Raw genomic sequence first — 60,948 nt, forward strand, 5'->3', positions numbered from 1 at the left:
AAAATAGATGCGACCCTCAGACCTGGTCTGAACCTCTACTGATGGCGTTAACGGAAAACCACAGTTCAAGGTGTTTCCTCAATCCTTCGAAAGCTGTATGACTAGAATACACTGAGTTTTTTGTATTTTCCCACAGCTGTCTATATAGATTACGACCCATGTACATAGGTAACAAGAGCCTTGTATCTCAGGAGGGGCAGTCTGTTGAAAATAATCTGAATTTTACACCATATAAAGGCTAATATATGTTAAAATATTATATAAAGGTCTTAATTGTGTTTCAGTAGTTCTTAATATTGGAAACGTTCATTTAATGTTACTTCTTTTTTGTTTTGAAATGTTTTGATGGCCTTTTTTTCTGGGACTCTGATATTTCTTCATATCTTTCAAACTCAACATAAGACTTAAAAATATGAAATGCAAACTGTACAACTATGTAAAATACAATGTTAAGAATATGAAGCTGAAATAGTTTATAAATTATGTTTTATAGTGGAAAATGTACACAATTTGGCTTTTCCATTGTGGTGGCTGACAATTATGGGCTGAGCCAATGTCATTGCAATTACATTTTGATGTTTGCAAAAATCTCGCAACAATAATTGAACAACTCATATTTGGGCATAACTTACCCCAACATTTTCTTAAGATCACATGCAAATATGTTGTATTTACTGCAAATGAAATTTTAAGAGTGTAATTCTCTTTTCTATTCATAGTAAACAGACCCAAAATTAAATATGGCCCTTCCAAGATCAGAGCCAAGTTTTTTAACTCTTTGGAGCCTCTGCATTTCAAACACAAACAAAATATATGAGATATGTATAACACGTAAATCTGTTCTCAAGACAACAAACAAGAGTAAAACTGTGAAAACATGCAACACCCTCTGGCTCCAGCCTCTTCGTTTAAAAGCCAGAAACAGTGGCAATTGTCCAAGAGCCTGTGCTGAAATGTGAGGGCGATACCATCTATATTGTACAAGATTGCAAAATTATTTTCTTTACTGTGGCCACCAGGGGTCAGTGTTTGATCATAATAAAGGCTACAGTAGTGGATAATCCAGAACAGACACAATATCTGAACAGATAAAATGATTTATATCATATTGGTTATTTTACTTGGACAAACTATATTACACTTAACAAGTCGACTCAGACCACACACCACAGTATCATTGGGCAACATGAAGAGTGTACAAATTGTTTTCCAATGGCAAAGTCCTGTTTGCCCTCACACATCCTAAAAAAAATAGAAAAAGCTTCTGTTCAACTGGGGGGGGGGCAATTGTCCAAAATATTTCAAACGTATTTATTTTATTTTCTGTTGATTTGTTGTCTTAGTTTTTCTGTCTCTCCTTGTATTATGTAACATGTTTTATTTGTAATAAAATATATAGTGTTCCGCATGGCATAGGCCTAGAACAGCATTGAAAGGGCAGGTGGCTCTTAAACACTACTTAAGTGTTTTGGAAGGTTTATTATGACCTGTACATTACAGATAATGAATTAAGTGTATACTGTATAGACGACACTTCAGACTATTAAATGAATCAGTCCAATGAAGTCTCTGTCAATATTTACTTCAATTATATCTGATTCGGCTGCAACAAAGTTTTCTTCTGAGACTCCAGAAGTGTGTTGTGGACTCAAACACTTCACCCACCCCTTCATCGACATAGTGGTGAGTAGATAATGAGTAAATTTTCATTCTTCGGTGAACTATCCCTTTAACCCTAAAAAAAACAAACACACACACACTCACAGGTTTGCAAAGCTATACTTGGACTTTGCATTTACTACCATTCATCGACAGCCAAACAAAAACGTTATCTTAACCAATAACAATCCATGACAAATCATACCTATAACCCATAACCTTACAGCAATTCAAATGTTATCCTTAGTCTTAAACAAACATTGTTGCCCCATTGTGGACCAGGGTTTGGTCCCCTTGAGGTCTATTGGTCCGGGAAAAGGTCCAACAGAGGTGGCACACACAGGAGGTGAGAGACGCAGATTATCAAACCTTTCAGTCCCCCCACCATCAATCTCTGGGATTGGCAGCCTTGTTGTGATGCTTCACCGGGGGTCCTGTTTTCACAGCCAGCCTCCGTCACAACTGCGTCAGCACCGATGAGCTCAGCGTTACTGTCAGGGGCGGGGGGGGGGGGGGGGGGGGGGGTGTGGGTGAGAGAGGAAGAGATGGATTGAGACGGAGGAAGGAGAGAGAGAGAGAAAGAAGAGGGAGCAGGGTGTTGCCGCCTCTGAGACACACTCACGCATCACAGAGGAACAAGCAGCGCGGTGAGAACAGGGCGTCCCTCCGCGTCTCCTCCTGTTTGTGTTTGAATCATTGAAACATCTTTAAATTATTAAACCTCGTCGGAGCTGAAGTGATTGCGGAGATATACACACACGCACGCACAGAAAGAAAGAAACGCGCACATCGGGAGAGCGAACCCGCCGGAGAGCAGAGAGGGAGCTCGGTGTGGAAGCGGAGCGCCGGAGCAGTTCAGCACCTCGGACAGCGACCATGGCGCCAGTGGTGGAGGAGGCGGCCCAGCTCGGTGAGTCCGATCTCTGCTTCACCTGCCCGGGGGGCTGCGGGTTGGACAATGTGGGGGGTTCATGGTGCTCGTTAATAACAATAATAATAATATTTGATTCACCCACAAAAACCTATTTTCCAGGCTGTGGAATTTAGATTTTTGTTTAAAAAATATGGATTAATACTCAAGAAGTACTGGAGTAATAATACTCAAGAAACTACTTGAGCACTTATTTAGCTGGTTATTGTGTCAGTGGAGACTTTCAGCCTCCATTTTGCGGCTATAGCTCCAGCTAAACATCAGGAAAAAGACCCAGCAGGGTGGAAGTATTTTACATGTACGATATAAACAGGTATTTATATTACTTGTATCTGGAATTGAGTAAGAGTTACCGAAGCGCTACAGGAGTCGTTCCCCCTCCCCTGATATCCCGCTGCTGTCTTGTTGTTATTGTCTTGAAAGACTGAAATATTGATGAAGGGAAAGGGAGAAAACAGGCTTGTAAGAAGGATGTGATTTGACTGCCTCTCCTCTGTGCCAGTGGATGAGTCTGAATGAGATCAGATGAGTAATGCATGTCAGAGAGATGCCACACCTTCAAATATCACAGCAAATCAGGCTTAGAGAAAGTCAGTAAATGCCATGCAGAATATGAATTCAAATGGTCAGAAATGCCAGCAAAGACGATAAGCTGTTATTTAATATAACTTTTTACTTGTAAAGAAAAATAGATATTGTTTACATGTATTTTAATGTAGCCAGGCAACCAGGCTTTTGTATGATAAAACTTTAAATATATAATCAAGATGTTGCGATATTGATTTATCTGTTGTGAAATACACCCACCCCACCCAGCTCCATCCCTCTCCCTCTGAAAGGGTGTTAACCTCAGTGCTTTTCCACTGAGCCACCCCCCGATCTGCAGGAAATATGGTCCGGGCCTTTCCTCCTCTAATATAGACCTATTAAATTGCATGGGAAGGCAGCTCTGTTACTGTTTTTGTCGAGTCACAGTTCAGCACCATGAAACAAAGAACTGGAGTGTTCAGTGGCAAAAAATCCCTCTAATGTGTCTCCTTAATAACGCTCAAGTGATACTAGAGGATATGACTTTGCCATTCAAAGAATTAAGGTCCCAAAACTTTTCAAAAGAAAAGGGCTTTGGGCAAATTCCTCCCTCCTGTACTGTACTGTGATGATGCTCCGCACAAAAATAATCTGCGTAGTACGGTGATGTTGGTTGAAGTATTTCAGGCAAAAAACCTTCCCTTACCTGTTTACACTGTAGTTCTGAATATGATGGACTGATTATGGAGATAGTATTGAATTATCAGAATGAGTTTATTTGTTTCTCCATTTATGCATCTGCATTCAGCCATTAATAAATCTGCCATCAGGACGGCAGCCAGTCACGTTACGCAGTTTTTACAGCAGTTCATTACCACCACCATCTGTTTCCTAATGAACTGTTGTGGCCCTGTCTAATATCTGAACGCAGTGATGATGATTCTTCATCAGGGCTGAACAGATTGATGGTTGTTTTCATCTCCATCTGAGTCAGGACAGCAGCCTCTGCCAGTCAGGAACAGTACAGTAACATCTGGTACTTCACTGTTGCTTGTTTTTTGTTTTTTTTGGGGTGGGGTAGCAAAGGTAGATGTTTTATTAATGTTATTTTTTTTCCACTCCTTCCCTCCACCCTCCTGTTCTCCTTCACAGTGGCAGTGCCAGTAGGTGTGGCCATGGTGAGTGTCTTTGGCCTCGTCTTCACAGTTTCAGCCTTTGCGTGGATCTGTTGCCAGCGTAAAAACACCAAATCACAGAAGACTCCTCCTTACAAGTTTGTGCACATGCTCAAAGGGGTCGACATCTACCCGGAGAGCCTCAGTGGCAAGAAGAAGTTCGGCACACCTGCCGCCAATACGACAAACGACACTGGTAAAACCGATGTCAACGGAAACTGCCACACCATGGCGCCAATTAGTCCGATTGGCACAAGCAAACTGGCGTCAAGTCCAAATGGCTCCCGTCCGGCATTGCATCTGGATCTGGAGAAACGGGATCTGAACGGCAACTTCACCACCAAACCATTTCACCACCACCACCATAAGGTCCGGAGCTCCCCAGACCTGGAGCTGCCGTCTCCCCATGCAGGGTTTACCCAGCCCGGGATAATGGATCGCCGTGACCTCCCTTCACCATCGAGCACCCTCTCCAGCCAGGCGCCCACCCCAGCCGTGGACAAGCCCCACGCAGAGGAGAGGGAGAGTGGGCTGGGAACACTGCACTTCTCCCTGGAGTACCAGCCAGAGAGGAAGGCATTCATCGTCCATATCAAGGTGCTGTTTGTGTTTTTGTGTGTATCTTCATAATGAGTTCATTGATAACACTGAAAAAGATTCCACTAAATCTTAAATAATTGATTGATTGTTTGAATTGACTTTTTCATCCAGGAAGCCCATGGCCTGACCCCGACTGACGAACAGTCAATGACCTCTGACCCCTACATCAAGCTGACCCTGCTGCCGGAGAAAAAGCACCGGGTGAAGACCAGAGTCCTGAGGAAGACTCTGGACCCCGCCTTTGACGAGACCTTCAGCTTCTACGGGATCCCACTGGCCCGAGTGTCAGAGCTGGCCCTTCACTTCATGGTGCTCAGCTTTGACAGGTTTTCCCGCGACGAGGTCATCGGGGAGACCCTCGTCCCCCTGTCCGGGATCGACTTGTCCGAGGGGCGTGTTCTGATGAGCCGAGAGATCATCAAGAGGAATGTAAAGGTAAGATGTGAGGAGATTGATTAGTGTTGTTCTGTTTAAATCTTCAACTTCACCTTATACTTGAATTGATCTCAATATCACCATTGATATCCTCAATCCATTGAGGATTTCATTTCACTGGAATAATTCTGACAAAATTCACATTCACAGTAAGTTAGCTGATTTTGCAGCAGCAGTCAATAATCCAGTCCTATCCAATAATGATAATTTCCCTCAATGGTACATCAGTTCCTGCGTCACCAGTTGCTAAGAACACTGCAACAAGGCTGTTTGGATAAAGATATGAAAACAAAAATATTCACACAAAATCTGCGTCTTGAATAAAAGGTCACATTTTCTTTGCAAATACATTAAAAGGAATCCCCTTCATTGTGTCTCTCTCTGGTTAGGTTAGAAAAGTCATTATTAAATTAAGCCAATTGAGAGAACAGACGAGAAGTTTGTGTCTCTGTGGGGACACATATTGACTTTATGTGTTGCACCATTATGGATTTACGAGCTGATACTGAGGCCGGGGGTTGTGCATTTTGTTTCAGTTTATCATCCTTTTTTTTTTATACAACTCCAGATGTCAGATCTAACATGACGTGGAACGTTTCCTTTCATACACAATTCTTCTTTGCAAATAAGGTTTAGACAATTGAATCATCTTGATTAATTTCCTGTTTAATTAGTGATCATTTTCATATCTAAACAGCATCAGAGAAGTAACACAAGGTCCAGTTTGAAAGGGAATAGACTCACACGGACATTTACACTCCTCGTAGAGTGTATGGAATGATATCCACACCACACTATTATGGATCTGTGGGCTGCTTGTCAGTAATCTTGTGCTCAGGCCGGGCTGTTCCTGGCAACCGTGAGGGCCACTAATGTACAATAGCTCATTTCCTGTTTCAGAGGAATGTCATCCATTGCAGTATGTTTTCCGTGCCCACGTGAACAGAAACAGTATAAATGCACTGAACTAGGATTATGGGAACAGGTAGGGTTGCATTACATTTGTTGAATTTAAAGGATGGAGTGGAAGGTGATATCTACATCCTGTTTTTTAGATTTGACTGTGCTTGAGCATTTGATATCAATGTAATTATAAATGCTTGGGTTGATGTGGTACTTTGCAGAGCTCTGCTAAAACAGCAGCTCTGTGCCTACCAGGACGAAACGGATATGTTCTTGCACACTTCAGCTTCCCCAGAGGAAAATGAGATACCTGTAATATCTTTAACAGTGCTGAGAAACATGGCTCTATTCAGAGGAATATAAAAGCCCTATTCCCTCTCTGCAGAGCTACCCCTTTATTTTCATCACCAAGATCTTAAAATATGTTTTGCTGGCTTCAATTCTATTTTCTCATTTGGGTTCCACGAGAGACACATCTAATAAACCTCAGCTGTAGGGAGGAGTCCGTCCTAGTTGAGCACGTTTTTGTGCAAACAATAGATAATCTTTCTTACAAGAGGTTTGATGTTGGCAGGTGCGAAGAAAAAAAAGCTTGACCTCTTTTATTGAATTGCTGTTATTCTGGTGCATTGTATATTCTCTGTTTTTGAGCAGAATATACTGGCAGTGTCTAAGATACAGTGCACGTATTGAGTGTTGATGGTGCACAGCCCTGCCACACCCTGATGTGTTACACACCTAATCTAATGAATAGACAGAATACTTCACTGAGTATTACATCTGATGTTTAAATTGTGGTTATGTTTATGAAATACAGTGAGATGTTTTCTAAGATAATTATTAGTTGATTGTTCTGCTTATGTGACATCCCCTTTGTTCTCGTGATCAGAGGCACCTCTTTGAAAATTGGGGTGGTGGCTCTCTTTGTCTGCATCGCATAGATTTTGTCCCAATGCTTTTGTGTGTGTGTGTGTGTGTGCGTGGGTGTGTTTGTGCCTGTGAGCCATAGCGCTTCCTGGTATTGATACGACATGTTACAGGCGGTGTGTACATTGCCCAGTTTACTGCATGATGACACCAGAATAAAATACAAGCACTTATTCTTCAACATCCCCAAGGGAGCAGAACAGAAAAATACCGCTAGCTTTCACACATTATGTATTTTCTGATAGCGGGACACCGGGTCAGGGGTGGAAGTCACTCGTCGCCGGTGTGCTTTAACTCCTCATTACCATGGCAACCGTGAGCCGAGGCGTGATGTCCCGTTAGATGTGATCACAGCCTCGAGTCTCTCGGGTGTGGGCAGAGTAGAACAATAACACAGGGACGGCTCTGATGCAGAGTAAGATGAGGGAGCTTCTTAGGGACTGGTGAAGAAATGAGAATATGCCCCAAAGGCAGGTGGTGATTGTATCATTAATCATAGGCCCTGATGCCATTTGTAGCATAGCTGCATTTTTCATCTCAACATTTTCAATAACAACACATTATATAGTGCTTTTATTGGCATTGTAAACATTTTGCATTCATTTATTAATTAATAACTTCTGCAACCTTAAACTAAAAATGTAAATGTGATTATTTTTAACCTGAAGCTGCTATATATATATATATAATATTTATATCAGAACATATTGTTAAAAAAAAGTATATATTAGGACATAGGTCTTCTGTTCAGCCTCTGTGACAATATTCAGGGTCAGGATAAGTTTCCTCTTAAATTCAAGAAATCAATGTGTTTAGACATGTTAGTGGTTCCCAGTACTGCATTGTTTCCTAATTAATTTCATTGTGCTATCAAGTTTAAAACATATTTTTGCAATTTTGAAATCTTGACGGTCTGATTCTTCATTTGGCTCTGACAACTGAAAGTCTCTTCACTTCTGTCTCCTTTCACACCTGCCATGCCTGTGTGTGTCTTGAGTGCCCAGCACATGTTTCAAACAGTGTAGCAAGCTTTCAAGATGCAGTCACAAAACGTCAACCCATGTCTACTGTTATACTGTAATTATGATGTAGAAAACTCATGGGTTTGAACATCAGGTTTTCACCACTCTGTGTCCGTCTTTCCACAGAAGTCCTCGGGCCGAGGTGAGCTACTGCTCTCCCTGTGTTACCAGTCCACCACCAACACTCTGACCGTGGTCGTCCTCAAGGCTCGCCACCTGCCGAAGACTGAAAACAATGGACCCACAGGTACATTCCCTTTCATATAAAACTCTAACATTTTTGTGACTGAGTTTATTCCGCTCTTCCTGTCCCCAGGCTACTTGGGATGTTGTGATAGTTTTTATAATGACGCCAACGCACATACGTAATCTGATCAGGATGTGATAGAGAGCACTTAAGAGACAGCTCAACTCACACACACACATACACACACACGCACACAAAGTGTTTGCACAACCAGCCTCATTTGTCCTTGTTTCTATCATCCATCATTTCCGCTCCATCGATCACTGTATTGATCTGGCGTAGGAATAATCTGCCACTCTGCAAACACTGCAGGGATGGATATCCACCATTCCCGTTTTCTTCTGTGCGTACTTTCTTCATCCGTGCTTATCCTTCTTCCTCTCTAGATCCGTACGTCAAGGTGAACATGTACCACGGAAAGAAGCGCGTGTGCAAGAAGAAGACCCACGTGAAGAAGTGCTCCCCCAACCCCGTCTTCAATGAGCTTTTTGTCTTTGACCTGCCCTCCGACGAAGGCCTCAGGGACACCAGCGTGGAACTGCTGCTGATGGACTCAGACACAGGCAACTCACGCAGCCCCAACAGCGTCCTCGGGCGCCTGGTGCTGGGCACGTCTGCGGCCAGCACTTCTGGCGAGCACTGGAGGGAGATCTGTGACCACCCGCGCCGCCAGATCGCCAAGTGGCACGCCCTGTCGGAGGATTAGAACCCCCGGATTCTGGTGTCGATATCCTATCAGGTCCATCTACGAGAAGGATGGAATGAGGATGTGCAGGATCTGTCTTGCTCGCCAGTACCCATTGGACTTTCAGAGAGGGCGGGTGGGAAATAAGGGGGAGGGGACTTTGATGTTGTGGAGAGGGTCATTTAAGAGATGTCATCATTCAATCGATCATTCAGTTGCTTATCTTTGAAGTTATTTGGGTTCACTGGGGAAGGCGGGGCGTGACAAAGGGGACCCAATAGCTTTAAACGATCCCAAAGACTGTCACCGAAAACCACCTGGTAACATGCAACACCATCTCCATGGCAACAAGCAATTGTCACGGTAACCATGTGCTGTGCAGAATGTCTTAAATGTCACTATTACTCTTCTTCTTTTCTTCTTCTTCTTCTTTTCTTCTTCTTCTTCTCTTTCTGCTGCTCTTCCTTCCATGCATAGTAACCTAGTCCATCGAATGAAAACCACACCTGACGATGCTGTAAAAAATGTTGACTATTAAAGTTTATTTTGTAATGACAATGTTTTCCTCATAAGGATGTAGATTGTTTTTATTTACGGTCTTTGTTTTGTTATCTTCTGGTTGATTTGTTGAACATATTTTGTAAGTATAAGTGGTATTTCATAGATCATTACAGGAAAGCCTAAATTAGGTGGTTTGAGAAAAGCCCGGGACAGACTGAGTGCATCCGGGGACTGTAACTGTGGACGCATTTCTGTGTGTGTTTTGGTATGAGAGTGATTGTGCTGGCGCGACTGTGAGTGTGTGGGTGTGCGTGCTAGCTCTGGAAACACGAGAGCCACATCATGTTTACTGTAGGTGTTTTGTCCCCTTTACTGTGAGCACAAAGACAGCTGAAATGTAAATGTATGTACCTTACTATAAAATATGGCAAGTTCTGAGAAAAGTAAACTGAATTTGCAGTCTTTATTTCACATGACTACATGTGACGTATACGCTGTGTCCCAATTCAGGGGCCTCTTTCTTCAGAGGCTGCATTTGAAGACTGATTGCGTCACGCGACTGGGTTGTCAAAGGCCGACAGAGACGTCCTTTTACTGCAGCGGGTGAATCCTTCTCGGGCTTATTACTGCTTATCATGAGCTGGGGACACAAGACGGAAATCCGAAGACCAGACTTCTCTGTCTACTGAGGCCCCTGTGAAGGATGGGGCCCCAGCTATATTGTGTGTGTGTACTGAAAACATTTTTATACAGGAAAAGAGTTGAAGCCACAAAATGCAAGCTGTGGACACCAAAAAACTCCAAATCTATCTGCTGTGCTGCCGGGCTGTTCAATGGCTCTGGGTCACACAAGCCTTTGACAGAACCTCCACACATTAAGATTTTAGCTCTGAAGCATATTTGCAATACAAAAGTCAGGAAAAAACTCATTTTGTTCCTTTTAAGCGAAACGAAATGTTTGGAATATTGTAAGATCTCAGCAGCAGCTCCACTCTGCAGAAAATCTCTTACAGGATTGCTCTGTCTGAGGTAAAAGCCTATTTTAAGACACCTCAGTGCACAAGCTGAGCAATGATTAGTGCACGCGTCCTCACCTTCAGCCCCCCCGGGGATGACATCATCGGGCTCCTCTCCAAGTCTGATGATGTCATGTCTGCTAAATTGCTAAGTGCTCAGGATGAAGTCATCGTATCTGAATTTGATATCAGCTAAGTGGTTCCGTGAGGGGGGGGGGCAGCTGGCTCAGGATGCTTACTCCCCCCTTTTCTCTCTGTCATACATCCAGGACATCCTTTTCTCACCTCTCTCTGCATCCTGCCTCGGTCGCCCCACTTTCCATCTCTCCTCCAGCCTGCAGTCTTACACCAAGTTGCGTCATGTGTTTGGAGGTGGAGCCTCTGGAGAAGGAAGAGGTTCTCTCGCTCTGTTCCTTCTCTGTGATTTTGACCCGCCAGATCAGTGAGCTTCTATTTTAAACCTTGGCTGTCATCCTGTGAAGCTATCAAATAAAACCTGGACCAGGCGTATCACCCCTCCCTTCCACCTTCTCCTCATCTCCTCCAGCTAAACCAGTTTGGATTTGTAGATCAAGATTTTTTGGGGGTGATTCACAGGCCTTTTTCAGTTGCTTGAATTGTTTAAGTTTCCTGTTTTATTTGGAAATGTATTTCCTTCAGCGTCTTTGATTGTTTTGCTTCTAGTCATTGTCTGAGTCCAGGTACTGATGGGTTTAACCTGTGTTCAATCACTTCCTGTGTGTGTATTTAGTCCTGTCGCTCCTGTTTCAGTTTGTAGATTCATTCATTTTCACTTTGCCTGTTTTTCTGCCAGCCTCTTCCTCTGAGTTTCTCTTTGCGTCCTTCCAGCACGTTTGCTGCCTTAGTTTAAAGTTTTTTGGAATTATTTTGCCTGCTCACTTGCCTTCCACAGACTGTAAGCATGTTATTCTGATTAAATGTACATGCCCATTGTCTACAATTGTATCTGATCTACAATTAATTTTTTATTTAAATTAACTGTCAAGACAGAAACAGGACTTTAAATCAATACTAATCTTACAATATGTCTGCTGGGCTGTTTGGCACATGGCTTTCTGTAAGGAAGTGGTTAACATTGAGAAACAGTCTCTTTAAATCAAGCCACAACTTTACTTGTATAGCACAAATCATGATTTGGCTTCACGAAGTGCTTTATGTAAAAACAATTTCCAAAAACATCTGATGAAATGAGAAGAATTTATTTAAATAGCAGGTTAAGTGGGAATTGGACAGGATAAAACAGCCATCAGGTAAAACGTAGGTGCAATTTGCAAAGGCTGCTTCTCAGTCTCTTTTACTTCTGACGTCTGGAACAGTCACAAGCTTTGGAACAGAGGATCTCAGGGACCGAGCACATGTGTTTTATCCATGTCTGCCAGGTAAGATGGGTAAAGCCATTAATTGTTAACAAAAATTAGTAAAAGCGCCTCTTCCTCTTTAGTTTAAACCTTAGCTAGTTTACGTTGGCTCAGTTACATATGCAGTTATATATGGCGACAATCGGGTCCTCCTATTTTCTTATGAGCTTGCAGCCACTGGTGTGTCTGAGCTGTAGCATATTTTACCCTACTACTTATTACCTCTGAAGCACACGGTCGATGTGCAGAGGGAATGAGGAGGAAGAGGAAAGTTTTAATAGTGAGACAGAGGAGGAGGAGAGGGGGAAGTCGATAGATGGCTGGAGGGAGGAGGAGGTGAGACAAGTGTGGGACAGACTGATAGGAGCGGAGGGAGGGGGTTGAGAGGAATGACATGAGATATGAAGTAGATGTGTGAGAGGGGACTGAATTGAAAAAGATGAGCGGGGGGGAAGTTATTGTAGGGCTTGGTGAGATGAGTCAGCGAATAGCCGATGTATGTGGGTTTGCAAACAGCCACCTGATTGGGTATCTGACATTTACAGATTAAAAAATGAACAGGAAACGGGAGAGAACAAGCTGAAAACGGTAAATGACTGAGAAGCAAAACCTGAAGTTTATTTCATGGTAAAGAACGATTTAATGACATTCAAATATTTCTGTTGGTTCATTTATTATCTTTGCCTTTTTCTGCTCAAGGTCATGGGGCACCAGAGCTTTTACCATCCTTTTGAGGTAACACGCTGATTGAATCACTCTGTCTGAGGGCTGATGCATAGAAAAGGACAAGCATCAGAGGCACTGAATCACTTGAGCTGCACTTGATCCACGTGTCTGGAAGAAATTCATGCAGGTTGAAGGCCGGATATCAACTTGTGAGTTAAAAATGCAAACCACCAATACTGTTGTCTGTCTATATGATTCCTATTGTTCTATTGTATTTGTCTGGATGGGGTGTGATTCGAATTGACCTAAGTAGAAGAGTATAAGAAGGCTGAAGCAGAAAGTGGAATTTTGATAGCACATTTTAAACATATTTTAAATGTAGATCTTTTTCTACCTCCAAATTCCACACTGTCATAAGCATGAAAATGATCAATCCTACTGTACTTGATCAGGCGCTGTTAATAAGGACGTTTTTTCTTTCAGTTGGACTTAATTTTTCAATGGGTGAATTTCTGAAGTGTGCGTTTTTTTTTGCTTTAATGTTTTCCATAACTTAAATTATCTCTTGACGAGTCTCTGATATTCATAATTCTGACCTTGCATATTCTCTTATCATTCTGTCTATCAGACCTACAGTTGTGCACACACTACCATCAGCTCCAATATGCTCTGGGGGATACATCTGAGGCTTCGCTACATCCTCAAGACCCCAACAGTGTCCCAGTGTCAGGTAGATCCTTCTGTTTCTCCTCATGTAGGCCGCAGGTTTAATGTAGAATTGTGGCAACAGTTTATTAAATATCCTTTCGGTCTACATTATAAATAGTGAACGAGTTGAGTGTTTTGCCCTGGGGTCACAGTGACTACTGTGTGCCATTTGGAGTCTGTCATTTATCTCCTGATTAAAACCGTCTGTCTGTGGAAAGATATGTCCCCAGTGCACTGTGGGATAGAGGGGATGAGTCATCGTGGAAGTGACCTTCACGCTGAGACAATTAGACAAGTTTCACATTAGGCACACACACACAGACACACACACACACACACACACAGAGGAACATCCAGCACATATGCATGCATGCCTCTAGTCTAGACATAAGCCAGTCAGCCACATTAGGAGAACTGTCCACTTTTTCTCCTAAGCTGACCTCAGACGAGCACTGAACCTGTGAACACAAATGTCAGAGTGAGAGCCTCCAGAGTTCTGTGGACTTTCTCCATCTGTTCCCCTAGAATAAAGTCTGCAGGAACTTCACAGGAGTCCATGTGAGAACAAAGCAGGAGATCCTCCTGTAGGGGTGTTGATGAATTTTCCAACATGCAACAGATGCAAAAATTACAAAAATTACAAAAAGAAGACCCTGACGAACATGTCAAGAGAGTTTGTGCTGATGTGCTATAAACATTATTATACGTTACGTCCTGCTGCACCATCCCTCACCTGGATGCTCCAGAGGAATCGTTGCATTTGTAAACGAGTCCTAGCAGAGAATCTCCCGCTGCGTTGTTAATGTGAGGAAGGCAAACTCCGGAGAATGTCCCGACCCAATTCTCCGGAGGTCCTGTCTGAAAACAGCTATTCTGTGGCTGATCGATATCATTTCAGTGCTCGTTCCATCAACTCTGAACTCTAAATGTTGTAACTTTAAAGTGACAATAGCAATAAACATCCCTCACTCAGAGCGCACACACACTAATTACTTAATTTTAATGACGACTGAAAGCTCCCTATTAGTCAGGTTGTGAGAGCACAGAGAAAAACATTAGTTCAGGGTGGAATCCATTAGAGAGTGAGGCTCGCAGTGCATTGGTTAATGGAGCAGAATGTGGCTTTTGGGGAGTTTCAGTCATTTTTTAAGTTATGAGACCGGAACATGTTGCAAACAGAACCTCGCTGCACAATTAAAGATGAATTTGTCAGTCAGATAACCCCTGAATGGAAGTGCCTCATTAGAATACACCATTAATCTGGAATAGGCAGCCATTGTGCAAGGCTGAAGGTCTGCAGGCTTTCATTTCCAAACAGCACGCGGTCTCACTGATTAATTGCACTGGAAGGAGGAACTTCTGCCTTTGTTTGGTTGAAATGGATATCTTCACATTCTGGCCAAGTCAGCGTCCCATGGTTGGCCACACCTGCGATACAACCTCACACATTCTTTAATCAACTTCACTTTAAATATGTAATGTCTGTGTAGCTGTAGGTTATAGCTGATAATTGTAGTACTTAAAAACTATACAAATGTAACTTGGTCATTCTTTAAAATTTTATGGCATTATCATTACTTTCATTTTCCATAGTCCTGAGATTTACTGTCCATTTCATATTCTACGAGACCCATTGCAGCATTTACTATTTGAATTCTCAAGCTTTGTGATTCAAACAAAGGGTGAAAATACAGTTTTGCAGCAGCGTGCACAATTGTACAATCACAATTTGGCTTTGTTCATACCCATTACATTCACCAACATTGTCCCTTCTTTACTTAAAGCTGGAGTCTATGCTGTCTAACATGTCTCTACCATCTGCAACTACAGACTTGTCGGGACCAGCCACAGCCACTGGACTCAACCATGGACTCACGAATCATCATTTTCCAGTAGTCTCTTTTCCAAGGCTGGATTTTTAGTTATTGGGTTAATCAGTGTCATGTTGTTGCAAAGCTGTTGTGTAGCACTGTATGTATGCTGAAAAACAGACAAATGTTCAAATTGTAAATTCCACCCCTCACAGACACAATCTGCGGCATTGCAACCAATGACAGATCAAGTAAAGGCTCCTATGAGTTGCCATAGCAACGGTATGAAGGCTAGAGGTGTCCATTATTGAGAAAGACGAAAAACAAGTCAGACAAGGTCCTTCAGACCCCTGAGGACACTCTGTGTGTGTGTGTGTGTGTGTGTGTGTGTGTGTGTGTGTGTGTGTGTGTGTGTGTGTGTGTGTGTGTGCTTGCTATTTCGGCTTAAGCACACACACAAAAGGTGAAAAACCGGTTCGGTGATCTCTCGCTTCGACATCACCTTTGCTGTCATGGCAACAGAGCGCTGTAGTGGCTCCGAGGTAGGAGGGCGGTGGGGAGCCTGAGCTACCAAGGGAGAGGATAACAAAGGGAAGGGGGGGGGGGGGAAGTTGGAAGAGAAGCAGGACGAGTGTCGTGCGTGAGGCAAAAGATTGATGGGGCAGGGAAACGGAGGTGGGAAGGAGAGACTGCGGGGGGTGATAACTTGACCAGCCCGAGCAGTCTCACTCCGTTGGCCTGGCGAGGAAGGCAGAGGAAACAGACAGGAGGCAGCCTGAGATAATGGGCATGAAAGGAAGAGGGTTGGCATGACTGCACTGATAAGTTCTTCCTGTCAGTGGTAATTCCCAGCGCTGAAGACCCATCCCTTGTTTTTAACAATAAAGAGTCGGTGTTGACGTCTGAAAAATACATAAAGCGGAAAATATATGTACAATAGGACAGGAGAGGTGAGAGGGAAGTCTGAAAAAAATGGGTGAAATAAAAGTGGTGGGATTAAACCACACAACAGCCAATCACAAGAGTGAACTGACTCTGGGGCTCACTTCATTTATCTGCTTGTGTCTCATAGAGAGAAAGAGGAGGTGTTATATCAGTTTTACATCTCATTCTGATCACATGGCAAAAGCTCGGATGGCACATTACCATTAAAGGCTGCACATTCATCATCTGCAACATGGGACATATGGAGCAGCTGCTGGGTAGATGCAGGTTTAAATGCTGCGACTTGTTATTTAGCGTTACAATAATCACTTTGCAAGAGAATGAATTATGGCAAATGTATTAGTATTTGCTCTAGAAACGCATGTATATTAAAAAGAAGACTAATCTACCATCTGTGAGTAATTGAAACATCAGTCACTAACATTTATATCTCCACCAAAATGTTTCATCACACTAAATCCAAAGCTATTTTTGTTGTGATATGTCATCTTATCACACGAGGCACATTCATGACATCTAGATAATGGCCTTTCAAATGTATCGTGTGTCTTCTGTAGATGTAATATCAACAAACCTTTTGCAGGAATGCTTTCAGCAGATACATGCACCTGCAGCAACTTGATTTGGATTTAATTTCAGTTCTTTTGGCCTTGAGGGTGGTGAAGGAAAGTTTCATAAAATGGAATTGGAAAAGAAAAGTTACATATTTGTGTTAGATTGTGAAGATGCTGATGCCATTTTATCCACAACATTTAAGCTGCAGTCTCAGCACCTCGCTACAGAATATCTATCCAATCAATACAGTATCAGCTCAGGTTTCTGATCTGCAAAAGATTACTTAAATTCCAGTAAGTTATGAGGTGATCATGACCACATACAGTAAAAAGTTTAACTTTTTGAGTTTGTTTAAATAATGATTTTATTCTCCTAATCAAATTAATTGTTTTCCTTAAAGTGATCATAATAATCATAATTTTATACTATGAAATTATGTTGTATTGTTTTGTGTCTTGTTTTGTGTCTTATGTGCCACAACACGTTGTGAACAAATAAACTGATGAAGAAATAAAATGCCATATAAAATGGATCATATACAAAACATCCATAGCATGGCCTTCAAAATAAAGCTGAATCTCCACTCTGACAGACCTTTTTCCTCTTCATTGTCTTGTCTCTCCTCAGCTGCTGCAGAGACAGAGGGCAGCTATATGGCTAATGGTCTGCGGAGAGGAAGAGGAGGATAAAAACAGCAGCTGAATCTGAACACATAGGTCTGTGTGAGGCTGGTGTGATTTGCTGTGGCTGTTTTTTTACAGCCTGAGGCGAGAGACGAAGGCGGCGAAAAACTCCTTTTTGATCTCTCCTCAAACAACCTCTCCCTCACTTCCTGCTTTTCCTCCATCCGTCCTCACCCCCCTCCTCCTCCTCCTCCTCTTTCACGTCCACGTGTCTTCGTTTTTAAATTATCGCTTTCATTCAGCCCCTCACTGTGCAATTCTCAGAACACATCCTCTCCTCTGCTTCAAAACATCATCTTTCAGAGGCAGCCCTTATTACCAACCGAGTTCCCCCTCATCACATTACTTGTGCTGGGTAGTAGCCTGCTGTGTAGAGCCGTCAGTCACACACACACTAACACACACCCTTGACCTCTGACCCCAGTCACCTGTAAAAAAAAAACCAGAAATAATAGATCCTCTATCGATTGCCACTCAATGTCCCTCCTAAATCTTTTCATTGTGTTTTCCATCTGAATCTCTGCTTAAGTCTGATGAGAGAAATACTGACGACACTGACATTACAACCTTTAACATGACTCACATACTGAGGCCCTGCCCCTGCACGGCAAGCGACAACGTAGACACACACACACACAATCACGGCGAGATACACACTTACACACTCTCTTACACTTCTTGTACAAATTATATTCTGACCATGTTCAAGGTTAAGCTCGGTATAATCACATGCTTAACCTTTTGCTGACTCCCCATCACTCATTCTGTCCTCGCGTGTGTGTGTGTGTGTGCTAAATATTGAAAGGTTAAATACTTACTGTCTACTGTAAAACACATTTTAACAATAGCATTATACCAGTTTTTTGTTTGTACCCGTGTAGATTTGTGTTGAAACTTCCCAGCATGTAGCTGTGCCATTGCTCCTGGTTATATTTTGTCCAACTGATTTCTTTGAGGTCGGACATTGTGGAGATCAGATCACAGAACACTTTGTTGAAAAAGGCTCTAGAGGGTTTACAGGTGCCAGTGGATTAGCAGCTGAAGCACGCTGTTGCAGCTGAGTTGGTGTTAAAGAGGCTGTTTGCTTGCGTGGTCCTGTTTGTGCCGCTACTTAATTTGCAAAAAAGTCACGGTCAACAAGATGGTCTACTTTCAGCTCAAGCAGCAGAGGCACGCAACGACAGAGCAACTCTTACTTTGACCCCACCAAATCCATCCTCCTCCACTTCCTGTCCTTCAATTTTGGCAAAGGACAACCTGGAGGTAAATATCAGCCAAAATGTAAAATGCGCTGTTGTACTTAACGGATGGTCAGCACTTGTTCGTCTGGGGTGCACATGACTTTGAGAGTGCAGACATGATTCAGGCTGACACATTGTACTTCTGTGAATGTGCTGATGGTGCAACCGGGAGCTGTTGAAAAGACACAAATTTGCATTTCCCTGCTACATGGAAAGGCTGTGGAATGAACCATGAGGATACCGAGGAGTGAAGATGGAGAACAGTCAAATACAAGGATCTTATATAGGAGAACTAAGGCTGTTTGTCTGAGCCAGTTCAGACTGGTTTGGTAGGGGCAGTTTGACACAAGAATTAAGACACAGGAATAAATGATTTGCATTTGTTTCCATTAGTTTCTTGGACAGTCAATAAGTAAAAGAAAGGTCACACAGTTTATATAGAAAGGTCATACAGGTTTCAGGTCATAAGTCTTGGACTCTTCAACTACAAAAAAGGTTTCAACTACACTTTCCACTGCACCATTATATATGAAACTTTAAAGTCTGCACATTCCAGCTTGACTTTGCATTGGATTCAGTCTGGTATCTAATGAGAGGGGGAGGATGGATGGTGAGCATAAGGGCTGAGGTTTCGAGTCAGGAAGGCAAAGCGAGCGTTAATGATTTTCTCTGTCGACTGCAGTATTACCTCCATGTTTCCTTACACGGGAAAAGATACACAGACAGCAAGCACACAGACACTCAAGAACATACACACACACACACACACACACACACACACACACACACACACACACACAGGCAGATTTGATCGTTAGCGCTTAGCCTCCGTAATGATCTCTCGTCTTCATCTGCTGCTTCTGGTTAATTGCTCAGCCGCCGGAGGGAAAGATGGAAGGTTATCGAGCGACCTGACAAAACGCTGTCCCTCATCCCACTCACACAACTCTCTAAGGGAACACTGAAACAAGGTTGGGTCATGGTGTTCCAAAGAAACTCAATATCTATTATCTACCACAAAGCTATTTTATGATTTGATCACGCTTTTATAAACCAAGTCATATTTTTTGATGGGCATGAACAGGAGAATGACATGCCTCAAGAGAGCATGTGGCTTTTGTAATGAGGATACGTGGGTAACAGAAGCTGGGGTTAATCAAACATGTCATCGGATCAGAACAAGAAAAGGATTTACTTCAAGGCAGATTTAACTGTTAGTAGGTATGGATGCTAAAATATAAAGAATGAAGATGCGTTGGAAAAAGTTTAAAACGTACCTTGAATTACACATAAGACTATCAGGATGTTTGTTGTGTAGCTGTGGCTACAGTTTAATGTTACCTGCAGTTTATCAGTTTAATTTATTATATTAGAGCATCCCTACTTTAAATGTAGAGCCTCCATTAGTCTTTCCATCTGTATGTGGCAGTAAACTTCAGTAATGATGAGCACAAGTTTTTTTTAACATTGCACTTGTTTGGATCCACAGGATTTGAGGTTTAAAAACCACCACCAATCAAATCCAAACAAGAAATGTATTATTCTCTCCAGCCAGGCTCCACTATATTAATTTGTTTCCATTTAGCGTGATTTTTCAGCAGCAGCTCTGAGGAACGGAGATAAAATGCTGATCTAATGCGAAGGCTTTTAGGGTGAAGCATTCCAAACTCAAGCTCTCAGTGAAAACTGCTTCTTTCACAGCCCGACATCAAACAGCGGACATAACCTCTCAAAAAAAGAAAGCATTTTCAGATCAAGGACTTCATGTCAAGACGCTGAGCTTTGATAGCGCATATAAATTGGCTGGTTATTTTTACCACAGCATGAAGAGCTTAAATTGAGCTGTGGAATTTCAAAACGGCTCAGATTGCGAATCTGTCCTGTAAAAAATAAATTAAAAAAGGCATTTAATTGGTATAAGACCTCTAGTGGCCATGGTTGTTATGACGGGAGCATTTCGTGCATTTCATGCATTTCGTACATTTCGCCTTCATTGACAGTAAATGGGGAGATGGAATGATGAAGATACACAGCAAAGGGCTGGGTCGGAACCGAACCCGTGGCCCCTGTAGGAGTTCTCCCTCCTCAGTATGCTGGACACCAACAAATTAAATATGTAGTCTATTATGCAGAGCATTAAACATTTATGTTGGTCGGAGAAACTTTGATTGGTGCCGTGTTCAAGGACAGGTTAAAAGAGAAGGAAACTGAATCTACTCTGGGCTTCCCTTGTAGGGGAATGTAGTGAGATCCACCAGATTACTTTGCTGGCTCTTCTTCAAACGTCAATGCTGGTAGATCCTCTGATCTGGACCAGAACAGTAGAGTTTACATTCATCCTGCTTTCATTCCAAGTTACAAAGATCAAACAGCCCTTGATCGCCCCGGTAAGTGTCAGCTCTTCGTTGGGTATGACTTTGTGATCCTATTTTTGTGAAAAGTATATCTGGTTGAATTCGCCGGTTGTGAATTTAATCTGGGGAATTGAATTGGAGCGTTTAGTTGATGTTAAATGATAACTGATGTTGTTTCCTTTTGAGAGGCCGTTCCTCCACTGTATATAAACAGTTAAAAGAAAAACAATATGGAATAAAAGTGTTTGGAAACTGCATTTATGAAAGAAACAGGTCCTTTTGAGGCATAAATAGTAACCTAAAGCATTGTATTTTGGGAATCATTATTATTGTTAAATATGATTCATGCCGAAATAAAACAGCCAGTTTTGTGCTTCTGCTGCATCACATCCTGCTGAGGAGCTCGATAGTCTCAGGTGGTGAGTCACCAGCACACAGCAGTCACTCACCACCTCCATGTTGTCTGTTCTCTTTCCCCCATGTCGTATATTCATTTGATTGGATTAGGTTCGGTTGTCCTCAATTCTGCACGAGCCGAACAAGGAAACAAGAGTGGAGGGAGAAGTACAGAGCGAGGGGGCAGCGTCATTCAGAACCCTCCCCATATTGTCCAAAACGGATTCCATTTACTGTGGCTGTGGATTGTTCTGGGCTTCTACTGCAAGATTAAAGGAAAACTATGCAGGGAATTGTCTTGCTATTGATGAGCAGTTAACTCTGAATATGTATTTGAGATGACTTCTGTGTATGTAAGTGGGAGAAAAGAGAGAACATCATTGGTACAAAGCTGTTAGATGCAAGTTGTCATGATGTAAATATTTGATGCTTTTAACTCTGAAGTCATTGTAATGATTCATGCCAGTGTTGTTCCAGAACAATGAGCCCCAAGTAGTAGCAGAGATAAACATTTCCTGATCATCTCTGGCTGTCTTGCCTGTAAGTATAGTGACTTGCTGAGGTATATGCGAGAAATGTCAAGGTATGTGAGAAAATGAAGGGGAACTGAGGCAAGTGTTTTGAAGGAATGGTGAGAAGGTCACACGGGAGACTGGAGTACCACTCATCACCCAGAGGGCTCTCTACTGGAGCAGCATGGATGATCCGTCCATCAGTCGTCCTCCCTCCTCTCCCCCTTTCCACTCTCCATTGCTTTTCCTAATGAACTGTGAGAATAGACAGCCCATTTAAATGATGTTTATACCTACAGAGGTCACAGTATGTGTGTGTGTGTGTACTCTTGATTATGCTCTACACAAAAATGATGATTTGATGCCCTTATATAGAAAAATTGTGGGAAAAACATTTGAGTCATTGGCATAGATTGTAAAGATAGCGATAAGATTGCTCCCTAAAAGAGAAGCCAAAGCGTGTTGCCTTAGTGGAAGGGACATGGACCAAACTAAAACGTCAAACTTTTTCACAGATGCTTTCTGTCTTTTGATTTTCTTATGACACTGATGTATGTCCCGCTAAGTTTTGTTATAATTTAGTTATTCAATTCCTTGAAAACAGTGTGAAATGCCATGTTTTATAGCTTAGACTGACTCCTGATTGGTCAAACGTGTATATTGGTGAGATTTTGCTACCACGGCTCCATCTTCTGATCACAGCTGCCCAGAGACTGGCTCCAAATGCAAAAGTAAGCAGTGTTTGTATCAGGGATATTTAGTTTTGATTTCTAGTCAGTGGGAAGAAGTGAAGACGCGTAATCCATCTTTTTAAACAGTTTAGATGTCACTTCCTGGCTAGTTAGTAACCTAATGGGTGGGGGAATAATGGCCATCTTATACTCACTAGTCTGTGTCTGCTTAAGTGCAAAGTTTAATCTGCTTAAGTTTCAGTCATGACTTTTGATGTTCCTGTGTTTTATCATTTCAAGTACCATGTTAGTGAGATGAGTGTGCACGTCACAGATTTCCTAAGAGCAGCATGTTTTGGAGAGAGAAACGGAAAAAGAGGTAGAAAAAGAACGATGAGAGAAATGTTTATCACCATGGAAACAAGGGGAGATTATTGCTTAGACTCTCCAATTGCTGATAACACGGTAATCCCATATTCTGCCTTATCAGTGTGTGCCATGGGTGCACCTCTCTCGCACCTCGACTGTCCTCTGTGGAGTTTGACTAATGCCCCGTTTACACAGCTATGCAGAGTATTATAGAACGATTAGCCATTTAGCGTTGACTTGTGGGAAAACTCTGAAGCCGAGCACCGCGATGTAGAGTCCAGATGGGCTGTAATTTCTGCACCTCGTTTCGTGATGTGATCATGGCCTCATGCTTCATTTACTCTGGAGATTGGATTTTATTCAGGCAGTTGAGTAATTGGATATTTTTAGTTGCTTTGCAGGGCTCCTGTGAACTACCTTGATCGCTCACATTAATTTACATTAGTTTTCATTGTTATCGTGTTTTTTATTTGCCTGCCTTAGGTTAACAACATGACACTTGCAAATTCCTCTAATCTATATTGCCTAAACTCCTCCAGCATATCACAAAAAGACATAGGGGGGGAAATACACTGATCTTTGCCACACATTGAGATTGTTACCCGTGGGAGTGTAGCTACATTTGTAGTTTTTTGCGAGTGTGCAGTCTTGATGCAAAACTGTTTAACTGACAGTGGTGACGTTTATTTTCCCTCTGAGCAAATTTATATAAGTGGTGTCAGGATTCAGTGACACACAGGTAGAACATGCTGTGTACTGCACTCTATGGTTCCAGCCTCTAATTGGGTAGTGTTTATGCTTCCACTGACCTTCACCCTGCGTTGCAATCATTCTGGAATGGAACGATAAGACGAGACGAGGCGTGAGTCTGTGGACTTTGCCTGAACAAAACTAGATGAAAAGTAACTGTTCAACGTTTACCTGCATCTCTTCTCCCCATCACAGCCCAGTTTGCACAGTGTGAGACTGATGGAAGGAGCCAAGGAGCAGTTACAGACAGAGGGAGGTGGATGTGTTTATTGAAGCAAATAAAAGATGAATAGAATGAGAGGGAAAGAGGAAGTGAGGGGTGGAGAAGGGGGGGTTCTTGAATGGCAGAGCAATTGCCACCTGCAAAAACAAGGTTTTTGAACCCCTGCTGCACCGGCTCAGAGTGATACAATTTTCTCCCTGTGATGTTATCCGACTGTTGTCTTCGCCTGCTGCACATTGAGCCTGCTAATGCATGTGCTCCCTAACTAAAATACACTCATTTACAGAAATGCACTTTTCCAAGAGTAAGTGACATTATATTTTATATGGATCATTAAGTGAGTTGTAGGTGTAACTTGAAAAATATGAAAATTGGTAACTGGAGCTGTAGTTGCAGGTTCTGTATACACGCAAGTGAAAAAACTATAAGGCAGAAATACTTTACATGCAGATGCAGTGAAAACGATGCCAACGGCGAGTTTAACATAAAATAAGTAGTTCTCTGAAGTTAAAAAATAATTTGTTTCGACAATGCTTTCAGAGAAGCACAGCTAACTGGATTGTATTTTAAACTCTTTGGAAAAACCTGATTTAACATGAAAAAAGGGCTAATGGCTTTACAAATGAAGGAAAGACAAATACCTGTGCTCTTAACATTGGTTAAGGAGATGTCAGAGTGGTGCTGACAGAAAACACAGAAAGACTGGACAGGGATATCAAGGTGATTGAGAAATGTAGAAACAGAGGAGGGACGGACCATCTGCCTCTCTTTGACCAGTCCTGACAGGGTTGGACTTTTTTTCTTCTGTCAAAGGCCGGTCAAAATGTAAATATGTTACCCGGTTCCACAGTTAATATACCACCTCCCTTAAACCTCACCAGCGGAGGAGAGAAGGAGTGGGGGAAAGGGGACGAGACATGACTGAAAAGGAAGGGGAGAAAGAAACGGGAACAGAGCATAGGGGGGAGTGAAAAGAACATGAAGAGCCGACAAAGTGAAGAAAAGCTTTGTTTTTGCAGCATTACTACAACATATTTATAACGTTTACAGCGGTGTGGTGCAGCGCCTGCTGTGATTAGGATGCAAACCAAAACCGAGGTAGAGGAGGCCAGCAGGAGACGGGCCAGACCCTGCCGTTGTGTGTTGGACACTCTGCTGTTATGCACTGGGGATATGGAGCACGTGGATGAGCAAATGAAGGGTAAAAAAAACTCCTGCATCCTGAAAGTTTTGCTTTCTTCTTATATTGAAATATTTATTTTAATATATCTTATATGATGGATAGTATGTCCATAATAGAAAGGGGGTTTTCAGAAATGCATAATTCATTGAGTCTTTCCATAATATGACTGATGTCACCGAACTTTTTTGAAAACACTGGAAATGCATCAAAGTGCTAGGTTTACAGGAATAGATTACTTCCATTAAGATATGCAGACGCACTAATCGAACAGCTGTCACAGTGAATGCTTCTGCATGTAAAATATCATCAGTAAACTATTTTACAAAACCCTGACAGGGCATCAGGAAATCTGACTGAGAAACAAGTTTGGTGCCTTTTAGTAACTAATAACATAAAAAAGGAAACAGTAAAAAACTAAATATGTCCCTCCTGTCCTTTAGAAAAGCCATTTGTGCTGCAGCTGGCCGTGTGGGGCCTGAGAGGGGTGACCAGAGTGATTCTGGCCAACAACCCACTGAGTGGTGCTCTCATCCTGGCTGCACTGTACTGGGCTTCCCCCTGGCAGGGCCTGCTGGGAACTCTGGGTATACTGGCCTCAACGCTAACAGCTGTTATCATGGGACAAGACAGGTGGAGGCATATGAACAACCGCACAGAAATGATACATAAGCTCAGAAATCAGTTGGTTATTCTGTATGTACATACTGTAGGTAATGAACATTACTTGTCTGTGGCTTGGAATCTTGCCCTGTAACACAAGACTATAATTTACGACCAATGTTGATTGGGACTTCTACTTAAAATGAATGAGAATAACAGCTCCATGATGGACAGCACTGTGTTCACCCACACCCACCAAACAGCAAGTCTTAATTCAGGACCTGTCCCAATATTTATGCCACAAAAAGAACTATATGCTTATTTGCAACCTTTAAAATCTTAAAAAAAATAATTGCAGCCGTACTGGGACCGTTAATGTTTTACGTCTGACAAGTTGAATGTGTTAAATGTGACCGTAGGACCCTTTCCTGATAAAACTGAACAGTTGGTTTATAGAGGGCTCATGAAATTGTTGCATTCTTTTGTCTTTAAATGCAAGATGTATTTGTGATGTGTGTGTTTAATGTGTAGTGCTGAGGTGTCAGGAGGTCTCCATGGCTTTAACGGCATGTTAGTGTCTCTGCTGATGGGAGTGTTTAGCTCGGCTGGAGACTGGTACTGGTGGCTTCTGCTGCCTGTCTGCTTGTGTTCGGCGACCTGGTGAGACACACCATACACACACACCAGACACCACAAACAAACACACACACACACACACACACACACAGAGAGTCCAATGCAGTCCTGGTCGTCTTTATAGGGCCAATATTGTAGTTATACAATTTGTGTGTGTTTTATTTGGAGTGTTGTGTATCTGGATCTAAATCGGTCTGTGTAATCAAGTATTAATTGTGTAAATGATCCACAAATGCGTCTTGAAATTTTTAAATGTGTACAGGAATCCGCAAATAATGTGTGATCAGAATCTGTGTGAGCGTAACCAGAAATCCAAATGTTTTGGGATTTGAACATGTGTAGACAAATCAGCAAATGTGCGCGTAGTATTGTGAATGTGTCAATAAATCTTTAATGCAGGCTTAGATATTTGTGACTGAACAATCTCTGTTTTAAGCTATAACTCAGGGGGGTCTTGCAACTGGCTGTTGTTTTAGTCATGGTCTCTGCTATACCTCTGCCGTGGAATATCTGCAAATGCGTTGCTAGATTTGTCTAAATTTTTTTTTACCCCGGGCTGAAGTATGGCAAGCAAGGCAAAATCTGCATGCTTTTAGAAAGGGAATGATTACCATCATGATTGAAGAGGAATGAAAACAACAAGTCATACATCTGAGCATTTTCCCAAAGGTGATAGTTTTGCACTGTTTTAGTAGCAGTGTAGTTTTTCTCTTTTCGTTATAATATTTACCAGGCAGTATATTATATATAATACAATTAAGAATCACTCTCTCCTCTAAGGAAACCAAAATACACAACTGCTAATGTAAAGGCTAATATTTTCTATCAGAAAATTGTATTTCAAGACTATGATCAGTGTCCCCACACTTTTGTCCTCCTTCCCTTTCCTCAGTGTCTTTCTGTACAGTGGTCTCACCTCACTGTTGGTCCACTGGGACTTACCTGTGGCTGTGTTTCCATTCAACACCGTCATCATCCTCTACCTCCTTTGTACGGGCCCGAACAATCCCTATTTTCCTCACCACCCGGCTGTGCCACCAGGGGTGCTGCAACCGAATGGCACCAATGTCATTGCAGTCGAGGTAAGGGAGCGACTTAACTTGGATCTGTGGAGGATGAGCTACTGGAACGCTTTGCTGAGCGATTTTAAAGGGGCCTTGTGTGATGTCATCCCTCTAGAAGCCTTTCACAGAAAACAAGTGCGTCATGCGGCCCTTTGCTGCATGTTTCCCCTCTCTCTCCGCCTTTCACCTTTAAGTAACCAAAAATATCTTTGAAAAACAAAACACTGCATCAGGATGTTTCTGCACATCCTTTTTTTTTAAATCAGCTTTTTCTGGAATTTTATAATGGGTGTCCATTGCTCCTGTCACCAAGCAACAGAGCTGCAGTTGGACACAATGAGAATGTTTTAATGCCCCTTTGGGTTTTCAACCAGTGAACCGTTGATTAAAAGCCTGATACTCAATCATCAGATATCCTGTTGATATACATGTATGTAATATACATTGGACTGCAGAAGAGTCAGGTTCAAACTTTCAGACACTTTTAATCTTTGGATTCAAAGTGCAGTTAAACCGTGCACATATGGAACCAGAGCACTGACAACTTTGTTATGATACTTGTGGCCATGTCTGGGTTGTTAGGATTCAGTGCAGATCAAGGCCAGACAGATTTGAATGCCTCTTAAAATGCAGTATACCTTCCGCACAGTGACAGTTTAATAGTGCCATGAGTCTGAGCCATCAGGAAACTCTAGGAGCCAATAGGAAGCAGCTGAAACATGCAGCCAAGGGCACATCATTTTATGAATACATGATTTGTTAGTTGAGTGCTCACTTTCAGTGGGCAACAATGCACAATTTCCACAAAAACCCACTCGGTGTGAGCCATTTGCATCAATAAATATCAAATGTATATATGCTTTAAATTGAATTAAAATAATCCGTATTGTTTTGCAGATTGCCGACATTTTTAATTTCATGGGATACAAGTCACTGCAGCAAAGGTCATCACATTTGAACCAAATCCAGGTTCTTCTGTGAATGAACAAAATAACTATTCTTCATAAGATAATGTTTGGTTTGAAACTGCAACATTCATATTCACTTTACATTCTGTCATTTAGCATCATATTTACAGTATATAATCAGATCTCAACAGCATTTTGTCAGATGATGGCTTCAACAGCTTGAGAGCTTCTGTCTTTAAGTGATGTGTTCTCTCTATTTTATCCTCTTTACTTTTCAAAGTATCTGATCAGACTGGAGGGAAAACACACTTTGCATTATTTCCCGATCAGCATTCCAACAGGAGGGCATCTGTCACAGGGACATTTGCAGTGATATTTACACAGCGGCGACCCGTCCTGTCACGTGAAGAGAGAAGCACTTGTGGTTCATCAGTCGTCTCGAAGCGAAATGTTAGCCGTCACAGACGATATAGTGAAGCAGGAATACAGAGAAAAACCAAGCTGGAGCAAGGCCAGACTCATCCTGCCATGTTGCAGCCCAGTCTCCAGAGTGAACAAGCAACTGATCGGAGCACAGTCTGCATAAGATCAGCCGGCTATGACTCACCAGTTACTTAGCAACAGTCACTGTTGGAGCTCCTGTTATGAAATTATAATCAGCCCAAACTGTTTTAATTAACAATCCTTCTGTTGATTGAAACTCTTCGTCGAGCTGCAGCTTTGGCATTTGAGACACTGTGTTTGTTACATTTCGTTCACTTCCTGCGGACTGAGATTTTGTAGAACTGAGACGGACGTGGTAGCTCCGATTTAAACATCATGAGCGTTGGTCCGATTTCCAGGAAGGATAAATTGAATGGAACCTTTTTTTATAGGCATCGAAACAAGGAGATAAAAAAAAATATATATAGCAGTAAGACCTCGGGGCCAATTATCGTATGCTACTAAAAGTCTGGATGATTGGAATGCAAGCTGTTGCAGAGTGCGCCTCGAAAAGAAAGTCGTGACTTGTGAAATGCTCTTGCCCTGAGCTGCTTCTCATGGATCCTGACTCCCACCACCCGCTGCAGGTGGCTTTTGATCTCTGCGAGGCAGAACGAAGAATTTATATTCTTCTTTCTTTTGTCTGGAAACAGGCAGAACGAGTTATGTGGTCTGAATCAGGAAAAGCTTTGTCTTCTTCCAAATGCACGTTAACAGAAATATTTCCCATTTGTATTTTGGTTTATGTTCTGACAGCTGATGACATGGAACAAAACAAAACCACACTCTCTGATGCAGAGATACACCAGGATTGTAATCCATAGTGACGTGTGCACTTTGCCACTACTCAGAGCGCAAATTAATGAATAACAGAGATTGATTCTGTTCGTGTGCTTATTTCTCCACCTTTTTTTGACGTGGGTTAACCCACAGAACTTTAGTAAGTTAGTTAAGGATCATTCAAGGCACTGGCTCGTAAAAAACTGCTGTTTCAGACATGGCAGTGAACTGCATTCTTCTTCTTTTTTTAAATGTCTTAACCAGTACTGTTTTATAGATGCAAGGCAAATGATGTTGGGCCTTGGTGGAGCGGTCCACTCTACTGAGGACTTCTAGTTTTTAACAAACATTAGTAATTACTTTCCTCAACTTTCAGCCCTCTTCCTCTATTTCAGAGTTTCATTTTCTCTGTCTTTCTTTTTAATATTCCTCACATTCTGTCTCCCACCTTGTAAATAAGGTTTCTGTCATTTTATAGTTTTCTCTCAGTTGTGACTTTGGAGATTTAAAAATTCCAAATCCTGCTTTTTTATCTCTCCGATTTCCCTCTCTCCATTATCAGGCAATTTCTTGGCTCTATGCTAATCTCCTTCTCCTTCGCCCACTTTCTCCATCTTCCGTCATCTGTCTTTTTTATTTCATTCTTCTCCTTCCTCGTAGCTCAATTTACAATACATAACCATATAATCACATTTTCTAGGACATGATAGGTCTTTTCTTAGTCCTTGTGAAACAATCTCTCCCCATTGTTCACCTCTGTCTTTCATTCTATATTTGTTATATTTAGTCTTTATTTTCCCCCTCTTAAATCCCATTTTTTTCTTTTCAATTGCACTCCTTCCTCCACCCATCATCATTTCTTCCTTTCCTCTCTCCTCCTCTCGTCTTTTCTATGCTTCTCTCCAGAGATGGTGATGACGTCAGTCCTATTTATATTTAATGTCTTCAGCTTTCTCTCTGCTGAGGAGGGGGCTCTGGCTGCACCGCCACAGCAACTATACTCCACAGATGCGCACATGTACCCACATAGAATGACATGTGCGTGCATCTTTTTGTTGCATATTCTATATACATTTTGGGGTTGCTGTGGCCCAGTAGGTAGAGAGGGTGGTCCACTAACTAGTGGGCAGTTCGATCCCATGCTGCCTGTGCTTGGCTGAACCCTGAATCGCCCCTGTCAGCTCCTATAGTGGGTGATGCATGATAGAAAAGACGACTGCACATAGTCAATGCTGCTAAACCCGTACATGAACAACAAGTCTACAACTGTGCACAGTGTCAGCTAGCCCAGGAGTCCACGAAAGCCTTGGTCTACAGTCATTTGTTGAATGCAGCCTCAGAATTTTTTTTTTTTATCATCTGTGCAATATTCCTCATAATGGTGTAAACAAACCCCCCCATCTTCTCACTCCCTCTTTTGACCACACAGGTGTTGTATGGCATCCCTCTTGGTGTGGGTCAGATCTTTGCCTGTGACGCGATGGGACCCTCCCTTCTCATCCTGGGAGCCGTTGTGCTCTACTCCCCGCTGTTGGCCGCCCATGCTCTGCTGGGATCAGCAGTCGGCACGCTGGCTGGTGAGTCTCAATCTCTGTGTGGGGGTGGGAGCTGGTAAAGTGGTGGAATGTTACTGGAGTCATTTTTACAGGTCATAACGTAGCACAAGCCTGTTTACATTTTCACATTTTCACACAGTTTTACAAAGATTGTAAACCTGACCTCTTAACCTGGCTATGTGTGTTTGACAAATCAGGGCTGAAAATAAACACTGAGGTTAAATCATTGTCTATTTGCCTCCCTCATTCAGTGTCAGCATTGCTCTGTATAACACTCGGTTTAAGGTATCAGTACTTAAATGAGAAATATTACTACTCATCCTGTCACAATAGTGTCCCTGAGGCTCTTATCGCCAAAATCTCTCTGAACATCTTGATCTGTGTTTTCTACGCGTGTGGCATCCTTTTTTTATGCAGAGATATTGCTTTTCTTGAAATGTTGTGTATGTTGCGTGTAAGAAATGTCATCAGTAGCCCCGGGAGGTGCAGGAGATTTTGTTGAGGTTAAAATCGTGTAAGGTTTAAGAATCAGACTGGCCATAAGACCAAACTGCACTAGCGATGATAAATATCAAACTGAAAACAAGCTGCTCCAAAAAACACACTATTTAGCCAGGGTGCGGCTGGCCCCTGAAGAACACAGCCCTGTGGCTATGTATGTCTATTGCATCCTCTTTATGTATACAGACAGAGAGAGAGACAATGCTTATATCTGCTGCTACAAGTACAATGCAGTGCCCCAAAATACTGTGTGTGTGTATGTGTGTAGTTTTGAGTCATACTGTAAAAAAAATTGAGAAAAGTTTGTACATAAACACACACTTGCAATTTACACCAATGCAATAAGGGGCAGGAACAGAGACACACACATTACTGCTGTAATAATGAACAGTGTGACAAAGTGATCAAAGAGATTCGGCTGGAATGAGATCGTGTAGGCAACAGAGCTCAAAGCAATCAATTTGCATATGAGCAAATATACCAAATAGAGTCTCTATAGCTACCATTTATGCATTGTCTTGTTGGCAACATTGTTTTTTCTTACATCGCATCCATTCATCCCTATTTCATCTTTTCTCCAGCAACATTTCTTCAACACATGGTTTAACATAAACAAAATCTCTTGTGGCGTATATTGAGCTGAAAAAAATCCTCTTCATTTCTTACATCTGGGTGCATTGTGAATCAGGGTTCAACTAGAAGCAATGTTCCATTTAATATTCAGCTTTTATCCTTTTTAACTAATTCCAAGGGATGAGAGCACATTACACACAGTCTTATTCCTCTTTTGTAGTTGCCTTGGAGTTTAAGAAATAATTTTAGGATTTTACTGTGACTTTGGATGTCTTAAGCATAAGGCTGGTAATGGGCTGTATTTGGATTTCTCTCAAAAGATTCCATAATAAGACCAAATGATTTGCACCTTTAAAATGTGCATTGTCTAAAAATTATTACAAGTGCACTAATAAGTCCCACAGTTGCACACAAAAGACTTCACTTCGATGATGTTTACCTGATTTGCTAATATTATCAAATAGTCTATTTATAATCCTTTTTACATGTTACAGAGCATAGTCTGATTAAGACATTACACTCAAGCCCAGAGTATAGTAGTCAATCACTGCTAGAGACTATTTTATGAATTAACATTGGAATATTGCTTTCCATGTAAAGTGTCAAATAAGACATAGTCACACCCAGGAATATGACAGAAGCAATGAGTTGCACAGGTTAGTGGTGAAGCTAGCTTGCAGTGACAATGACCTACTTGAACCACAAGTGGGCAGTAAATCCCGAAAAGACACTATGTTCTTTAACACTTAAGACAAGTCCTGCCCCGGCTCTGCCTTTTATTGTCCCCCCACTCTGATGAACAGCCCTTCTTTCTACATCTCTCTCTCTCTCTCTCTCTCTCTCTCTCTCTCTCTCTCTCTCTCTCTCTCTCTCTCTCTCTCTCTCTCTCTCTCTCTCCCTCCCTCTCTCTCTCTCTCTCTCTCTCTCTCTCTCTCTCTCTCTCTCTTCTTTAATCCTTTCATTGTATCCTCCTTCAATACTCCTCATCAGTCTTTTTACTTTCATCAATCTCTCCAGTTTCTCCTTCGATGCCCATGGAATGCTCAGGATAACGAGATACTTGTTTTTCTTACAGGAGAGAGAAGGCTAGTGTGCGTGTTGATAACTGACAAGAATTAATGACTGTGGACTAAACCCCACCCTCAATCAGTGATTGTCCAATCAGCTAAGCAACAGTAACCAGGCATGTTGTAGCCTTGGATTTCTTCACATGCTGTAAGGATTTGCATGTGGCTCTAATCTTTTGAAGGATGTCTTTGGTCGTTACCTTCTCACGTCAAAGTTTATAAAAATGTATAGTATTTTTGTCATAATAATGTAAACTAATATTTGGCTAATTAGCTAACAAGCCTCAAAAACAAATCGGCATTAAACATTAAAGCATCAGCTGAGTTTTCACTGTTTACCATCTGTTAGCAGGGGCACGGCAAATGTGTGATCTGTGCATCCCTGTCAAACGACAGTGGAAACTTCTCTAGCTCTCTGTGTGTGGTCTGTCGCCTTCATCACCATAAGGCATACTTTGCTTGTGAGAAGGAACAGCTATGAAGGAGAGATAAAGCGGCATGGGTCGGTCTCAGAAAAGTGTGAGGCCATATTTAGAGCTGCCACTCATACCTTTTGTGGTGTAAACGTATTCCCATAAGGGGGTTTGTGTAGGAGGGGGATCGCAGGCTGTATGTAGGCCAGAGCCTCCTTCCTCTGCTGCGTACATGTTGCAGGAGAATAACTGTAGAAACGCGTCAAAGTGGGTTGAGAAGAAGAAAGACAGTCTGAGAAGTCAGCTGGGTTTCACTGTTCAATTTATGTTGTTTATGTAGTTGGCACCTGGGTCGGTTAGCAGTTATTCAATAATAAAGTCCATAAAATATCTGACAGACTTTTGTTTATCTGCTCCAAGCACATCTTGATTCAGTGAAGTTATACAGACAGTGAGTGAATCACATCCTGTGAGTTTTGGATGATGAGAAAAATTCAAATGAATGACGTTACTGTGACTCGTAGATTTACTTAAGTTCATGTTATAATTAGCAAATGTTACTATGCCAACACACAATACCAGGAGCATACATCTTTCCTCCTAAGTCCTGGTTCTATTATTACTGCATGCATGGTGGTACACTTTAGCACATAAGAAAGGATTTCACTTCTTCAAAAGAGCAGTGATCTTATTGATAGAACGTAAACGATAGACGGATAAAATACTAACATATCATTTATAGCACATGATGTGACTAAAACCATTTTAAGTGTTGACAAAGAAAGAGACTAATACGACATCTGAGATAAGGCTGACAGCAAAACAGATGTTGCTGTAAATACGCCCACACACACACAGAGAGAGCAGGACGACCGTTACACTGAAACCACAGTTCATTTCAGTTTCCTTCATTTAGTCTGCAGCCAGTCATTTTGGTCAGATGGGAGAGGAGAGATTCAGTTTGACATGATGAGAGCTCACTGACTCATTCTGTTAGCATAGACAACAACACACTGGTAGTGAGACTCATACACAGAGTCGAAAAACGGTGAAACAAACATTTTTTAATATCCTTTTGGGCCTCCCTCCTAAATTGCATTCAGCCTTCAGTGACATTTTAATGTGAGGAAGTAACGAGGAGACCAGGGGGGGAGTGGTGAAGAAGAGGGGGAGCAAGGAATGGAGCGAGGGAAGTGCTGTGAGGGCGAGGAAGATAATCAGGTGTGGAATTAGAAAGAGAAAAGACGAGAGTAGTGGGAGCCTTGGCGTTTACAGACCAACTGCAGGAGTGGGGAGCTGGGAATGAGGGACGAATAAAAAGAGAGTGGATGGCCGAGTAGCCCAGCAGACACACGGAGGGAGGAGGCAGCCTTGGGGTGTGGTCAGTCTGCTTGAGGACCAGACTGCTAAACTGCAGCCCACAATATCTGGTAATAAGGAAATCAATCACAGCCCCGCCTGAGGATCAGGTAACTGCAGAAGAGCTCCCAGAATTTACAGCTAATGCAGATGAACCCAGATGAAAATCCTGCAGCAGGAGACTCAGGGTGGAGCGGCTGCAGCTTTGGACAGTGTGAAAGCATCACAAAATTGTAACACAACATTTGGTGATTGTCAACAAAGAGGAAATAAGAAAGCACAGGGAGTAAATGATAATCCCCTCTAATACTCCCATTAGCACATTCAGCTCTCTGCATGTAAATAATACAGTACATAGCCAGAGCAAGGGGAGGTCACTGTTCTCTGCAGTCAGGCGGTGTTCAGTAATTTTTTATGATGGTGCTCTCACTCAAGAAGGTAAAATATAACATTTCTGCTGCAGGGTCCTTGCTCCTACAAACACATATATATCAATGAAAGGGTCAGTAAGCAGGTGTAAAATAAAATTCTCCTCTCAGATGAACAGTGGGAATAGATTTTGAACATGGGTGTGGCTACAGGGCTGATGGCCTCTGCATAGACACACACACACACATGCAGGTTTGTCTCTTGTGGCTTCGTGTGCTGCATATGTTTAAAATTGTTGTGGAGCGGCATTGCTGAATGAAGCTACACAAAGTGTAAATAAGGGCTAGTGAATAAATTGTGCAAATCAGAATGTTATATATCTTTAAAAAGCATCACTGGCATCGAAACGTTAAAAGATGAGGTTCAACTCAAACTCAGTAGACAAAAAAAAAAAAAATATATATATGTACTTTGAAGAAAGAGGTTGCGTTTTCACCCTCGTGAATTTGTTGGTTACTATCTTTGTTTGTTTCTTTGATTACAAAAAATGACAACTAAATTGGACAAAACTTGAAAGGTGGGGAAGAAGATTTTCTTTTCAAAGAAATTATAAAATAAACAGGCATTTTTAGAAGTTGGGTATCAATGAAATCCCATATAACATAACCTAAACACATGCCCCCCAATGAAAATATGGGCTGTAAACCTACAACTCCAACCAGTTTGTAGCTGAGATGATGGGGGTGCAGTAATGTCTCAACCTTCTTTGACATGTAGCACATCCAAGAGCTTTTAAAGAATTTTGATGCCTCTCCAGATGTGGCGGAGGTCTGCACTCCACGGATTCCCCTTATATATATATCTATATATATATGTTACCATTCTGATTTTAGTTTTGATTAAGTTTGTTTGCATTTTCAGCTGAACTGAAGCTTTGTCCTCCTGATGTAGTTGAGACTTAATGGTTATGGTCTGGGACATGTGGGTTTGGGCACAGTGCAGCTGCTGCTGAAGGCCAGAAGAGAAAGGGTCAGTGCCTCAGGCCTTGCAGAGATTTATGTGGGTCATTATGGCTCCTGTGCAGTCTTCAGCATCACTGTGTGGTGTTGTGTTGGTGGTTTAAGGGGGCACTGACCCAGTGTTCATCCACCTACTCAAGATTTATTATTGAGAAGGTGTTATTAGAACATAAAATCATTTATTTCACTGGGGACTTGCAAGGTCTTTATTATTTCTTCCTCTCGGTCCAGCGCCACTTACCATCATAATGTGGCAACTGGATGAACACACACGCGTCTCTTCCAAACTGGAAAAAATCATTAATTAAAAGAAAAGCAGACATTTTGACAATTGTACATTGTATTCTGTAAACACTGTTAATCAGAACGACCAAGGACCTGGAAGTAACAGAATGATGCTTTGTTTTGATGTTTGGATTCTATGGTAAAATGGTGCAATAGACAAAGAAAATCAAGAAATGTCCTTATTAGGCTTGAAACAAATGAAATGCACCACTAAAGGATCCTATATAACAGGATGTGTCTACCACCACCGCTAGGGTGATTCTAGTACTGCAGATTCAGCAGGACATGATTATGATGTGTGTCTGTGTTTGGCAGGTTTATCCATGGCGGTGAGTCATGCTTCTCTGTACTCGGGTCTGTCTGGGTTTAATGGAGCTTTGGGCTGCATGGCTGTTGGAGGATTCTTCACCTTCAGCTGGACGACCCACCTCTTCTCCATTGCCAGCGGTGACAAAAAAAAAAACTGACACAAACATACCCCCACACAGTTGCTATTATATATTGTTTCAAGCACTTAACATCAGTATTAGTGACCTTACTTCAACTCCATAGTTTACTTGACCATACTTCCTATATTTATTATCTGGCTTAGGTGAGTCAATGTGTGTGCATATCAACTTTGTTGTAAGCAATTCGTTCAAATATATTTGAATATTGTGTGTGTCTTCCATTTTCATAGCAAAACAATGGCTTGTTCTTAAATCAGGGGTTGCCTCCTTCTGAGGACGCGGTCTACTCTTGAGGGCCGCCTAGACCGAACCAAAATGAGACTTTGTCATCAATCAACCTGCTGTGACGCAGTAGGTCATCAAATGGAGCCATTGAAGGATGCAGCCCCTGAGTGAAGACACGCAGCTAATGTAACATTACTGACTTATAGGTAAAGCTGACAGTGAGCGCCCTCTGCTGGATCACAAGGCAAACTACTTCAGATACTCGGATTGCGCTTCTAGATCATCTATTTTGATTTCGTTCTGGTTATAACAATTTGAATTGAAACTTTCCCCCCATGTTTAATGAATTAATATTGGAATTTCAAATAAAAAGGAACATCCCCCCCAGTCAAATTAATTGAATATTCAAAAATGTCACTGCATCAGAACTCTTGAATCAATCCCACTCTCAGATTTTTCTTTTGAAGGAGGTAAGGATGTTTTTATTTGGGGGAAGTGTGTGAAGAATAAATTAGGTGTAAATTAATTCTCTTCTGCCTTCAGCCTTCCTCTCTGCATATGCTGACATCGCTCTGGGAAACCTGCTGGGAACTGTAAGTACACACATCTCACAAACAAAGCTGCCACTGGGAGGCCTTGGATATTCTCAGTTGTAGCTTGAGATTTTATTGGGTTTTGTATACTCGGTAGAAAAGCAATCTTGCAGAACAATGTCAACCATTCAATTCAACTGTTTGAACTTAACTATATGTGGGTGATGCCCTCTGAGCTGAATGTCTGCTGCACCTTTGACTGTGATGTCCAAGTGGAATATTTGAATGCCTCTGTGCTGGCGATGCCCAGTGGCCGGGGGGTTTTCATGTTATTAGAATTTCCATCCTACTCTTGTGAACCTGATATCTCAAGAATAACATACTGTATTGTCTTCTTGAGCCGTTTGTGTCACTTCATTCATTCCCCTCTCTCCCTGCCTAGGTGGGTCTCCCAGCATGCAGTTGGGCAGCTACTCTGACAGCTACATTAATGTTGTTGCTGACTGGCAGTTTAGCAGCATACAGCATGCCTATTGAAAAGGTCAAGGCCCCTGAACACAACCTGAACTCTGGCCGCCGCCAGTGGACAGCTGGGAACACCCTAGAAAGAGACAGCATTGTGTAGTGTGAGAACACACACACATACACCCACACACAGACACACACAAACCTAAACTTATCAGTGATAATTAATTCTGTTTTACAGAATTTGTTCCATAACATTTACAAGAAGTAATAGTGACATTATGGCTGCATTTCAAAAAGTAAATTTTTCTTAGTAACCTTCCAACTGAGTGAAATGACGCAAAAGTATTTCAGCGGCCGGCATATTAAGAGCTGTTCCGATTCTCTAAATGATAAGGAAAGACACCATAACATATGTCAACACTATGAGGAATCCCTCACTCTTCTGTTTGTCCTGATGGTGGCAGTACAGTGCCAGGAATAAAATGTTTATGAAGTATTTTAAAGTTGTTGCACCTCCTTATTCAAACAAAAACAACCTCTATTAAATGTGTCAAGTTTTCCACCATGTTTTGTTCATGTTTTTGCCACCTGAGTTATTACAGTATGTCTTGTATCAGTATTGTATTCCCTACTACTATAAAACGAATGTGTAGGACAAAAAAAGAAACAAGTTAAAGGGGAAAGAAAAGATCTTTTAATTCGGCATTAAATCAACACGTCAGATCAATGAAATAATTCACTGTTAAAATGACAGTTTTACTCTTATCAATAAAAACACAATGAATTCTACAGTAATTAGTTTGAACCTTCATTACTCTGCATAGACATACTAAATAGCACTCTACTGGAACTCACTGTAAAACAAACATGTACATGTAAGTCAGTGCAGGCAGACAGTGAGACAATGACTACACGTAGACGACGGGTCATGTGAGTGGTCGGCCACTTAATCCAGGAGTTTGATGGAAACTATTAATATTATCCTTTTATTATTATTATTCTGACACAAAAGTGTGTTTAGGTCATAGGTTCATTCGATTTTTTTTTTCACAGTGCTTCATATTGCCTGTGTAAAATTACGTTTATTGCCCATTACCAAACCACACATGCCCACATTCACAGAAATGTTTTAAGTAGACGATACCTCGTGTTGTGGACTACCCTCTGCAAAGAACAATGACGTATTTTCTAAAAGGTTTCTTTACATCATGCATTTCTATCTCAGTGCTTCAAGACTTTTTTGTGTAGTTGTTTACATCATTTTAAGTTCTGGGACTAGACTCTCACATAAGATGGTGATGAGGTTGATGATGAGACGAGACGTATAAAAGTGCCTTTTCAGTCTGTGATTGATCGAGCATAATAATAAAAAAGAACAGAAATCAAAAGTAGAAGTATAAATACTTGCACAGAAAGTAGTTTTGTCTTTTCTGTTTACAAAAAAATGAACATTCGTAGATCTACATACTTTAAGTTGAGGATCTGATTGTGAGTGCTGTTGTGCTTCTTTTATTATGACTGTGTGTGTGTGTGTGTTCTTTATGGTTTGGAATAAAGGCATAATGATTTGTTTATTAGTTTGTATATTTGACACACACACACACACACACACACACCTCATACAAAGACATACATACACACAGGAAATGTATCTGACAAGTGTAAATGGTGTTGAATGAGGGAGAGGTATCTATTATTATAGCCAACAGAACCGAGTGTAAACTTTAGAGAAGTCTGTACATGTGTCTGTCTTTGTGTGTGTGTTTTGTGTATCTTATCTGTCTGAATGATTGTTTTCATGTCTGAATGATAGTTTTCATGCACAGAAATCTGATGATTATTTATTGCGGGGTTTTCTGATGAGTTCTAGCGTGCATGCAATTGCTTTTTTCTCCTTAGACTTTATAGATATGATGGAAACATATTCATTAATATTGCCATGTTAGATCATTCCATTGAAATTATGTCTGTGCCAGTGTCAGTACATGTAATTCCACTTTGTGAAAAGCCACATAATGTTTTATTTATCATGCATGTAAACATTTATCCAAACTAAGGGAGTGTAAACAGAGAGGTTGTTGGTCTGGTCTGGAGTCTGCAAACTATTCAAACAGCAGGATAGGAGCATGAAACTTAACCTATCTGGAAACAACACTAACGGGAGGCCTGAATGAAATGAAAAACTGCATCACACAAGATGGAGGCCAGAAAAACGAAACAATTGGCTAAAGTGGCTCCAAAGAGCAGAGGAGGATTGCCATCAAACCTTTTTTCTCTGTGGATCAAACAGCAATATTGTTCATAACCATTAAACTAAAATATGAGTGTGATTGAATGACTCATGTCCCTCAAAAGAGAAGTTTGTTGCTGCTGTTGCTGCTCCAGCTCTCTGCTCTCATGTCAAGCTAGACGACAACTCACAATCCTCAGCCAGGGGAAGAATCCCAGACAGATTAGCACAGATCCGCTGAGGGTTTACATTAAAGGCTTATTTCATATTTTGTAAATCCCTCAGAAATATGTGGGTTCACCCTCTTTACTGCCACTCAGAATCTAAGAAATCCAGCATCGTCCCATTAGAAATGTTCTCTCTCTTGATGAAGAAAATAAAATGAAAACTCATTTTGTGTCTGTAACTGCATCTGGGTGCAAGTGCCTTCACGTGTGTGTGGTGTTGTGTATGTGTGTGACCTTGTGTGTGTTGTTGTGCGTGTTCTATGTTCAGAGCAGCCTCCCCAGCACCACTCCCTCTCGGCTCCTGGCTTCTCCTCTGAGGATCTCCAGGAAGCCCATTTTGGTCAAGAACTCCAGCCTCTGGCGGTCTGTCGGCTGCACTTCACAGAACACACCCTGAGAACCTACACATAGAAAAAGGTTTGACTTGGTCTCAAACTACACACAAAAATACACAACAAATAACTCAGTTTATAAAGTTAAATAAGAGATTCATAGATGTTATTAACAGCTGTTTAGCCTTATCAGCAAGAGGATTAAACACGCTTTACATACAGTTACTCAGGGCTCCGTCTTTACCGTTTGCCTTGAGGGCAGTTAGTAGGGCAGTGAGGAGCGTGCGGCTGACGCTGACGTCCACCAGCTCAGGCAGAGCGTCCAGGCGCAGCTGGGAGGGGAAGTGATAGAGGAGCGAGTCTGGGTACTCGCCCTGGTCCTCCTCCATCATCTGGATCAGGTCCTAGAGGAGAGCAAAGAATCATGGGCGTTCTCACCGTGCTAAATGATCCATAAAGTTCCTATAAGTTATCTTTGTGCTATCCAGCATAATTGATTGGGAGGTGATTAACAGTTTTCTTAATGGAAAGTTGGTTGGAGGTTTGTGGAAATTATCTGAACGGACATTGATATGTTGTTGCAGTTTCCTCTAGTTGCCACTAGATTATAATAATGAGCCATATGTGACACTTTTTCCACATTAGTTTTAAGTATACATTAAACGCTTTGCCACCTGCTGCTGCATCAGCTTTAGTTTTGTAGAACCCCTTATAGAACACCTCTGTGCCTGTTTTGAGGCATTACATTATATATAAAGGCAACTGTATGAATGAGTAACCCTTAGTATTGCATATATTATATATAGCAGGAACAGATGCTTTCCAATAATCAGTCACTGTCTGACCAGTTCAGCTTTGATAAACAGTCAATACACCTGCATCAGCACCACAGTCATCCTAAGTGGGTGTGTCGATGTGCACTGTGACACACTGAGCAGGCAGATAAATCCTCCACAGATGTCTGGGAGTGACTGTTTCATCTGCTCACCAACGGTTCTGTTTGGCTCTTGGCCTGAGATCACTGGACCGTTTGTCACGTTGGCTACACTCTCACCAGCACTGTGTGTTATAGCCTTGAACTTTCAACGAAGATACTTTAAGGTAAGGTGCTGAACATTCAGTGTGTAATTAGCAAAAAGTTTAATATTGTGTAGAGAAAAAATCATAACCTTAACTAATATAAAGATCTCCTCCTCTCACTATTCAGAAATAAAGTCAAAACATCATGGATACAAACACTGCCATTTTACACATTTGGAGTCAGTAGCGATCAGGAGATGGGACCATGGTAGCGAGTTACCACCAATACGTATCCTCAACCAATTGTGAGTCAGTCTCAGCTGTCAATCATGATGTTTCACCCTGTTTCTGGTGAGCAATAGAAAATGCATCAGAGTGACAAGAACTGCCTAATATGACATAGAATTATTTGACGTGTACTTTGACATGTTAGTTTGGTCCATGTCCCATCAGCTAACATGGAGGAGGCAGGGTTTGTGATCCCTACTGCAGGCAGCCACCAACTGGTGACCAAGACGCTTTTTCTTTGGTCTAAACCATGTCTACGTGTGTGATTTGCTTTGTTTATCTATGTTTGCCATCCATCTCTCAGTGGGATATTAATCTGTCAGAGAGGGATCAGATGGTGTGACTGCAGATACATATATATCTAAACATTTGTTAACTTTACAGGTGAGTTAATGTAAAATGGTCGGACTTGTGTTCTCTTAAGAACGACAGAAACGTTATGGATAAAAAAAAGGGGACGTCTCCTCAAATTCACCTGCACGTTGGGGTGTGTGTTGCCTCCTTTGGTTGGGTATTTGTCCCTCATGGCAGGCAGCCAGGTAGCTTGGCAGCGCTTGGCAAAGGAGCGGACATCTTGGATACCCAACACACAGCCACATACACCTAGCTCATCCTCCAGGATGAAGCTGTACTCGGGGCACAGCGCCAGGCAAGGTCCGAGACATCTGTGGAAATTAAGAAACATGAATTTCAAAATTAAATAATTTCTGTTATAGTTGTATGTCTCCGTCACACGGTCAAGGCTGAGTTTAAATCCATGTCTTTCAGACTCATTTAATATTTAATAATAATATTTAATATAAAATATGATTAGATTATTTGATTTGATTTTGTTCCCATGTTTGTGTGGGTTTTCTTCGGGTACTCTGGCTTCCTCCCACAGCCCAAAGACATGCAGATTGGGTTGTGTTCGATTAAAGTCTCTAAATTCAGCATGAGAATGAATGCCTATCCAGGTCGTATCACACGCCTGATGTCAGATGGGATTTGCCCCAGCTCCCCCAACAACCCATGAAAAGAATACGTGGTATAGTTAATGAATTCATGGCTGTGTATTTTGTCGCAATGAATTCATGGCTTGTATTTCTGAGTTATGGCCGAAACTCTGTGTTGCAAGGTTAGAGTGGCCTTGACTATTGAGCACCAAAATCTGATCAGTTCAAATTACCACACATTATTCCTGAGATATTGCGTTTACGAGAGCGGACAGATGAATAGACAACCAAAAAAATACTATACCTTCAGCTCTGGCATGAAAATGTGTGAATAAAGTCTACTGTGATTAATGTCTGTCGTGTAAATGCCTCCTCTCTAATCTTACAAACACAAACCTGTCTCCTATGATATCTGGGTGAGCACAAGTGGACTCTTGGCCACCCTGAGTCCTCAGGTGAAGCTGCCGGACCATCCGATACAACTCCACCTATGCACACACACACACACACACACACACACACACACACACACACACACAAATAATCAGTTTGAGAGATGGCTATTTCTGTTTTCCCACACCTGTGAGTGAGTGAGTGAGTGAGTGAGTGAGTGATAGAGTGAGTAAGTGAGTGAGTTAGTGAGTGACTAAATCAGTGTCTGTGTTTACATGGACACCATTATTCCGATATTGATTAAGACAATAGTCTGAAAAAGACACTGTCATATAAACAACAATTTCTGATTACCAAAACCTGAGTAAGGTCATAGTCAGAATAAACAATAATGAAATCAAAACATTTGCTGAAGTCTGAACATAGTCAGATCAAGTAGACATGTCACATGTCTTAATTGCGATATAATGACCTATTGTCGCTTTTACAGCATTTTGCGACATCGACACATCTGCATTAACCAACTGCTTGACAATACAAGCTCTGGGTGTAAACAAGATGGAAAAATACAAAAGAAGCTGTAACTTTTGCAAAATTAGAAAGAAAACAACCCAACATCGAACTGTTCCAGGTTGGGGATTTGTAACTGGCGGAATAAGGTCAGATGTTATAATCCAGCTATGCTCTGTAACATATTAAGTGAAATATGAACAGAATATTCTATTAGCAACTCGTGTAAGCATCATAATTGAAACTGGTCTTATTCTAAATAGGGTCTACAGTTGGAATACTGGTGTCCATGTAAATAAAGTGTCCTTTAAAAACTTGAGTTAAATTTTGCAGCATTTTTAGGAGCCTACTGTGGTTCTGACTGAAAATTCCATAAATTTTCCATGACTCTCCATCACTAAGTCAAAACATCTGCATGACCTAAAATGTTCTTACATCCTGGTTTGCTTCCAGCTTTTTTTTACCAGGCAGATTTACTGAAAAATCTTCAGTGGCCATAGATTGTTTACAAGTTACACAACTATTCCCTGTCTGTCTCAATCCTGAATGCAACTCTGTGACTTCCATGATATTCCATGGATCATTAGGTGTGAAATAATGATGTGTGTAGGTTTGACTACACACCTTGTCCTTGCTGTGGTAGGGCCTGACGTTATAGAGACGAGAGGTGGGGAAGAGAGGAGGAGGATGACTGAAGAGTTCACTGCTGCTTCCTATCGGGAGAAGCATCTACACGCCAAACAGAAACAGCAGAGGCATAAGAATAAATACAGGTTAAACCAGGAGGAATTGACCAAATCCCTTTAAAATGACATTATACAAACATACGTCCTACCTGCACCTCGCCAGACACGCCCCCTTTGAACGCCCACGGCTCGGACTCCACTCCTGGGAGGTCCACCCCAGTGGTCTTTCCACACACTGCCAGAGGCAAGAACTGAATGTCAGGTGGTCATGTGGTCAGGGTCGGTAAAAGGCCAGGACAGTTATCAGCAGAGTTGGCAAAGGATCGCACTCGCTACTCGCACTTTAAATATTCATGCCAGTATAAAACCTCAATGGTTTACAGCATCTCAGCTCCTCGAGAGATGTGGAAATGCTGGGATTAAATACTTTTTTCAGTTTCTTCTCTGCTGCTGCTGTCAGCATTTGAAGCATAACTGGCAGTTTTGTCTGGTGGTAATTTTTCATGTAGGATTTACTTTAGGTAAGAATGACTTGTGCAGCCCGGGCTACCTGTTGTTAGTTATTTCAGGCACAGGCAGACAGACAAAGAGTTTAAAGGTCACAACTACTCACAGTGGAAGCAGTTTCTCCAGGAGCCCAGGGTGGAGCTGTCACCCAACACTCGCCCATCTAAGTGAGGAGAGGGAGTGGTTCGGGTGGAGTGTAAGGCAACAGACAGAGTAATTAAGATGAGACAGATACAGCACACTAATCTACACTAATCTACACATCAATCTTCAATTATCACGTCCTCTCTCTTCTTATAGTAATACACTTATAGTCTTGTCTTTAGAAAGATTATAGAATACATTAATTATAACATACTTTACTATTGTATACTAGTAGAAAAGTATAGATAGTAGAGTACTACTGGTTACTATACTATATAAACTCTACTGTATTATACTATCTTACATTACTTTATACTATGTAATACTATACTACACTACCACACTAGGTACTGAACTACACGATTCTTTACTACACTATACTATGTTATACTATACTAGACTTCTACAATAAACAATACTATATTATACACTATAGACTTTTCTATGCTACACTTAATTATACTATCATACACTACAATATGCTATACTGTACTATACTATACCACACCTCTACACTACACTATGCTATACGGCACTATACTATACTATATTATACCACAACATCGCATTCAGTAGTACAGTATAGTAAAACAGATTTATTACTCTGTATTCTATTATTCCTACCTAGCCAGCATATGAAGGCCTTTGCCACCAGAGCCGTGTTCCTCAGATCCCACACATAAGGGTAAAGGTCATAGAGCACAGCCCTGTTGGCCCCGCCCACCACGCTGCAGTGGAGCTGAGCGATGTCTTCACACAGCGACAGGAACCTAGAGGCCCGACCACGCCACTCATCAACCTGAGGACATGCACGTACACGAAGGACATAACAAGAAGGTAATGGTTGAGGTACTATTATTAATAGTTTAAGTTCATATCACCAAAAGAAATCCACACTGAAAATACACCAACCTTCAGAGGTGCCTTTTTGCTGTTCGAGCTGACCAGGTCACAGTTGGATTTAAGCCAGGTCAGATCCTGTAGCAGTTTCTGGGCAGATGGTCCATGTTCGTGGGGGAGATAGTGAAGACCAACCAGCAGCCGCACCTGGGATTCACTTAGCAGGCCCTTCCCAAGACAGAGCCCCCTTCCCTGGGCCTTCTGCCCTCGGCTTCCCCCTGAGGGTGCACCAGGTCTGGATCCTGGAGGCTGGTGATTGGGTTGACAAGGCGGGTTTGCTCTCAGTTTATCCACGTCTTGCCCCTCCCTCTCCCCATTAACCTTAGTGGGTGATGTTGGTGGTGAGCCGGAGTTCAGGGGGAAGACGGGGAGTTTGGCCACAGCAGGGGCTCCTCTGAATCCAGAGGGGCCTTCAGATCCGTCAGGAGTTTTACTGCGAAACGTTGAAGTAGCGGAACGCTGGTCTGCTCGTGAGCACTGACGACCTATCATGATTTAAAAAAACATAGTGTGCATTAATTTAACTCTGTGGTCAATAGATCAAAAATCATGAAAGTTGCACACAGACACTAAATCATATTCTGTTACCTGCTTGTAGTGGCTGGTTGAGTTCCTCCATCCAATCTTGTAGTGCAGCAGACAGAGCTCTATCAGGACAGTACTCACAGTCCTCATCTAGAGCATGTACAACATGGTGTCATTATATTAGAGGATACTACATTACATACATTCATACAGTGCACACTACACAAGACCGCACAAAAGAAGATTTACCACTTTCTCAGAACACAACTTATTTTGTGTTTGCAGGTCTGATAAAGCTACTGGATAAGCTGAGCTGTGAAAGCATTTTTTACACCTGTGTCCTTGATTGTTGTTTAACCTTACACATTTTCCCAAAATGTATTGTCTAAAAATATTGACTAAAATTAAAAATAAAAAAATAGATAAGATACAAATCATCTCGATTATTAGTCTAAATACTAAAGATAAAAAATAACTATTACTGATCTTGACTAGACGTTTTTATTGTTTTGTTACTTATTTTTCTCAAATTTGGATCCTCACTAGAATAATAATAATATAAAATCCCGGCCACACAAATACTACAACCAGTAATAAGGTCACATACATCCAGCAGCCTCAAAAATGTCCATCCTCATCACAGGGCTGCCCTTCATTTCTTTTCCCTTAAAGCCTGCGCCTTGTTTCTCCTTCTTCCTCTCATTTCTTCCTTCATCACACAATGCAATTACTCTCCATCACTGTCTCTCCCTCCACTTAGTACTCAGAACATTTTGCACGCCACAGTGGTTTCTCTCCTGCAAGTTCCCATCCAACTCCTTTGTTCCCTCTTTCTTGTGATGGCTGTTTTTTACTGTCAGTGTAAATTAAGTACAATAAATATGAACCAATGGTCAAATGAAGGTGATGCAAGGGTTATTACAGCTCCACCATTACAGTGTTAGGGAATATTCTTTATATTTTCTGTGACACTCTAGCTGAAAGCACAGTAAGCGTCTTTGTCCAGGATAGCAGATGGAGCAATTCATTCTTAGTATACAATTTAGTAATATAAGACAAATGTTATTTTATGCTGGATCAAATTGTGTTTGTTGCCAAGCAACACAGGCCTATTAGACGTGTCTGCTGAAGCAAGGAGACTAACTGCACATGGCCGTTGTCTGGCAGAGCCAATATTCATTCATTAACTGGAGACTTTTCCTCTCTCATACTCCGCCCCTCACCTTTCCTCTCCTCTTCCCCAGCTCTGTACCAGCTCCCCAGCGTGTGCAGTGGAATGTAGTTGGCCTCAAACTCGCAGTTCGGGTTCAGCAATAGGCCCCTAAGGTGGCTCCTCAACCCGGTCTCTCGACCCTTGAAAGGCCCCAGGAAGAGACGTCTGGAGTCGTAGTCATTCGCATGCAGGTTGTCCCAGATCAGCGGGGGACGCTGCAGGACGGACTCCACCTCTGCCAGGCAGTCTACTGACAGTTTCCTAGAGATAACCTTATTGCCTGTTGGCAGGAAGAAGGGAAATGTTTGGGGAAACACACAAATCTCAACAGCCTGTATGTAATTTCCTAATTCAATTTCCTTCTCAGAAAGATGGAAAGAAATTTTAAAAAGGCTGCAGATCCCAAATCTACCATTCACTCTGAAGGCATTGCCCAGGGAGTTTAAAGTTTGCAAGCTAGGTCACTAAATGTTAATTTAGTCATTCTGCATAAATTGTGACGAATGTTTTTCTACTGCCGTTTTTTAGTCTGCGGAGGTTGTATGTGGATTTGTGCTGTTATTGGCAATGGAACTACAGGTCAACTAATGAGGTTATAAAAATCAGAAAACCAAACAACACAACACTACTTAAAGTCCCTTTTGTGTGTCTGCAGAATATAGCTTTGTGTTTGTTTCTCACCTGTCCATATCACTGTTATGTTGGGCAGTAGGTCCTCTCCAACAGTCTGCAGGTAGGGAGACTTGGATACACTGGGAGAACACAGAGAACCACAGTATTCTAAGGGAGAGAGAGAGAGAGAGAGAGAGAGAGAGAGAGAGAGAGAGAGAGAGAGAGAGAGAGAGAGAGAGAGAGAGAGAGAGAGAGACATGTTTATTAAATAACTTTTTTTTTACATTCTGTAGAGCACACATCTCAACGTCCAGTCCTACCTGTTGGGCAAAAGAGGAAGACGGGTGGTTCTCCCAGGAACCGATACATGTCATTGGTTACATTGACCTGAGCATGGGCGAATGAGGAGAAGGCCTCGCTGTCGGCCTGACACATGGAGTGATCGATGTCATCAAACAGAATGGCAAAGGCCTGGCAACCCAGGTCTGATACCTAGAGAGAGATGAGTTTATAAATGAGATATTTAAGAAACAGAGGTTATAGGTCAAACCATGCACCAATTACATTTCAGTTGTATTGAGTATCTTATTGCATGTTATAAACGTGTACCTGTCTCAGCTTGCGTTTGAGCAGGGTCAGGTCACAGGAAGAAGAAAAGACGATGTCCTGACCAGGAGAGAGGGAGTAAACGAACCTCAGGCCTCTCGACTCGGCCTCTACTATGAGAGTACGCAACTGACCTGAGAGAAGAGAGAAGAGATCTTGAAATTGACATTTAAAGTCAGAATGTTGATACATTCAGTAGTTTTTGCATAATAAAAGTGAAAACCTAACTTTCTTGGCAGAGATAAAAATATTATAATTGACAACATAAAAACTGTTGATGCCTTGATTATGCAATTAAAACTAGATGTACAAGTAATTTCAAAAGGGCTGTATCATATTTGAGACAGTGTATAATATAATAATATAACAAAATGTCCCACCACAGCTCTGGTTATAACCAATTACTACTGTAGTGCTGAGGTACCCAACTGATTTAGAATTGCACGTCTGTCACGATGTCAGACTCACAACAAACACACTGAAATCAATAAAATTCATATCTCAGCCGCACAAATTGTTTGCAAGCACGGGTGGATGACTGCTCAGCTACACAGACTGACAGATGAGTAAATGGGGCGTCCTTACCCTCCTCCTCGGGGGAATAGACTTCTCTCCACAGCAGTCTGTGTTTAAGGTCATCTTTCGGACCATACAGGTAGGTGTTCAGCCCCCAGTGTTGCATCCTGGTGGACAAAGAACCACAGTGTCAGGAGAAAACTAGTGTCAGTCTCAAGTGTCACACAATTTGCTCACTCTCACTAAATAATATCTTCAGCCAGATCAAACCAATTTACAATAATTTATTGGAGTTTATTATTTTTTTATGACATTTTTATTATTTTTTATTTATATTCTCCTCCGAAATGTTCTTATTATTCTATATACTAGGGGGTGGGACTCCTGTAGGGACAGAGAAGATTTGAGAGTGAATGAATGAGGGAAGGAGAAGAGGAGGAGGGACAAAGAAAACAGGAAAACAACAACAAACAGCAAGAAAATAGATCCAGTATATCGATCGCAGTGCTCCATGGCCCCCTCAGTTACAGGAAATGACCTCCTGAATTATAAATAGAGCATAGTACTAGGAGTGAAACAACATCGACACCAGCGTGCATTCACACACAAACACACATGCGCGCGTACATACACGGTATAAAAACATGAATCTTGCTCTCTCTCTCTCCCCCTTTCTCTCTCTCTCTCTCTCTCTCTCTCTCTCTCTCTCTCTCTCTGGACATAGACCAGCTCTTGTCTTCCGAGTCATTTGTGGGAGGACTGTGTTCTCTCCCTTTCTCTCCCTGTGCTTCATTTCCTGGACAGATGGTACGTACTGTAAGTCGCCTCCACAAAGCAGCAACCCGCCTCTCTCAAACACGCACACACACACACACACACACACACACACACACACAGACACACACACACACAAATTAACTGTCCTATAGCAACATCCACAGCCCGCTTTGCCGAACTTATGCAACACTCAGTGAATTTTGCCAGCACCCTACACTCGAGTCTAAAAAAGCTAATCTAAAAATAAACCTGGAGCCCACACGCTCAACGCCTGCCACACCAACAAAGTTTGGAAGTCACATTCATTCTCACAGCATCTTCTTAAAACAGCGATGGTCTATCTATGCAACAGTGTCGCTGCATCTGTACACACAACACACACCATGCGTACATAACGTAGATCATACTTGATCGGATTATATGTTTTTATTACAAATATTTGAAAATGAAACTATATCCATATATCAAATCATATATTATCGGATTATATCTTATGAAATCCTTATAATAGGAGAAGAAATGCTGCAGTATAATGGTTTCTCTGTTTATTTAAGAGCATAGGGAAAGCAGCCAGCAGAGGGAACAACAGATCTCTGGGGAAACAGTCGGCTGTGACTATTGGCTGTTGAACTATAAAAGTGTGTCACAGCTCCCACCAGACATTTATCCGGTTCCACTCAAAGTATAGCTCATAGATCAATGTATCGTCAAGAATGAATTGGTTATCTTATAGCAACAACGTATACACATGACTTATTGTAATGCCTGCAGGAGCTTGAAATGGCACTTTGACTGAAATAATCCTTTATGGCATGGAAATGCCTGATTCAGCTGATTCATGCTGAAATGTGTGTCTTTCTTTGTGAGCTGATGATGAACCTCCAATATAAAATGCTGAGTGATGAGCTGCCTTTGTGTGGATAGTCAAAAGGAGTCTCGGCTCATCCTTCCTTTACGTCTGATTAATTGCTGATTCTTGTAGCACTTGTACTCCGGGCGACATTTGATTATCTTGAGTGTTGATTTTATCTGCTTTATATGGCTTTTGTCCACGTTTTTTATGTTGTTGTGATCTGCAGGAGAAAGATTCAGGCGCTGAATGGGTGGAGACTCCCTGCTGCTCCCTGGTGGGAAGGTCGCTGCATGGAAAGAACAATGCTGTTGCTATATAGAGAGCTTGGAGCTCAGCAGCCTTAACTCAGTCAAGGTTAAGAGAACAATAATTCTCTATATACTGTATCAATTAATATAGATAGAATATAAATACTTCCTTGCTTGCTTCCAACAACTAGTTACCGAAAAGTACTTTTTCATGATATGTCACAGTGACCTTTGACCTTTTGGATATGAAATGTCGTCACTTCATTATTTGATCAAATTCGACTGGAAAGTTGCTTTGGTTTCATTTTGCCTTTTGACCTTTGACACCCAATATTAGGTCATCCTTGAGTCCGGATGTCATGATGAAGTCTCTCCTTTACCTCCGCCAAGGTGGTTATGTTTTCACCCTTGTCTGTTTGTATGTTAGTTGGTTTGTATGCAAGATTACACAAAAACAGCTGAATGGATTACCATGATTCTTGATTGAAGAATGTGGTTTTGGTTAAAGAAGATCCCTTTGGATTTTTGCGCAGATCTGGATCAGTGGTGGATCCAGGATTGTCTTTTTTCCCTTTAATGTGAGATATCACGTTTTTCAACAGTTTCATTGTTCTTCCAAGGAAAATATCATGGATCTAGATGAAAACAATCTGTCATATTTGGGGAGCTAATATATTTAAGCGTTTGTGGAAATATGCAGCTTTCTTGAATTTAAAGGGACTTGTTGGGCCTTGGCGGAGAGAAGCGATCTACTGAATGCAATTCTGTTTATCACTTCATTCTTCAATCACTCAAAGTGTTAGACTGACAGTACCATTCTTACAGAGGCTTAAAGCAATATCGAATTTATTATCTGCTCCCTCCCTCGCCCCCTCCCGTCCTCCATGGCTGGGCGTCAAGACGGAGGATGAGTCTGCCCTTTGCTATGGTGTCATGATTCCTCTCTGGACTGCCTGGGGCTGGAATGAACATGTGACTCTGCGTTTAGCCCCGAGGCGTCAGATCAGTGGCTCCTGAGCGTATGCCACACCTGTGATCACACACCGAACCCCCGCCAGGTTAATTAACAGCTGATGACAGTGCATGTTGACACACTTACCACTGGAAGAGAACTTTCCTCTGATCCATAGACCAAGGCCTCCCATAGAATCCTGGAGTTAAAAACATAAAAGTGACATGTGTATAAACCCATTACTGATGCAGTGAGTGAAGCTGTAAAACCTTCACATATAATTGATACCTAAACTCTAACATCGCTGATTAGTTCTACAAAGTCACACAGGGGATCTGCTCCTATAGTTCTGTGTGTACACTCACACACTGTCCTAGGTTGATGTGTGTGTAAGCCTGGAATCAGATTTAGACTAGGAATGTTATCTTTGCTGCAAATATTACTATTCGTGTTGAGACAGATTTAAAAAGAAGTTCACTGAGGATGCACCAGGGACATGAACAAAATACATACACCATATGTTGGAGTTAATAATAGATTATAAAATTCTCTGCAGAGTTTACTTCTGACCTCTGTGTTTGACAGAGATATAATTCATCTCCAGCTGCACTCTCGGAAATGGGAGCATCCCCAGGGTCCTTCTCCCACCTTTGTGCTTTTGAATTTCCAATGTGTGTGTGTTTGTTCACATGTGTGTGTACTGTAAGTGGGTCATGGTGACCCTAGTGAATTTATTTGAATAATCAATCCTGGTTTAAGTCATTTAAAGACCAATAGTGACAAACATTCAGTTCCACCGTCTTAAGTGTGAAAGTTTGCTGCTTTTCAGTGATTTATGACTTGTTAGGATATTAGTGGGTTTCGTTTTGGTCAGATAGCAAAACATTTAAGGACAATTCTTTTAACTTGACAAATGACAGTTCACATTATTATTCTACTCTTCTTCATCACCATTATCACCATCACGTCCCCCATGGTCTTCTTATATGTTAAAACACTCGGATTATATTGATTGGGGCCATTAGATTGTCTTCTTCGTCTTCTTCTTCTTCTTCTTCTTCTTCTTCTTCTTCTTCTTCTTCGTTTCATCATCATTATATCCACCTTCTTACTCACATCCTGAGTAGCTCTTTCCACCATCATCATCATGTTTCTGTCATGTCATCCCCAAAAACGTCTGCAGTCATAATCATCATCGTCTTCATCCCCACGTTTACCTTAATTGTTATCATTCTCAACATCATCATCACCAGTACCATCTTCACCTTGTTGGTTGTTATCATTCTCCTCATCATCACTATCTTAATCACCATCCTCACCCTGATGGTTGTTATCATCCCTTTCTTCTTCTTCATCATAGTCTTTCTTCCCTTCAGGCTGCAGCCTTCGAACCAGACATGACTGAACGCTTTTCACCGCCTGATCTCCACTTCACGCCTGACTGATCACCAGCACATCATCTCCTAAAGACCTTTACATCCTCCACCTACGTCAGGCTCCATTCACAGATCCCGACTCCCACGCCCCCCTGGCAGTCGGTGACAAAACATCGGGTTGCAAATATAGGTCAAACGTTGGTCTGTTCACAATCAACTATCGGAGGTGAAGGAGGAAGAAGAGAAGAAAGCACATGATGTGGCTGGAGGTCAGTTATTTAGTCGGCCGCTCTTACCTTCCACCACCCCACAGAGAAACGGACTCTTCTCCTCCATCCTGTCCCCAGCACTCCCGCCGCCTCCTGTCGGCCCCCTGAACGAGCGAGGGAGGACGAGATGCTCTCCCCGTCTGTCAGCTCAGATACCGGGGATGTTCTTCATGCTTCCCCTCGGTCTGCCTCCACCTCCTCCTCCTCTTCCTCTCCTCCTCTGGAGTTGTCGTGGTGCGTTCAGGAGCTCAGCGGAGAGTCCTACTAATGAGTACCGAACCACCTGACTTAGCCTGGTTGAGGGACATGTGGAAAGATAAACAATAACAACACTGTGCCCGGTATGGTGCTGACAAACTCACTAGCTAACGGTAAGCTAATTGTTTTCATCAGCTAGCTGAACATTCTGTTGCTAACTTTGTCAGCCCTTTGGCACCGTGTGGGTAACAATAGTGTGAAGTTGGTTTATCTCTTCTACTGTTTCATGAAGTAAATCGTTTCCTTCTGGGTTAGCAGACGGAGGCTCCAAATACATTTGTCTCCATAAAGGTTTATGCAGTGTTTAGGGTTTAATGGTGGTAAAACGTGTATTAAACATTTTCAGATTGTAGCTTAAATCATTAACAGGAAGTTACATGAAGTCTAAACAGTGGCGAGAACTACACCACAGGGAAAATAGCTGCAGACAGTTTTTTTACTTTATAACCGACATTTAAATTCAATAACAAATTTCAAGTTCAGTTGCAGTTTTACAATTAAACCAACATCTACATCTATTTTCTACGAATGATTTCCATGCAGCATTTCAGTATGTTCAAAATTTAGACACATTATCAAAATACATATAAAATTGATTTGGGGGGAAGTTGTATTTGAAAGACAACGTCTTTACAATATCTGTCCGTATTTCTGAAAGACACGGTAAAAAAGCGCTGGCTATTTATTTTCCAATCTGTTGAGGATTTCAGATTTTATATGAAGTAACTCAGATACTTGTTTTTCCTTAAGCCTTGAAGGCAGCATGTTGCACAGGCAAGAAGATGAGCAAGGTGTGTGTGTGTTTGTGTCTGTGTTTGTGTGTTACACTCAGTTGCCATTTCATTGTAGCCTGATGTGTCACATTTGAATCATTTATTACAGAGTCCACTGCTATGTGCAAATGCTTTCAAGGATATATTTGGCAAAATAATCAGATTTTTTACTTGTCTTGTGCGATTGTGCCAATATTCAGTTCTTCTCTCTGTCCTTTGCATTACACAACTCTGTGACACACCTTTTGACCCACTGTTGTGTGCCTATAATAATAATGATTTGTAATATTTTTGTTTCTAGCCTAACAGAGACATTTAATGTGAGGTATAATTGGCTATCTTTTTTATATTTCCTCTGGTGTCATTGCAAATATTGTAATTGGGCCACTTTATAAATCTAACTGTGAGCAGCCCCTGCTGGAACTTAATTAAATTACAGCAGGTGGTGCATCATCAGAGGGAGAAAAACATCGAGCCTGAATATGTGTTCACATACTGTTTGTGCACTATTCTATTCGTATTTTCCATTAAGGACAACTGAGGCTCATTTAGTAATACTCGGAGGTAAATATTTTATTTAGCCATCATCAACATCATTCATCAGACATCTGTGCAGAAGATATTTACCTAACATATACAAATAACACAAGTATATTTTTAACGTAAGGTTGAAAACATTCTGCATAAACTCTTCATGATTACAGAAGAAACTTACTCACTTATGCTCGACCACATGCTTCAATGCCTGGGACTGAAATTCGAGTACTCAGCTGTAACTTCCATAATTGTGCAGTAATTTCTGTGGAATTTCAATATCTGTGACGTTTCAATAATATATAAATCACCAATCCTGTTCACAATGCGTATATTCTGTTCAACATTTATTTGTGGTATTCTTTATATTTCATCAAGTTTGTATTTGATTACTTATTTATTAATTTTGTATAAACAAATGTGTCTGTTTTCACTCTCCCCTTTAATGCTGCAAATCTATTTTAAGGATTATCTTATCTAATACAATGTAGATTAGTGTTCTTACCAGAGGACTAATGATTGATTTTGATGTTCCCATCTAAACTATTTCCCCCTGTCACCTGTTTGCCCACCTCACAATGAATAGGAAATGAAAGGTCTGCTGCCAGTAAGTTACGCTGAAAAAAATTGCCAGAGTCGTTGTTTGTGAAGGTTCGGCGGCTTTTTGAAGCATGAGACCAAGTGGAGAAAGGAAAAGATGGAGGATGGTTCTTCACAGTAAAAGCTTAAAGTAATTTTATATAGGCTTTTTTAGGATTTTAGAAATGCTGTGATGGTTGATGAATTAGGTCAGAGGTTGTATTTTTTTAACTGTGTTTTACTTTACACACTTCATGTAGGTGTTATCGTCGCAGGGATCATTCTTATAACTAGTATGCAGATTTTAGGACATCAATATATCGCTGTATAGAAATTTTGTAGCTGTGTGAATTTCTGTTTATGTTACACTATTTTTGTGAATTTTTTTTCCTGCAAGTTTGAAATAAAGGAGTGGTGAAATGGTGAAGGTGACTGACCTTTATCCAGGTACTTCCTTGTTTTCGCTCAATGCATTCCTAAACAGCACAAATGCCAAAAAGAAATACTGGGCAATACAAACCCAGTAAAGCTGAAGCTTCTCTCCTCCCACATTGGAGCAGCGTGGTGGTTTTACAGCTCCGGAGGGGGGCGAAGTCCCAGAGGGAGTGGTTACAGCAAAGCGAGGAGGACTTCGGCTTTTTCCCAGTGATTACCAGTGCGTCCTCAGAATTCAACTTTCACCTCGAGCAATAGGGTAAGATCAAGAAAGACAAATGTTTAAAAAAGTAATATTGATGTTTATGCTATGTCTTGTGCCAGGCCACAGACAGTGTGCAAAGCAGGTAGAATACAAGGATTATTTCAGGAGGGAGTCATATTTGAATATGTTTGCATATTTGCAGGGCGTGTTTTGAATCGTAGTAACATGTTACATTTAAGAGATGCAGGATGCATAGATGGAAAGGAGCATGCATGTTAGTTTCAATGGAGGTTTTCAGTCCTTGGTTGAAACTGAGAGGGAGAAGCTGACTCATGACTGTGCCACTGGACTTTGGCCACAGAGCAGTTATGAATTGTTTAAAGTAAATGATAAGGAAGTAGAGATTTTTCTAGCTGGAACAAAACTACATGTAATTACTGCATTAACAACAGAGAACAAAAGCTCTGAAAGATTATGTGCCCTGTAGTGTATATTTTATAAATGTCATTTTTTTAAAGGGGCTTGATAATATTACAAAATCTAATTTCCTCAGTTAATACACACCTGTCCTAATCTCTCAGGTCATGGATTCCCCCATCATCCACCTGTCAGACGTGCAGTTTCAGTGTTGCATCTGTCAGGATGTTTTCTCGGAGCCAGTCTCCATCCCCTGTGGTCACAGCTTCTGCTTCACCTGCATCACGTCACAGTGGGACGCCAGCGTTACCATCAGCTGTCCCAAATGTCAGACGGCCTTCGAGGGCCGTCCAGAGCTTTGTGAGAACTATTTCGCAAAGGAAATGTCCGAGCAGATTCGAGCAAGAAGGCAGAACGGCATCATGTCAACGGTGGAGAAAACCATACATTGTGATGTGTGCGTCGGGAAGCAAACAAAGGCCTTGAAGTCCTGCCTTGTGTGTCTGACCTCATACTGTGAGAGTCACCTGGAGCCCCACCTGAGAGTCGCCACCTTGAAGATTCACAAACTGATTGAACCTGTTGCACTGCTGGAGAACAGGATGTGTAAAAGTCACCGAAGGCTCCTAGAGCTGTACTGCAGGAGCGACCAGAGGTGTGTGTGCGTTCTTTGCACCGAGACCGACCACCGCTGTCATGACACCGTCCCAGTAGAGCGAGAGAGTCGGGAGAAGAAGGTGAGGCCCTGAACTCCTCATTCTGATCCTCGGCTGATTCCAGATTTAATTTTGATTCCTGTTGTTTTGATATTCAGGCTCAGATGAAAAGGAACGAGGTTGATGTTCAGCAGATGATCCAGGACAGGCTGCAGAAGGTGGAGGAGCTCAAACACTGTGTGGAGCTCAGCAAAGTGAGTTGACATCAGAGGATGAAATGGATTCATCTATGTTTTCATTAGGGCAATTATAGCAGCAGTATAATTAGTCTAGCCCTTTGTCTTTATTTATCGTCTGCAGGAAAACTCAAACAAGGACATCGAGGATAGTATGGAGCTCTTCTCTGTTCTGTTCCGCTTAATGAAAAGAAGCCAGGCTGAGGTGGTGGACGTGATCCAGAAGAAGCAGACGGCAGCAGAGCAGAGGGCAGCCAGGCTCATCACAGAGCTAGAGCTGGAAATCACTCAGCTGGAGAGGAGGAGAAGTGAGATGGAGCAGCTTTCTCATTCAGAGGACCACCTCCGTCTTCTGCAGGTCAGGAGTCGACTCACAGCAGTTTGATCAACGTTCGCCTGAAAACATTTTTGGTTTCACAGAATTGGTGAAAGATTATTTATCATAGTTTTGCTTTCAGTTCTTGTGACAAATGTTTAGGCAGTTTATTTTACACTCGTAAAGCAGAAAGCTGCAGAAACAGTTGGCAAATAGCAGCATGAAGACCATCTAAAGGGCTGTTTTATTGGATCAATATTTCCTGTCATATTTCCCAGTCTAATCACTGGTTTAAAGCCAGTTCTTTCCTATTTGACTCATAATGTCAGAGGTTTCCAGCTCTGAGTCCTCCACACTCCACCAAATCCTGCTCCGACATCATTGTCCATTCACACACATGTTTGGGGGATCTGAGGAGAGCTGTGGCCAACACTGAGGAGCATCTTCGTTTGGCTTTGAAAAAGCTTTCCATTCAAGGTCGGCCTTCTCGAAAGATTCATAGTTCCTCTGCGCAACAGCACCAAAATCAGAATTAACAAATGTTTGTCTCATTTTGGCTGATATATTCTTATTTACTTACAGAGCACCAGAAGATGCAGCAGTATGCAGGTACATTTTGACATAGACAGTAAAGCAAATCAGAGAGAGTCTCAGACATATTTTATTACCTGTCATTGTTGCATTTCACAGCAAAGCCAGTGTAATTAAGAACTCTTAAATGGCAAGTCAGGATATAACCTGCTTTCTTAACACAGTGAGAAGAACATGTAAACTGTGTATTTCTGCAGCTGATGTTCACCTGGACCCTAGGACAGCCAACACTTGGCTGGTACTATCGCAGGATGGGAGACAGGTCTGGGATGGAGATGTTGAACAGAACCTGGTGGACATTCCAGAGCGTTTTGACACAGCACCATGTGTCCTCGCCTCTCAGGTGAATAAAGTGGTGGTTTGGATATATTTCTCCCTGTAGGAACGTTATGTCTTACTGTTTCACACTGAGAGATGACTTGAAACACTCTTGCTATGCAGGGTTTCACCACAGGGAGGCACTACTGGGAGGTGGATGTTGGAGTTAAGACAGCGTGGGACTTGGGTGTAGCTCAGCAGTCAGTAAACAGGAAAGGTGTGGTGACACTCTGCCCGGAGGACGGCTACTGGACTGTTTGTCTGAGAAAGGGCAGCGAGTACCGGGCATGTGCAGAACAGGCAGAGATGCTGGTGGTCTCTGAGAGGCCGCGGGTCATCGGCATGTTTTTGGACTACGAGGATGGGACGCTGTCATTTTATGATGCAGAGGCCCAGTCACACATCTATTCCTTTACACACATTCAATTCACAGACGCCATGTTTCCCCTTTTTAACCCAGAAATGAGCGACAGTGCCGACAACAAATCACCACTTATCATCCGTCCTGTCAGTGGAGTCAATGGAAGCCAGGATTTTCTGTTTTAAAATCATAAAACTGTTTTGTGTCATCTCGCTCATTTTTGCTTCCATTTCTTAAATCTTTTGTACAGAGATACGATAACTCATGCTCTTCATTGACATTTTATGTTTCATTAACATAAAGTACAACTTTCACACTTGGTTCATACAGATCCTATTTCTATCTTCTCTCTATCCCTCTAACAATAAACTTTAAAGTGTGCTATTGTATATGACCTCCATCTCCTTATTCATCTTCCCTTCGCTTGTGCTCTATTAAAATGCACAGCACACACCATTCAAATAATACCTATTTGTAGTTATAACAGGCCACAAGCTAGAACCTGAGTGGTGCTAATCAGATTAGCGCAGAGACGAGATTATCGTCTGGGCAGATGGAGCACTGAGACAGACTTCAAGACTGAGTGTTGCGATAATGAATTATGCCCACCAGTCTTCATTCACAGGTATGCATGCATGCACACAAACATAAGATCACTGCAAGATATCAGTTAACACTGGTGTGAGTTGCTGAACACATTTCCTCCAGGACATGTGTCATTAAAGACGAAAGCTAATAGGGGCTGTGAAAGAAGAAGGGAGGAAGGGATGAAGAGGGATTACATCTG

General features: G+C 41.8%; 4 protein-coding genes across 6 annotated transcripts; 3 read left to right on the forward strand and 1 right to left on the reverse strand.

Moving 5' to 3' along the window:
• The first annotated feature begins 2,234 nt into the window (after window positions 1–2,234).
• Window positions 2,235–9,212, forward strand: syt4 (synaptotagmin IV). The gene is made up of 5 exons (XM_053416398.1): window positions 2,235–2,569; window positions 4,271–4,890; window positions 5,005–5,328; window positions 8,307–8,427; window positions 8,814–9,212. The coding sequence occupies exons 1-5, from the start codon at window positions 2,536–2,538 to the stop codon at window positions 9,131–9,133; spliced, it is 1,419 nt and encodes a 472-aa protein (XP_053272373.1). The 5' UTR covers window positions 2,235–2,535; the 3' UTR covers window positions 9,134–9,212.
• A 15,760-nt stretch (window positions 9,213–24,972) lies between these two features.
• Window positions 24,973–38,520, forward strand: si:dkey-183c6.7 (urea transporter 1). The gene is made up of 8 exons (XM_053416717.1): window positions 24,973–25,093; window positions 25,516–25,705; window positions 26,207–26,335; window positions 27,204–27,393; window positions 30,976–31,123; window positions 37,004–37,135; window positions 37,906–37,955; window positions 38,338–38,520. Exons 1-8 carry the CDS (start codon window positions 24,973–24,975, stop codon window positions 38,518–38,520), a joined length of 1,143 nt encoding a protein of 380 aa, XP_053272692.1.
• A 514-nt stretch (window positions 38,521–39,034) lies between these two features.
• Window positions 39,035–57,162, reverse strand: si:dkey-183c6.8 (protein O-GlcNAcase). Its single transcript, XM_053416569.1, has 18 exons — window positions 57,064–57,162; window positions 54,510–54,775; window positions 52,985–53,036; window positions 50,077–50,174; window positions 49,495–49,625; window positions 49,206–49,377; window positions 48,955–49,053; window positions 48,284–48,553; window positions 47,124–47,210; window positions 46,548–47,020; window positions 46,260–46,434; window positions 45,598–45,654; window positions 45,134–45,219; window positions 44,923–45,027; window positions 43,792–43,883; window positions 42,936–43,125; window positions 41,397–41,556; window positions 39,035–41,221 (listed from the first exon to the last, which is right to left on the reverse strand). The coding sequence occupies exons 2-18, from the start codon at window positions 54,547–54,549 to the stop codon at window positions 41,085–41,087; spliced, it is 2,424 nt and encodes an 807-aa protein (XP_053272544.1). The 5' UTR covers window positions 54,550–54,775; window positions 57,064–57,162; the 3' UTR covers window positions 39,035–41,084.
• LOC128430489 (E3 ubiquitin-protein ligase TRIM39) lies at window positions 54,751–60,550 on the forward strand. 3 transcript variants are annotated; one of them, XM_053416570.1, is made up of 9 exons: window positions 54,751–54,853; window positions 57,187–57,320; window positions 57,848–58,420; window positions 58,498–58,593; window positions 58,700–58,933; window positions 59,221–59,368; window positions 59,474–59,500; window positions 59,680–59,825; window positions 59,924–60,550. In XM_053416570.1, exons 3-9 carry the CDS (start codon window positions 57,851–57,853, stop codon window positions 60,344–60,346), a joined length of 1,644 nt encoding a protein of 547 aa, XP_053272545.1. In that variant the 5' UTR covers window positions 54,751–54,853; window positions 57,187–57,320; window positions 57,848–57,850; the 3' UTR covers window positions 60,347–60,550. The 3 variants fall into 3 exon arrangements, with proteins under 3 accessions (XP_053272545.1, XP_053272547.1, XP_053272546.1); XM_053416571.1 differs by lacking the exon at window positions 54,751–54,853 and adding an exon at window positions 57,041–57,073; XM_053416572.1 differs by lacking the exon at window positions 54,751–54,853 and having other exon boundaries at window positions 56,977–57,320.
• The last annotated feature ends 398 nt before the right edge of the window (window positions 60,551–60,948 follow it).

The sequence above is a fragment of the Pleuronectes platessa genome, chromosome 23, assembly GCF_947347685.1.
Source record: "Pleuronectes platessa chromosome 23, fPlePla1.1, whole genome shotgun sequence".
Taxonomy (NCBI): domain Eukaryota; kingdom Metazoa; phylum Chordata; class Actinopteri; order Pleuronectiformes; family Pleuronectidae; genus Pleuronectes; species Pleuronectes platessa.

Excerpts from the sequence above, each read along its gene's own strand:
- si:dkey-183c6.8 (XM_053416569.1), bottom strand. The coding sequence starts at position 54,549 with ATGGAGGAGAAGAGTCCGTTTCTCTGTGGGGTGGTGGAAG. Across the intron at positions 49,378-49,494 it reads TCAAACGCAAGCTGAGACAG|GTATCAGACCTGGGTTGCCA; the intron begins GTACACGTTTAT and ends ATCTCTCTCTAG. Across the intron at positions 47,021-47,123 it reads CAACCAGCCACTACAAGCAG|GTCGTCAGTGCTCACGAGCA; the intron begins GTAACAGAATAT and ends AAATCATGATAG.
- syt4 (XM_053416398.1), top strand. The coding sequence starts at position 2,536 with ATGGCGCCAGTGGTGGAGGAGGCGGCCCAGCTCG. Across the intron at positions 2,570-4,270 it reads GGAGGAGGCGGCCCAGCTCG|TGGCAGTGCCAGTAGGTGTG; the intron begins GTGAGTCCGATC and ends TCTCCTTCACAG. Across the intron at positions 8,428-8,813 it reads TGAAAACAATGGACCCACAG|ATCCGTACGTCAAGGTGAAC; the intron begins GTACATTCCCTT and ends CTTCCTCTCTAG.
- LOC128430489 (XM_053416570.1), top strand. The coding sequence starts at position 57,851 with ATGGATTCCCCCATCATCCACCTGTCAGACGTGCAGTTTCAGTGTTGC. Across the intron at positions 58,934-59,220 it reads ACCACCTCCGTCTTCTGCAG|AGGTTTCCAGCTCTGAGTCC; the intron begins GTCAGGAGTCGA and ends TCATAATGTCAG. Across the intron at positions 59,369-59,473 it reads GAAAAAGCTTTCCATTCAAG|AGCACCAGAAGATGCAGCAG; the intron begins GTCGGCCTTCTC and ends ATTTACTTACAG.
- si:dkey-183c6.7 (XM_053416717.1), top strand. The coding sequence starts at position 24,973 with ATGCAAACCAAAACCGAGGTAGAGGAGGCCAGCAGGAGACGGGCCAGA. Across the intron at positions 26,336-27,203 it reads TGCTTGTGTTCGGCGACCTG|TGTCTTTCTGTACAGTGGTC; the intron begins GTGAGACACACC and ends CCCTTTCCTCAG. Across the intron at positions 37,956-38,337 it reads TGGGAAACCTGCTGGGAACT|GTGGGTCTCCCAGCATGCAG; the intron begins GTAAGTACACAC and ends CTCCCTGCCTAG.